Raw genomic sequence first — 72089 nt, forward strand, 5'->3', positions numbered from 1 at the left:
TTGAAACCGTACAGATCGAAGGATAATTGTTGGTAAAAAATAGCATTGGGAAACTGAAACAATAGTTTGTGAAAAATATGGTGCAGTAAAAGTTATGGAATAAGAAATATTATTAAAAACAAGAAGACTTACTGGGGCCAGCAGAGGAGCCCTCGTTGGTGTCCTCCTGGTGGTGGTGTTCTGACTGTTGTCCCGCCGACTGCCCACTCCCTGTCTGTCTGCCCCTGGGTGCTGATGAACAGGAAAGATATAAGAAAGAGACAAACATTGATGGATGGTGTCAAACAAATACAATATTTTTAAAGAACGGTCAAAAAACACTTATGCAAACAACAATTGCAATAACTAAATTGACCAATCTCATCTGGTCAACAAGTAGTATCGGGGGATTAGCGGATAGACTACTTAAATTACTATTTATCAACAGTAATCCAGTCTTCCATTCTGATTCCAGAATACTAAGTTACAACTAAGCCTAAGTACGATGTACCACCCGACCTAGCCCACCTATTCCAGGCATGCCAATTGTACATTAAGTATGCATTTCCACTTCTTTTATTCCTCAACAATGCATATGGTCAAATGGAGGACACATGACTACATTTTTTGTATACACCAAATTTTGGGTTGATTGATTGATGCTGATGTTCTGCTAGTGCTAAACCAATTACCACCACTCATTGAACAAACTAGAAAAGGTTCTAATAAAGACTGGCGTACTAGCAGCACGTCACGTAACTGAGGGGGCATCACGCATACCACTAACAAATTAGAAACTCATACAAAGTACCTAAACCTAAGTATCAATCCGCCCCTATCTCTTAGTGACAGGACAAAGTAAGGAGTGGACTAGAGTCACTGTAGCATTACGTAACTTAATTTCTCTAAAATAAACGCTTAGAGAATCACGCTAAGCAAGCGCAAACACAAAGTTGCAAACAAGTAAGATTATTAGTAGCGCAGAGGAGCACCTGTGTCATAATCAAAGAAGACTTTTAAACGTAATTAACCTGGAATGTAAGCAGCAACATTCTAGCTGGTTGGAAGAAAAAAAAAGATATTCGCAATATATAACACAGAGCAGAAGAACAGACACAAAGTAGTAATAATTAAATAGTTACTCACCAAGACCCGGGACCTCCACTCCTAGCAGGTCCAGCAGGTCCTGCTCACGGTCCAATATGTCGGACCACCGGTGCGTCAACTGCGTCTGGGTGCGCCGGACCCCAGAGCAGCGCAACACTGCCCGGCGCACCTTCCCCCACCGCTGTCGATGTTCCCGGTGACCGTACCCGGACCCAGGCCTGCCACCTGCTGCCAGGGTTGAGGGGAGGTGGCGCTGCACAAAGAAAATGAGTGCAGCCAACTCCACCTCCCCAAATAAGGCCTGTGCCTGCACCCCTTGTGGGCGCCGCTTTCTGCAAGGAAGGCAGTCGCAGCTCTGGCTGCCACGACGAGCCCTACCCTTTGACATGGTTCTGGGACGGGGCGGGAAAGAAGAGGTAATAAAATTAAAGAAGTAAAGGAAATAAATAGCAGGCAATAGAAAAAGTGAAAAAGTTGCTAAAAACCAAAAAAAAGTAGACAAAAACAAAAAATATAGAAGCAGGAAAATAGTTAGAGAAATAATAAATAAGAAAGATAAAAAAAAGTGGCTTCAAACAAAGGATTGAAAAGGTGCAGGGAGGATTCAAAATCAGGCCCCAGAACCATGCAATAGAGTGAAAAACAAGATGGCCGTGCCCATTGTGACCACGTGTGCACGTTTGCGCGATATTTTCTCCCCGAGCAAGCAAAGAGCAATGCGATCAAGTAAAAGCATTCGCAAACAGGAAATATCTACCGCGAACGGGCGCGAACATGCATTGTGCGACCAGGAACAGGAAGTAATCATCGTGAGAGGGCGGGACTAGTGAAAACAAGATGGCCGCGCCCGTGAGCAACCACATGGGTAAGTTGGAGAGCTGCGATCACGCAAAAAATACCGCAAACAGGCGGGAAAAAACGTCCGCGTTTTCGCGATATTTCCGGCGTGTTTGCGGAGATTTTCAACATTTTTGCGATAGTTTGCGAAAGCGAATTTCGCAAATTCCGCCCACCCCTAGTATGATGTTACCCGGGCCTATATTAGGGTACTTATATGAAACATAACAAGTGATTGCCACCACATTCTGGCCTTACATAATTTGGGAATGTAGGATACCCAGCGAGGGTGATATTGATCTTAAATGTGTGCTGGCAAATACTAAGTAAGTAGGGAGTCTAAGTAAGAGCGATAGTTGTGATTATAAAGAATTTTGAGGCACAGAAAGAGAGCTTTACACTGACAACTCTTAAGAACAGAGAGCCAATGAAGTTTCTCCAATTCCTTAGATATGGAACAGGCTCTTTTCAGGCCTAGCACCAATTGTGCAGCCGATTTCTGGAGCAGTTGGAGTTTGTGCAGGAGATTCTTTGGAAGGCCTATAAGGAGGGAGTTACAGTTGTCGATCCTTGACAACATTAGGGAATGCACCATATCCTTTCTTCCTAAGAACGAGATGAAAGGGAGGATGTTCCTGATAATCCCCAGGCACATAAAACTGTTTTGCATATTGTGTTAATATGCTCTTTGACGGACAAGTTATAGTCTATCGTAATCCATTTGTTTTGAACCTAAACAGATGATGTAGGTAAAGGTCCAAATGAATCGGGCCACCATTCTTGGGTCCAAGGTGAGACAGAAAAGATCACCACCTTAATTTTTTTTTTTAGGATCAAGTAGTTTTCCCTCATCCAATTAGAGACCTCTATGTGACAGTTCTGAAATTTTCTAGTGGTCTCATGCACATCTTTCTTTAATATAATCACCAGGTGAGTGTCATCAGGTTAAGAATGACAAATAATGCAGAACCATTTGATCAGTTTAACAAGTGAGGAAATGTATAGGTTAAATAGAGTTGGGCTCAATATTGAACTCTACCGTACTTCAGGTTTATTTGCTATAAAGGAATATCTGAACTTTTGCAATGCAACTGCTGTGCTGTAGCTCCATTAAACCGTTTTGGTAAATGTGTGCTTAATAAATATGTTGTAACTTAACATAACATAACCGCTTGAGTCAGATTAGATACCAAAAAGTAAACCAAGAGAGTACATAACTCCCAATCCCCACTGATTCTAGCCCCTGGAGAAGGAGAGTGAGAAATGGTGTCCAATGCTGCAGACAAATCTAATGAAATACCCTCCCTTCCTTCATCCAGGATGTTTGTAAGATCCAGTGTAGCCTTCCCCAGCACAGTTTCAGTTTAAAGACCTTTCTGAAACCCAGATTGGACTAAATGTTGTTGACTAGGTTTTCAGTGAGTTTGGCAATTGTGAAAGCAGTGAAATGAGACAGCAATTAGCCATGATCTTGGGATGAAGAGGTTTACTTTAGAATAGGAATAATCCAAAATCTCTGAAATTCTTTAGGTACCCAGCTGGCTAAGAGCGAGGAATTACGGAGTAAGCTAAGGAACAGCAGCGACACTAACTTTTTTTTAGTTGGTGCATAAAGCAGACATTCAGCAGACATTCAGCAAATCTGTCATTTGTGAGGTGTCGCAAAGTGTACAAGAAGACCATGATACCTTGCACAATGTAGATGTTGACTGATACCCATGTTTTTAAATATGGTGGAGAGAATCAACTTATTGATTATCTCTGCAAAAAAGCTAGATCAGCTTTCACAAAGAGTTTGTGGTGGTTCAATGTCATTACTCATAGCCTCGGGTCTGGCCATCTGTTTATAAAATGTGAGCATTTCTCTTGAGGGGTTTTCGATCATAGGATTTGGTCCTGGGTGAACATGGCTTTAGCTGCTATAGAATTTTGTGTTTTGTTCTTAGTAAATGTTTATACTGGGGATTATCTTCTATAGAATAGTTATTCCTCTATTTTTGTTCCAAAATTTAACAAGTCTTCTTAAGGACTGTAGTTGAGTGTTAAACCAAGGGAACAAAGGCCTTTTTCACAGAGGTACATTTTTTTAAGTATGTGTACATTTATCCAAATTAACATTCAGCCAGTTAGTAATTTGAGAAGTATTATGGGCAGGAGCGTCATTAACCAAAGTCAGGATTGTTCACCGAAGTTTCAATGTCCATGTGCCCTCATTTAGGCTTTTTCAAGGCCTGGCACATATCGTTCTTTGATCCAATTTCATAGGCATACGTACCACAAATCCAAAGTGTGCCCTGCTTGGTGTGTAGGACCCACATCCAGAATTTCAATATTAAGAGCCAAACAAAGGTGATAAAAGTGAGGGACACGGTGTCTATCTTTAAACATTTGAAAATGATGTTTGAATACTCTTGTTACCTACAAGAGTACGCTCATGACTACAAAAAGGACAGATATATAGATATGCTGTGAAAGCAGTTTATCATACTACAGGAACATTTCAGGTTTCATCAGTATGTACAACCCCACCTTGTATAATGTAGGGAAATTTTACAAGCATGGTTTATGTGCTCAGAGTGTCAGTAGGGAAATTTATTGAATTAACTAATCCAGTGCTATTGCCATATGTCCCACTTCTAGGAGCAAGCTCTAGGTGACTATGCAGAGAATTTATCAGCGGCGACTCCTCCATGGAGTGGAGGAGCGTCGCCCCACTTAAAAGCCCCCCAAGGCCCCGGAGATTAAAAAAAATGGTAATTCATTACCATTTTATTTTTCATCATCCCCTCCTGAACCGAGTGTCAGGACAGGGCAGGCCTGGTGAGTGGCAGCAGGGAGGAGTGGTGGACAAAGGGCTGTCTGTGCACTGTTTAAAGTGTGCATGTCACTTTGGTGGCCTCTGTCGTGATGGCCAGCCAGACATGGGCCCTTTAAACCTCTCAACCCTGCTGTCTTAAGACAGGTGGGTTGAGAGCAAGTGCAGGCCTCCAGGGTGCTGGGGAGCACCTAGAGAGGTTGCTACCACCAATCAGGGTGCTGCTCTCATGCTGGTCAACAGCATGCGAGAATGCCAGGAGCGGTCGAGGGAGTTTGCTTGGGGCCTGCACTACAGTCCCAGCACAACATGTTCAGAGTGGGGAGTACGTCATCTCATCAGCATCCGGTAAGTGTTTTCATTTTCATTTATTTTTATATTTTATTTGCATGTGCGTGCATCCTCCCTTTTGCTCCCCCCCCAGTATATGCCAGACGCCACTGGACTTTATTCAGAGTAACTTGATCTTCGATTTCTACAGACATTGCTGTACTGCTTGCCCCATTGCATAGTATTGATTATGGTTGTGTTTAAGGACCTGGTAGAATATGTTGGATTATGTCTCTCTCCAAATGAGCGTATGATCAATGTCATTACAGCTAAGCCAGTGGTCTTTGTGACAGAGATGGAAATCTGCTGGGGGTCACCCTCAAGCACATCGGATAATGGTGATACATACAACGTTTTTTTGTGACAATGGCCTCTGAATGCCTGAGTATCTAAACAAGCACTTCTGTGCACCACCGTACAAACCACTCAGTGCTAAAATAAATAAATGACAGTACCTTTGAATCTTACACAGTTCAAACAAAGGTACTCTGGCATCAGAATTAAGGGTGAGCGGAATTTGCGAAAGTGCCTTTCACAAAATATCGCGAAACGGCAAAAAATCTCCGCGATCACGCTAAATTTCGCGGGATCGTGGAGATTTTTGTGTGCTGATTAATGCGTTACTGAATTTGACCTTCAACTCGGGCACCTGCTTTATTTATATCTGTAAGACTTACAGATATAAATAAAGCAGGTGCCCGAGTTGAAGGTCAAATACAAGTACTTCCTGTTGGGGTTTAATTTTTGTGACAGTAACATCGTGCCAGAATGAATCCTGCCCTGCATATTTACTGAAGAAGATGCCACCGTTTTGTGCAACACCTCTACTCAACTGGAGTACTTTCTACTGGCTTATCAGTAAGTGCTACCTTGTTGGGTAAATGTATAGTGCTTTTCCTACACTACAGCTGCGTAAAGGGCCAGAAGAGTTGTCTACAGTGACCATGTGTGTCTGTAACGTTGCCACCGCGCCAACGGGCGCTGGGGTCCCTCGAGTGAGCTGTCCATCATAGTGGGGGAAAGGGTGGGAAGACGATGCACACCGCTGGTGTGTGGGGCGGGGCCAAACGGGCAGGGCTTCCATGCAGTTCACATGCCTCTTGTTTATAAAGGGCCAGAGACAGATCAGAGCAGCAGATGAGGAGACAGAACCTCCTGGTGTCAGGAACTACACGGGGATTGCGCTTGAGAAACTCATGGATGCACAGAGCTCCATCAAGGATGACAGCAAATTGTTGACGGTAGATATGGAGAGACAGCACACATGCCTAGCCTCGACCATGCTCACGAATGTTTTGTGCTTGCAGAACCAGAACCTTTTGGACCTGGTGGCGCAGGGTACGCCCTCCGTCTTCTGGGTTCACCTGCTTCGTTACACAGAGACACGGGACACTCTGTCGGCGTTAGAAGATTGGATTTATTTAGCTGCAGCTAGTACAGTTATCCTAGAAGTACACAAAGTAGGTTCTCAGGAGACTGCCCCTTCACTCTGTGGCGCATCAGATTAAATACTATACAATACAGAATTATTAACAAAACACACGCCCCAACCAAAGAAGAAAAGAGCCAATAGGGTAAGTGGGAAAACAAAGCGGAACCAGTAAGAATGGTTCGAAAACAAAAAGATCAGATGACTCGAGGAGTCCTCTCCTCCAACTGTGTTTGTCATCCCACCCCCGAACTAATTCATTAACAGAATACAACTGACTTGCAGGTGGTGAGATACGTTTGTGTGTATTGGAGGACAGGCATGACACAAGAGAATGCTTAGCAGGAGACAGTGAAGGCCAGTCGATAAGATATGATCAGGAAAGAATGGTGTGAGCCTACAGATGGATGGAACAGGGATTAGGAAAGCCAGACACGGATTAGTGTACTCGGCTAGTCCAAACACCAGCCTCGCAAACAAGGCCGAGGACGTATTTTGACACCAAGCTACGGGAAAAGCAGAATAGACTTCGTTCGCCGTGCCGCCTGAGTGATGGCAACACAAAATGGCAGTGGGTTACAAAATGGCGGATCGATTCGATCGTGATCGAAAATCGAAGTTCCTCAGACCCTCCTTTTGCCAGAACTCAGGCAAGATAGACTCAAGTTAATCTGAGTCCACATCAATAGCCATGAGATCATCAAGCTGTTGTTGTAGCATCATCCTTATGTTTTCTGTTACTTGAGGTTTGGGTTTTGGAATGCACATAGTAGCACAAGGATCACAGATAGCGGGAACACAGTGCATACAAAGGCAACAGGAAAGTACGATTGTCAAGATTACTCCAAGGAATGTCAATACTTTCCAACCCCATTTGGACAGTAGTCCCCAAAACCATTCCGTTAAGGACCAATCTCCTTCGTCTTGATGAATCGACTCGGAGATTATATGCAACTTGGAAATAGCTTGGTATACTGTCGGAGCGTCATTAGGAATGAAAATACAACAGCTTGACCCGATCAATTTACACACTCCACCACGATCGGCAAGAATAAAGTCTAAGGCAACTCGATTTTGTAAGGTCATAAGACGATCCGCCTGTAGTTCCGCCGTGATATTACTCAAGGCTCCTACAGTGATGTCTATTGTAGTCTCTAAAACACGGACCAGTTGCCTTATATTTCTGCTGTTGGCCATTGGACCCCAGAAAGGAAGAAAACCTTTAAGGAAATCTCCTCCTTCTTGTCCCGTGGTGTCTTTGGAGTCAATAATTCCTTGGCTGAGACGGGTTCGGTGATAATTGGCAGAAGCAGTGTAAGTAGGAGGAAGAAGGAAAGCTATGTAGCAGGTACCAGAGAAACCCGTTGGCAACCAGGTTTAAGCTCTATCATAACAAATGAAATAGGTGCCTTGGGACGGTACTAGAGGAGATGAGTTTTGAGAGGAATAAATGTACGTGTAGGAGCAGTTACTCTTTGGTGCAGTGTCAGAAGAGCGATCGTTTATTTTTAAACAGAAATTACCTTGATGCGGTATAGTCCAGATTGGTGAGGATTTCTCCTTTCCAATTTTATTACTAAGACTCGACATGTATTGGGTGACGTTCCAATTGGTGTAGGCTTCTCTTTCATCGATAGAAATCTTGCTATTCTCCATGATTTTAGCCATAACTACCATACCCTTAATCAAAGAACTATGACTAAAATCCGGATAATTAATTTGTGAAGCAACAGACCGTCTGAATTTACTTTGATATGCATTTGAGAAAATAACAAAAAATGCCCAAGCAGAACCCTCATAGGAGAAAGGGAGAACCAAATATGGTATTCTTTTCTCAGTAGTATGCGGCATAAGACCACATACCCAACAATCAGTTGTGTTAACCACTAATTGATGCTGGTGTAATAGCTGGACAAAGGAATTATTGTAATATTCGGTTCTTCTGACAAGTTCATGTGAAGGGAAAGTATGAAAGAGGAGTGGAGAGATAGTAGAAGAAGGCAAAGAGGAGGAAGGGGAGGTGTTCCTTGGCTGCAAAACATAAACTATCCAACCAATAATCGCCAAAGCAATACATAATGATATTAAAACACATAGAGTTATACTGTAACGACTGTACATTATTTTACAAGATGCTTTCTTTATTTCATTTCTTCTCTCTTTATTACTTGGTGTAGTTTCCATTTTCACTAGTGGATGCTCACGGTAATCTTCCTCAATCACTAAAGTCACGATGCTCAACCGTCCTATGACACTGAAAGATCCTGCAGACCTATTGTCACTACTCAGGTCGTGACCTAGACTCCTACCGTGACCCTGCAACCTAAACAGAACACTACACAAGGGAGAAGAAAGTCTCAAATGTTCTTTTGTCTGGGCCTAAGATTATAGTGATCCTTCCCAGGAACACTCTGATCTTGAAACAATGTTTTTGGTTCAGTCATATTTAAGCGACGATGCAATGGAATTGCTTCCTGTAAAATGTCATCGTCCTCTTTCTCAGACAATGTCCTATTCAGGTGTGCATCGCTAAAGGGTATAAATCGTGGAACTGTTTCGCCTTCACAGTCACCAACCCCTCTACGAACCCACTGATCAAAAGGCAAGGGCAAAGGTACTTTCTTGCAGTGCACACCGTGAATCCAATTTTTCTTTCCTTCAATTTTAACTGCTGTCCTTGTCGTTAATAGGACCATTCGGGGCTTCCGCCATCTGGGCTCCAAATTCTTCTTCTTCTGAAAATTACGGGTGCAGACCCAGTCACCTGGACGGATGGAGTGACCTGGATCTGTGGAAGCCTCCGGTAAAGCACTCTGAACCTGTCGATGAAGGACATGCAATTTAGTTGTAAGGTCATGCAAATAGTCAATCAACATTGGCTAGGGCAAATCTGAGAACTTTTTAGGACGAGGTATTCTCCATATGTTGGTCGGACGGCCAAACACCACTTCGTAAGGGCTAAGTCCCAGACGAGAGTGTACTGCAGTTCTGGTGCATAGCAAAGCTAACGGCAAAGCATCAGGCCAATTAAGTCCCGTACTTGCTTGAATCTTCGCTAACTTTAACTTCAAGGTCCCATTGTAACATTCTACTAAACCTGCTGATTGGGGATGATTTGCCGCATGGAACTTTTGCTTGATTCCAAGACCTGCACAAACTTTCTGCATGACTTGGCCAACAAATTCGCTCCCATTGTCACTCCAGACAATGCGCGGCAATCCAAACCTGGGAAAGAATTCTTTTAGAAGGATTTTGGCTGTGGATAAAGCTGTGTTGTCTTTCAAAGGGTATGCTTCTATCCATCTCGAAAAGGCACATGCTACCACCAGAACATATTTGAGGTTGTTGCATCGATCCATGAGAATGTAATCGATTTGCAACACTTCAAATGGGTATGTCGGAGGAGCAAAGTGACCTGCTGGAGTGGGGGTTCCCTTTCCTGGATTATACATCAGACAAACAATACAATGCTTTACTACGTTGTCTGCACATTTCGGGATACTTTCATTCTGCCAAACTGGAGCTAGAAGTTTAGAAATGCCTTTGCACTAAGGTGAGCTGGACCATGAGCCATAGTAACCACTGGGAGTACATAGGCATCCGGTAACAACCAACATTGATGTTCGGATAATTCTACCCAACAACCCATCTCATCTAACATTCCCGTACTTTCTCTCCACTTGCTCAACTCTCTTTCTGTAGCCTCTTTCTGAATCGTTTTCACGCTTTCCACTGTATTCTCACACATTCCTCTCTCTCTGACCCAATTCGCAGGACCTGCTTATACATTCGACTCATTGAATCTTTCGCTGTTTTCTTTGCTGTTTCATCAGCAAATGCATTTCCTCGTCCAACATCATCCGTACTCTTCTTGTGAGCACTACACTTCACTATCGCTATTTGGACAGGTAAAGTAAGTGACTCAAGGAGATCAGTCACTAACTGACCATGCTGTATCTTAGTGCCATGTGAAGTTAGTAACCCCTCTCTTTCCAGAGACGCCCAAAATTGAACGCGACACCAAAGGCATACTGACTGTCAGTGTACACGTTCACTCTTTTCTCTTTTGATAATACACAAGCTCTCGTCAGTGCTATCAACTCTGCTGCTTGCGCTGAATTGTGTCTAACACGCGCAGTTTCCACAATCGTATGTAAGGTAGTTACAGCATAGGCTGAAACCGTATCCCCGTTAGGCATCTTAAAACAAGAACCATTCACCCATAGAGTCCCATCTGGATTCTCTAACGATGTGTCTCTCAAATCAATTCTTCCTTTTGTCTCTTGTTCAGTACGGAAGAAACAGTCATGTTGATCCTCAACACTTTCCTCATTTGGAAGGGGCAACAAAGTAGCTGGATTCAGAGTGTTGCATCGTTTGATATGTACGTGACTAGCCAATAGCGTCAGCTCGTAACCAGTTAAACATGCACTCGTGAGATGTGTCGTCGTTCTATTTAGTAAGGTATCCACCGCATGTGGTACCATGACAATGAGAGTGTTATCTAACACTATCCCAGCGGACTGTCGGATAGAAATCGCTGCGGCTGCTGTGGCTTTGAGACAACTAGGCAATGCTTTAGCTACGGGATCTAACGTAGCAGAAAAATAAGCACATGGTCGCTGTCTATCTCCAAATTGCTGTGTCAGGACTGATAATGCACAACCTTCTTTCTCGTGAACATACAGCGTAAAAGGCTTAGTGTAATCTGGGGTACCTAGTACAGGCGCAGAACACAGAGCAGTGCATAAATCAGTGAAACTCTTTTGGCACTCTTCAGTCCAAGGAAGGGGCTGAGGCGTATCTTTTAAAGTGAGTGCCAACAAAGGTTTGGCGATCAAAGAGAAGTTAGGGATCCACTGTCTACAATAAGAAGTGATTCCCAGAAAAGCACGAACTTCCCTTTGTGTGGATGGCACAGACATTCGAGCAACCGCCTGAATTCGTTCTTGTGTCAATCGTCGTCCCTCCTTTGATAGGAGATGACCCAAGTAGGTAACCTCTTGACAAACATACTGTAGTTTGGAGGGTGAAGCCTTGTGATTCAGTTTAAACAAGTGATGCAACAGTGCTTCAGTGACATCCTTGCAGATATCTTCTGAATCGGCGGCGACTAACAAGTCGTCTATATATTGAATAAGGGCGGCACCAGACGGCAAATAAAAAGTATCAAGATGACATTTCAAAGCTTGGCTGTAAATGGAGGGACTTTCACAGTACCCTTGGGGTGCGCGCTTAAATCGGAAGCTTCAGCCTCTAAGAGAAAAACCCAAAATGTCCCTACACTCTTCTGCAATTGGAATACTAAAGAAGGCATTCTTTAGATCAATAACAGAAAACCAAGTCGCTGTGGAAGGTATCATAGTCAACAAGGCAGTGATATCTGGAACAACAGGAAATTGTGGAATCACAATTTTGTTTACTTCTCGCAGATCAATTACAAACCGGTACACAGGAGGTTGAGAAGGATCAGTACGTTTAAGAACAGGAAGAATAGGGCTATTGCATGTGTTGCCTCTCGTTTCTTCGACCACACCCTTCCGAATAAGATCATGAATGATTTCCAAAAGCGCTTTTTCACCCTCTGCAGAGATTCGGTATTGTGGGATGCGTGGTAATTCAACATTGGGCTTAAGAGTAACAACATAAGGCGGTATCTCAAGAAAACCCACATCATTCGGACCCGTGGCCCAAAGTGCTGTCGGAAGAGAAAGCAACTCAGGAGGGAACTGATCTTTAGACAGATACATTGGGGAGATCAAATTCTGACCCAGGGTGAGATGTACGCCTGAAGGAGAACAATATATTGTAGCATGCATCCTTTTCAATAGGTCTAGACCCAACAAATTCTCACCACAACCATTCGTTAACAAAAGTGAAGCTTCCAAGTCATAAGGACCAACTGAAATTGGCAAAGGACAAGAAATCGGATTGCGAACAGGGGCGCCAGAAAATCCTACAGAAACGTTCGTTAAGCCAGACAAAGGTGCCCCAGGGAGTTTAGAATGAATGATAGAACTTCTCATTGCTCCAGTATCTACAAGGAATGGCTCTGATACACCCATTGTAGTGACGTTGCCATAAGGGCCATTTTGATCTACTGGGATTGGCACAACTCCTCTACTTTGTCCATGGCTGTCCTAGTTGGCATGAAGACTCTCATTCTCGCCTTCAACATAATGGTCCTCATTATAATATTGAGTGGATCTCACATTCTGCTGATCAAAGTAGTTCGTGGAATTAGGAGAAGGAAGGGCACGCTGTTCTTGAGTTAACATACCTCAACCTCTACCTCTGTTTGCTGACTGGAGGCCAGCACGACCTCGTGGAGCAGATGATGCTCCATTGCGCTGCAATAAAATCGGACAACTGCTCTTAAAATGACTCTCCTCTCTACAATAAGCACATTGATTAGGACCTAACAAAGGTCGCGGAATGTATGGCTCAGGTTTCTGATACAATCTCTGAAACTGCGGTGGCTGTTGAGTATGAGGCAGAACATAACGTGGCGGATAAGCTTGCTGCAAGAGAACCTTTGTTTTTAAATCTTTCGTTTTCTTCTCTTGCTTTTCTTTTTCTTCTTTGTCTCTATTCTCGTAATATTGTGCAGTAGCCAATATCTGGGCAGAAGAAGAAACAGCCCAAGAACTTTCTGAATCCTTTAATTTGTGTGACAGCTCGGGAAGCAAATTAAATACAAATTTGTCCACGAATAATCGCTGTCCACCTTCGGTAGCCATGTCTTGACCACTATGATCAATAAATGTTTCCTCGAAGGGAGTAAAGAAATTAGAGACACTTTCATCTTTCTTTTGTTTACATGCTGCTAGCTTATCCCAATTCACTCTCAATGCAGGCATCATAGTTTTAATTAACGTAATGATTCTACCAGGAAGTTCCGAGATCAAAGCGTCAGGCTTTGCACCACCCACTTGGTCTCTATCTGTATCAGCTATGACATCCCAAGTAGCACCTAGTTCCTGTGCGTGATCCTCTCTACGAATCTTAGCCCATATTGTCTGTGGGACTACATTACCCATTAGCATATCAATATCTGCCAGATTCATAATACAAGCATCAATTGTCTGCGATAATTCTTTGTAATAACCTGCAGGGTTCTTACGAGGATCTGGTAGAGTCTGTTTAGGGGCCAAAACTTCAGATCTCTTCCATGGTACGTGTACCCATATACGCTGAAAGTGAGCTGGAATAGTTGGATTAGCACCTACTCCCGCAACCTCTTCCTTCCATACTGGAGGAACCTCTCTCATAGGGTAATTTTTCGATATCAGTTTAACCGACAGATCAGAATCAAGAAAAATCTGAGAGAACAATAAGGTTCTATAAGAGATGAGTGTCCTTACAGCTTCCTCAACTTTGGAACCTACAATAAGTCCTTTTTCAAAATCGGCTTGGACATCTAATAAATCTTGTGAGATCGGACTCGAACTCACATCTTCCCATTCTTTAATGAGAATATCGCACATTACATTAAAAACATACCTTTGTGTAGGTGCATTCCATTGCAAAAAGGTAGGCATAATATCAGACATACTATATTGTGGACCCTTCTTGATCCATCTTCGTGCAAGAGAATTTAGCTTCTCTCGTTCCTCGAAATCTGGGAACTGACTATGAGATTGTCTTCGAGCAAAAGCCGGAGACGCATTAGGAGCTCCAAAGAAAGGAGATAAAATACTAGTGACGGAATCTGTGAGGCGCTTACGCATAGACGGTGAATTAGACATCAGAACTGGAGACAGAATATTAGGAGAATTATCAAGAGAAGAACTAGAAATGACAGGAGGAGCAGAAGGCAAAGGAGAGCTAAGATCAGGAGATGAAGGTTGAGAAGTTGAGACTAATGGTGAAACCGGCAAGGGCGGTAGTACTGGAGGAGGCAAATGCTGAAGAGCCGGAACCGGCGGAGGTACTACCAGCATCTGAGCAGGCTGTAACGGCTGAGGTACATTGGCATTTTGCGCATAGGGCGGAGGCAACCTCAATAAATGAGACATTAGGGGATCTTCTTCTATATCTTTCTTATTATCAGAAGGAGAAACAGGCAACACCGGATAGCATTTATCTATCGCCATACGATGTTGTCTTTCTGAGATTTCAGTCGCATTATCAATTTCACCATTCTTGAACTGTTGGGCAGCCTGTATAATCGTCATACCCTGTGTTTTCCTAGCTCGTTTTGCTTGTTTAATTTCTTTCTGTTTGGCTTCCTTACGCCAAAGGCGGAGCGAGTCAAACATAGCCGGCCGGGCTTTTCTTTTGAACAAAACTGTTTCTAAATTATCTAGCATATCAGGATCAAAACTACCGTTTTCTGGCCATTTAAGAACACCATCCTTCTTCGTGTATCGAGTCCATGTCTCGTTAAAGGCAATAGGGCCGATACCATGTTTCGAGTAGAGCTCATTTGTGGGAGTTCTAACCGAAGGAATCGGACAAGAGTCCTCAAGTCGGGAGTCCCTATTACAACCAAGACAACAAATTCTTCCAAACTTAGTCAGACCAGGCATTTCACAATGTCTCTGGACTGTTCACAAACTTCAAGGGAGTAAAACTCAGTTTACGCAGCACAAATGCACTTACCCTCGGCTTTAGTCTTTGCAAAAACTAAATCTAAGTAACCTAAGGACATCAAACAAAGAACCAAGATTTGTGGGCGCGACCCACGAAAATACTTAACTTAACTAAGGACGTCTTCTTCCACCAACAGAGGCCCGTCTATCGTCTCGCTTTACCATACATCACCAAAGGAATGGGCCAAAGCAGGGCAGCAGTCAGGGCAGCGGTCGCCAGTAGCCGTCAGGAAGGAGTAACCGTGCTGAAAAAGACCTTCGGACCACTTTCGACATACAGGGGTCGCTTAGTGTGGCTCGCGAACCCGCCGGAATTTTCTTGCGAGGTTCCTCACGACCTTCGAGTAGAACCAGTACCACTGAAGCCGCCCCAAGTTGGGCGCCAATTGAAGAACCAGAACCTTTTGGACCTGGCGGCGCAGGGTGCGCACTCCGTCTTCTGGGTTCACCTGCTTCGTTACACAGAGACACGGGACACTCTGTCGGCGTTAGAAGACTGGATTTATTTAGCTGCAGCTAGTACATTTTTCCTAGAAGTACACAAAGTAGGTTCTCAGGAGACTGCCCCTTCACTCTGTGGCGCATCAGATTAAATACTATACAATACAGAATTATTAACAAAACACACGCCCCAAGCAAAGAAGAAAAGAGTCAATAGGGTAAGTGGGAAAACAAAGCGGAACCAGTAAGAAGGGTTCGAAAACAAAAAGATCAGATGACTCGAGGAGTCCTCTCCTCCAACTGTGTTTGTCATCCCACCCCCGAACTAATTCATTAACAGAATACAACTGACTTGCAGGGGGTGAGATACGTTTGTGTGTATTGGAGGACAGGCATGATACAAGAGAATGCTTAGCAGGAGACAGTGAAGGCCAGTCGATAAGATATGATCAGGAAAGAATGGTGTGAGCCTACAGATGGTTGGAACAGGGATTAGGAAAGCCAGACACGGATTAGTGTACTCGGCTAGTCCAAACACCAGCCTCGCAAACAAGGCCGAGGACGTATTTGGCACCAAGCTACGGGAAAAGCAGAATAGACTTCGTTCGCCGTGCCGCCTGAGTGATGGCAACACAAAATGGCGGCGGGTTACAAAATGGCGGGTCGAAAGTTCCTCATGCTGATTAGTGCGTTACTGAATTTGAGTTTCAACTCGGGCACCTGCTTTATTTATATCTGTAAGTGCTTCCTGTTGAGGTTTAATTTTTGTGACAGGAGCATCGTGCCAGAATGAATCCTGCCCTGCATATTTGCCCAAGAAGATGCCACCGTTTTGTGCAATGCCTCTACTCAGCTGGAGTACTTTCTTTTTTTTTTTTTTTTTTTTTTTGGAAAAAGTTTTTATTGAACAATAATTCGGTTACAAGTATGGGCCTACAACCACCCGGGCCGGCCGCTAGGTACATAAGGAAATATACACATATCAAGGCTGCTATCCGTTCCCAGGGCACTGCCCCGCCGTGGCTCAAGATAGTTCTCGAAGAACAGCAAGCGTCAGTCCAACAATAACAGAAACAAAAAGAAAAAACAATAAAAACAAAAGGCGAGTTACGAGGGATACCAGTGCGGTTCAGGCTCCCCCCGGGAGACTCCAGTCAGAACATTTGAGCAATCCGCTAAAAGAGAGGAGTACCGGGAGGCCGGGGACGGAGGGGGGGGGGGAAGGGGGTCAAGGGAGATGAACGTCCATATGTAGTTGTTACAAAAAGCGCCAGGAGCCGTCAAGGGTCAGGGGGACATGGCGATATCAGTGTCCACCAGGGGGGGCGTACAGATGCCTCCGCGATACGCATTCCATTGACCCCAAATTCTACCCCATGCCCCCGGCTTGCCACGGGCCACATACACTGTCTTCTCCCGAAACATACACCAGTCCATATTCTCCTTCCATACTGACACGGTGGGCGGCCGTTGAGCGCCCCAAAGTTGCGCTATATCCCTCTTGGCAATCATGTTCCCTAGGGCCGCCCACCGAGTCTGAGCCGCGTTGTAGTCATTGGGCTCCCACACATTCAGGACACAGCGACGCACCTCCGGCAGCAGCACAACCCCGGTGACCTGTCCCATGACCGTGTGGACCCGGCGCCAGTAGTCCGCCACCTCGCGACACTCCCAAAGGATATGAAGAAAGGTGGCGCTGAGCCCGCAGCCTCGTTTACAGAGCCCGTCGTCGGAGAATCCCATCGCGACCAAGCGCGGACCCGTAACATACACCCGGTGGAGAATCTTGAGCTGTACCAACCGGAGACGAGCCGGAATGGCAACCTCCTTGGGGGACGACAGTGCAGACTGCCAGTCTTCGTCGTCCAATTCAACCCCATCCCCAGTCCAAGCCTCCCGAAGGCGCACCAGGAGATCCGCCCGGTGATTAATCAATTTTTTATAAATTAAAGAAATAGTACTATCAGGGACATGTCCGTCAAGTACGCGGTCCTCGAGGGGCGAGGAAACCGGGATCTTGGTCCCCTCCCCGAAGACCGAGAGCAGGGCGTGTCGAACCTGGGCGTAGCGGAAGAACTCCCTGTCGGTCAGCTCGTATTCGGCCTGGAGCACCGCGAACGTCTTGACCGCGCCCTTGTGCCACAGGTCTCCCACTTTGCTGATACCAATCGTGTCCCACTGGTCAAACCCCTTGGTGGTCCACAAGCTGCCCAGGCGGTCGGAGGCAAACAAGGGAGTAGCACATGTCATTCGCTCACTCCAGCCCGTGGCCGCAGTGGCAGCCCTCCAGGTCCGCACAGCAATCTTAGTAGGACCCGTAAGGGTCCGGTCAGCCAGGCGGGAATAAAGTGCCCTGTTGTAGTTCCCGCCGGGAAGCAGGAACTTGTCCATCTCATACGCCGGATTCAAGCCGGGCGCATACGTGGCGTGGTTAATGGCAGATAGCTGCGAGGCCCAATAGTACCTACGAATGTCAGGAAGCGCGATGCCCCCGTCATACCAGGGGAGAGTGAGCTTGGCAAGAGCAATACGCGCCCGGCCGTTCCACACCAGTCTCCTCTGCAGGCTCTCCACCTCCCGAAAGTAGGCCACTGGGATAACGTCAAAGGAGTTCTGGAGTGCATAGAGGAACCTGGGAAGGGACATCATTTTAAACAGCGCGGCCCGACCCAGCGGGGACAGGGGCAGCCTGCACCACCGGGCCGTGTCCTCCCGCAGTCGCCGAAGTGGACGCAGAAGATTCTGCTCGTAGCGAGCCACCGGGTCCAGCGAAACGTATATCCCCAGGTACTTAAAGCCGCTCAGAGATATTTGAATCGGGAGCCGAGGCGGCAGGAGAGGAGGACCACCAGCGATGGGATAAACGCAGGATTTAGACCAATTGATCGTGAGACCCGAATTGTTCCCAAAGGAGGTCAGAACGTCAAAGAGGACGTTGAGTGACTGCCGCGGTGAGGTGAGGTACAGGAGAATGTCGTCCGCATACAGCGAGACCCGATCTTCAAAGCCCGGGCCCCACCGGATCCCTCTAAGCGAGGGCTCCCAACGGAGCCAGGCAGCGAGTGGTTCCAGGGCGAGAGCAAAAAGCAACGGGGACAACGGGCACCCCTGCCTCGTGCCCCTGCCGAGGGCAAAGGGCCGAGAGACCCGCCCATTCACCACCACTTGAGCCATGGGTCCCGTGTAAAGGAGCCTCACCCAGCCAATAAATCCCTCTCCAAAGCCGAATTTATCCAAGACGGCCCAGAGGAATGGCCACTCAATAGTGTCAAATGCCATCGTGGCATCCAAAGAAACCAACACGGCCGGTTCGGAGAGGAACTCCGCCCTGGCGAGGACCCCGTGCAGACGCCGCAAGTTAAGAGCGGTGTTGCGGTGCGGGATAAAGCCGCATTGGTCCGGATGAATAAGGTCGCACACGACACTCAACAATCGATTGGCCAGGACTTTCGCCAGGATTTTAGGCTCCGCATTGAGCAGTGAAATAGGCCGGTAAGAGGTACAGCGGTCACGAGGCTTGCCCTCCTTGGGGATAACGACTATAGTGGCCAAGCGCTGGTCGGCAGGAAGGGAACCCGCCGCAAGAGAGTCGCGGAACATGCGGCCGAGGAAGGGCGCAAGCTTATCAGGACGCAATTTGTATAGTTCAATGGGCAGACCGTTAGGACCCATAGCCTTGCCCGAGCGAAGGGAACGAATCGCGGTCGCTATTTCATCCGACGATAAGGGGGCGTCCAACCGCTCCCGGTCCTCAACGGACAGGCCGGGCAGAGCAATATCTCTCAGTAGGAGGCGAGAGTCATCCTCGTCCCTGTCAGTCACCGGGGAGTACACCGCCCGGAGGTGATCAGCGAAGCATTCCACAATCTCATCCGGCTCAGTCACACACACACCATCCGCAGCACGCAACTCGGGGACCACACGATTCACTCTCTCTTTTTTGTCCAGCCACGCAATCAACTTACCCGCCTTGTCCCCCGAGTCATACAATCGGCCCTGCTGCTCCCTATACATAGTTTTGGCCGCGTCAGTGACCAGGGACCTATATTCGAACTGTTTCAGGCTAAGGGCATGTAGTCCGTCCGGAGTAACATTCGCCTCCAGGGCCGACTCCAGCCCCGAGATGTCAGTCTCCAGCTTTACCACCGCCTCGCTCCTAACCTTCTTGGCCACCACTATCTGGGCGAGGGCGTGTCCGCGTATCACAGTTTTAAAGGCTTCCCAAAGGGACAACGCAGACGACACCGACCCCTCGTTTTCACTGAAGTATTGGTCCATGGCCTTAACCAGGCTGTCACGAGTCACAGGGTCCCGCAGGTACCAGGGGTTAATGGGAGCTATCCGCCCTGCGGACCGCGACCCGGTGTCAAAGAGAAGCCACAGCGGAGAATGGTCGGAGATACCACGCGCCAGGTGTCTGACCTCTCGAATCCGACCAGTCTGCGCCGCGGGCATAAGAAAGTAGTCTAACCTGGAGAGACTCCCATGCGCCCCCGAATGAAAGGTGAACTGACACTGGGTCGGATGCAATAGTCTCCAACTATCCACCAAGCCGAAGGTCTCCAACATCCCACCCAGCCATGACTGGGCAGCGGGGAGGGTCCTCGGTGGGTGACGATCCAGTTCACCCGAAACCACAGAATTAAAGTCCCCGCCCATGAGCAGGAGGCCGTCCGGAAGGTCAAGCAGCATTCGACCCAAGTCAGTGAAGGTGGAGTTCTGGAGGCCCGGGGGGACGTAGACTGAAACCAGGGTAAGGGGCTGCCCCTCCCACCTCCCAGTCAAACACACATAGCGCCCTCTGTCATCCGAGACTATCCTCGTGATCTCCACCGGAAGGGAGGTTCGCAGGAGAATGCCCACCCCCCTGGAGCCAGTTGTGAAACCAGAATGGGCTACGAGGCGGTATCCCCCCCTGTTCATCGCATGGCAGACATTGCCGACCAAATGCGTCTCCTGGAGAAACACCACATCAGGAGTCAAACAACGCAAATATTGCAGTACAACACCCCGCTTAATACGGTCCCCCAACCCATTGACGTTCCATGACATAAGCCTCAACCCGTCTCCCCCCATCCCATCCAATAGCTCAAGAGGCCCCCAGCCCGCAGCACCGCTCCCAAATATGGATAAGAATCAATACCTCGCCCTGTAAACAAAAAACACACAACTAAACAACCCCTCTTCCCCCCCAACCCCACCCCAAGTCCAACGCCCCCCACCCTGCACCCCTGCGGGCCAAAGACCCCCCCCAACTTGCAGTGTGCCTGTCGCCCCACTAACCCCATTCTACAAAAAGACCCCGGAGGAGGAAAGGGACCCGTACCCGCCCGCACCCCTCACGGGTCCTGGTAAAGCACAGTATGCAAAAGAAGTAAGACCCAACTGTACAGTGCAAAGCCACAAAAGTAAGGACCAAAGGTCAGTCTAAGGGGACCCGTCACCTGCGGTGCCCCCGGATGGCCCGGGCCGGCCACCCCCGTCCGGCAGCGAGTCCAGCCAGTCACTTGCGGCCACAGGAGAGTCAAAAAAGGCTGTCCGCTCTCCATGCTCCACTCGAAGTTTCGCCGGGTAGATCATCGAGTACTTCAGGCCTAGCTCGCGGAGACGGCGCTTCACCCCTTGGAATCCCATCCGCTGTTTCTGGACCAGTTGCGTGAAGTCCGGATAAAAGTTGATGGTCGAGTTCTCGTAGCGGACCGGGCCACGGGTCCGTGAAGCCTGCAGAATAGCATCGCGGTCCCTGTAGTGGAACAGTTTAGCCACGATAGGCCTCGGGGGGGCCCCCGGCCGCGGCCGGCCGCCCGGAACTCGATGGGCCCGCTCCACAGCGAAGAATTTGCTTAGGCCAACCGGGGACAGCTGTTGCAGGATAAGTTCCTCGACCACGAGGTCCACCGGGCGGCTGTCGGAGGACTCCGGTACCCCAATGATGCGGATATTGTTGCGTCGGGCCCGTCCCTCGAAGTCCTCAAGCCGCCGGGCCATATGGTCGTTGACCACTCTAATGTCCCCAAGCGCGGCCCGCAGATCCGACACCTCCGCACCCAGGGTGGAGGTCCGTGCATCAAGGGCCTGGACCTTCTCGTTGGTTTTAGAGAGGTCGGCCCGAATCAGGGTGACGTCGATCGCGACAGTGTCGATCTTACGGGCCAGGGCCTCATATTGCGTCGCGATAGTTTCCCTGATGCCCTCGATGGCGCCCATAATGTCCTGCAGGGAAGGTTCCGCAGCGACGGTCGTGCCTCCCCCTGCAGCATCCGGGGAGAGGCCAGCAGCGCCAGGGGACCCCCTGCCCTGGGTATAGCGGTCCATGTTGTTGCTCTGGACCACTCCCCCGCGCAGTGAAGCCTTGGTCTTGCGCCCCTCCGGACCCCATTTGCCCGCCATGTGAGCGCAGTCACTCAATGGGACCTCCGATCAAGGGGTGCGCGGGTGCCAGCGAAAGGACCACAAACCGTCGGTGTTGGGGTCGGAGGCGTCAGACCCGCCAGTAGCAGATGAAAGCAAACCTCGGGCAGAGGCCCAGGAGGCACCTCGCCACCTTGAGCACGCACGCCAGCTGATCTCCTGAAGGCCAAAACCGAAACCGAAAGTGCTGAATCGGTAACTGGCACCGCGCTGAGGCCGCTGTTGTTCAATTGCAGCCCGGCCCCACGGGTCACCTTCACCCCGGCCACCTCCGTCGGGTGGGTCCCAAAAGTTCCGGCGACGATAACTCAGGATTCCCAGGTCCGATTAGAGTTTTGAAAAGAGATATATGATCAGCTGGTCTTCATCTCCCAGATTCCATACACCAAATCAGGATAGTCTCAGGATTTATTCCGAGGAGCAGAAAGGGTCCGGGGAGCCCTGTGCTCACGCGACCATCTTGGATGCGCGCTAGGCTCCTCCCAGCTGGAGTACTTTCTACTGGCTAATCAGTAATCACAATTTGTAGACTTACTACTCCCGTTAGCCCCAAAACTGAAAGTAGTCCAGAATTGTGTGAGTCTCTGGCTGCTTTCTTTTTACAAAAGGTAGAAAACATCTTTTCCTCCTTTACCTTTATGCCCACAGATGCCATGGAGGCCGCTCTTACACAACCTCCTGATTACAACAAGCATACTCCAACACTAGATCATTTTACATCACTGGATTCACCTGATGTTTTTAAACTTTTACTTGACATTCCATCAGGTTCCCCTTTAGTCCCCTGTCCAGTTTTCATTCTGAAACAGGTTCCGGAAGCTATTGTGGAAGTTCTTACGCCACTGTTTGCATCCATTTTTTATAATGGTCATTTTCCGAGTTCTTGGAAAATAGCTTCCATTCTTCCCCTTCTAAAGAAGCCCACCCTAGACCCACTTGATCCTAGCAACTATAGGCCTATCTCTCATCTCCCTTTTCCTGGAAAAAGGATCGAGAAGACCATGAATGGTCAACTCAGTTCTTTCCTCCAAACCAACTCTTTGCTTGACAATACACAGTTTGTCTTTCGTGCTGAACATAGCACTGAGCTGGCATTGATTAAATCTGCCGAGGAGGTTAAAAAGGCCCTGGACCAAGGAGATGCTGCCATACTCATCTTATTGGACCTTTCGGCCGCATTTGATACGGTCCATCATGCAGTCTTGATGGACCATTTATTTGCGGCCGGGGTTAATGGCAAGGCTTGGGATCTTCTCAAGTCTTTCTTGACTAATAGAACCCAGACAGTAGATCTTGGTAGAGACCGATCCAGGCCTTTTTCTCTTCCTTGTGGTGTTCCGCAGGGGTCTTCGCTTAGCCCCACATTGTTTAATGTGTATGTGGCACCACTGGCAGTCCTGATCAGATCATTTGGATTCCAGTTAACGTCATATGCGGATGACACACAAATTGTGTTGTCTATTAAAAAGGGGTCTGAGGCTGAGACTGGTTCCAGATACCATAACTGTATGCAGTCGATTTCAGCCTGGATGGCATCTAACTGCCTTAAGCTTAATGCAGACAAAACAGAGGTGATTGTTTTTGGGAACATCGTTAACCTCTGGACACCGAATTGGTGGCCAACAGCAATGGGCTCAACCCCAGCACCTGTGGCTCGGGCTAAGAATTTGGGAGTAATTCTTGTTTTGAAGCTCTCCTTCGGTGACCAAATTAGCAGGGTTGTCTCCTCCTGCTTCTTCATTCGTAGAACCCTTAGAAAAATCAAATTCCTCCTCCCAGAAGACAGCCTGAAGACAGTGGTCACAGCACTCATTCTGTCTCGACTGGACTACTGCAACAGTCTCTATATTAACATCCAAGAGAGACATCTGGCCAGACTCCAGATCGTGCAGAATGCGGCGGCCAGGCTGATCACAGGGACACCTAGGTTTGTTTCGGTAAGGATGGGTCTCACGACACTCCATTGGTTACCTGTCAAACAACGAATTCAGTTTAAGGCACTGTGCATAGTCTTTAAGGCACTCAGTGGAGCCGGTGCTGATTTTCTGAAACATGCCCTTCAGTGGTATGTTCCCGGAAGAATTTTACGCTCGGTTCAAGCCAAATTAGTGACTCTTCCCCACCATAACAAAGCTAATTGGGGAGGCAGGAGTTTCTGCCATTGTGTTGCTAAGGCATGGAACAGTTTGCCTTTCCACCTTAGAAAAATCACTGAGCTTCTACCTTTTAGAAAATAATTAAAAACTTGGCTATTCATATAATCTCCTTTTTCAGCAATTACCACAGGTTAATTTCAGGTGGGTAGTGCACAGCGCCAGGACTCCTCTGGGTAACAGAGTGCTATAGAAATTATTTTAACATAACATAACAAGTGCTACCTCGTTGGGTAATTGTATAGTGCTTTTCCTACACTACAGCTGCGTAAAGGGCCAGAAGAGCTGTCTACAGCGACCATGTGTGTCTGTAATGTTGCCACCGTGCCGCCGGGCGCCAGGGTCCCTCGAGTGAACTGTCCATCATAGTGGGGGAAAGGGCGGGAAGACGTTGCACACCACTGGTGTTTGGGGCGGGGCCAAACGGGCAGGGCTTCCATGCAGTTCACATGCCTCTTGTTTATAAAGGGCCAGAGACGGATCAAAGCAGCAGATGAGGAGACAGAAGCTCCTGGTGTCAGGAACTACATGGGGATTGCGCTTGAGAAACTCATGGATGCACAGAGTTCCATCAAGGATGACAGCAAATTGTTCACGGTAGATATGGGGAGACAGCACACCAGTCCCTAGGCAACAATTTCCGCTCCCTCGCGGATCGCGGAAGTTTCGACATTTTCGCGTTCCGCGCGGGATGCGAAAATATAGAATTTTCGCAATTTTCGCGAACGGAAATTGTCGCCCACCCTTAATCAGAATGCTGCTACAAAGTGAACTTTACATATAAATTTATTGGAATGTGAATAACAATCTGCTTGTCTACTACAGTAAATGTTTATGTTTGGTCTGAGGGTGGCTAGATGGCTATTGTATGAAAGGAAAATACTGGCTTATTCACAAACTACACACGATTGTTAACTGTCTATGCACTTTACTGTTAGAAAGTCCAATTTAAGCAATTCCTTAGTCTCAGCAGTAGATAAGCTTGGCAGATTAATTTACTTAATTGCAGTTCTAGACAATTTGGGGTCCAGAGTCGGATCATTGTAAGCCGAGCTATGCTAATGTCAAACTTAAAGTTTTAAAGTGTTTTCAAACTAAGTGCCTGATAATGAGTTTGGTGGTCCATCGGACAGCCAAACCCATGGTTGAGGTGCAGTGGTGGTTGGAGCATTTTGGGAATGCCACAATCACCAGGAATGCACGATCCTTGGTGGTGGCGCGTCGGTCTGGGGAAGCAATATGTCTAGCAGTGCTGTTGCGTCACCGCCATGCATATTACGAGTTTCTCCACCGCCAGTTTTTTCACGGAGGTGAGCCCTTCATGAAAAGGCTGGCAGAGGGGAAACAGAGGGTGCCATACAGGGCCCCCTGTTGCCTCTGTTCATGAGGGTGCATGCGCAGGGTCACATGTGTGCCCCCTGTGTGAATGCCCCCCTTTACTGCACGGCATGGACTGCTCACTTCATGCTGTGTAGGAACATCTATCGGCAGTCCCACAGCGGTGCAGGTATAAGGCTCACTATGAGCCTTTAAACTGCACCGCAGCGGGACCGTCACACCACCTGCCTTCCTGCAAGACAACCAAATTTTATTAGTAATCAGGTGGGTGGCAGTTGAGTTTGGCAGTCTGGGTGCAGGGTGCTGGCATGGCAGCCCGCTCCAGGACCACCAAACTCGTAATCAGGCCCTAAATATTTTTCGAACTGAAGATTTCAAACTAAGAGGCAGAATTACAATAACTGGCACATCTCTGCATATTAGCAGAGATGCGGCAGTTATTTTGTATCACGGAAAAATAGCCTTGCGCCACCATGGATGCGCCGCATTTACAATGAGGCGCACTGTGATGCAAGGATGGAAAGATGCATGACGCATCTTCTGACGTAAAGGCAGCGCATTGCTGTTGTCGTGTCGCAAGCACGACACAACTCCAGCAATGGTTAGGAATGCCTATTCCTAACATGCTGTGTCACTCCTTACGCCTGCTTCAAGCAGGCGTAAGGTTTTGACAAAGTGGAGTCGTAAAAGTGACTCAGTGAAATCTTGTAGATTTCACTGCGTCACTTTCACAAGGCTTTCCTACATCGGAACGCCCACCCTGCATACATTATACCTGATACAGGTATGAAGTAGCGTGGGGCTTTACAACATGACGCATCTCACTAGATGTGTCACGTTGTAAATATGTCGCTTAGTGGCGCATTGTTTACAATGCCGCTGCGCCACAGAAGTGATGCAACGGTGTCGTAAAGATGTCGCAAATTTCACTTAGTCACTTTTACGACGCCACTGCCTCAAAACCTTACGCCCGCTTGAAGCAGGAATAAGGAGTGACGCAGCATGTTAGTAATAGGCATTCCTAACCATTGCTGTAGTTGCATCATGCTTGCGACACAACTTCAGCAATGTGCTGCCTTTTTGTCAGAAGATGTATCACGCATCTTTCCATCCTTGCGCCACGGTGCGCCGCATTGTAAATGGTGGTGCAAGGCTATTTTTCCATGACGCAAAATAACTAACGCATCTCTGCTAACATGCTGAGATGTGCCAGTTATTGTAAATCTGCCCCTACATGATTTACTATATGGTGTAATACTCAAAATGCTTCTACAGGTGATCTCGTGGTATTGTAAATCCTAAATTTTTACAGATATTTGATACTTGCTTGTAGTATTACTGATGTTGAACCCGATTAATATAATTTAGGGCCAGCTACACTATTAATCATGCCACAAGATAATACACGCTGGCATGTGTGAAGTAAATAGAACGATTTTTTAAAAAAGTATATCTGAGCTGAAGGAAGGAATCAATTACTAGGGTCCTCCATGCTGATTCTGAACATCTTTATATTTTGTAAAGCGATTTTAATATTAAATATATATCATCAAAAATCTGTGTTTTGCAGATTTTTTACTCCATTTGAAACAAAAATGGACAATTTCACAATGAAATCGTATTTGCACAGTCCTTTATTCCTTGAAACCACACAGGTTTATATTTTATTTATTCCACATTTGCCCATTGGTTGACGTTATATTTTCTAAATCGATGGAAATCCCTGTAAAGATCCTGAGCCCCAAGCATATGTAAATTTTGTTCCACAATTCCCTTTGTGCAAAACTAACTGAAAGCAGTTTGAATTATACAGCTGTGGACAATTTTACAACAGTTTTGTGCATAGCAGCATTTGAAGCTCAGAATGAATTCTTTCTCACCGGGATCAAGCTCGCATTACACCCTTGTGACACTTGCATCCACGGCTGGTATCCAAGCGCAGCATTATTAGTTTATTGAAAATGGCTTTATTTTCCTATTAATTTATCACGGAAACCGCACAGATGCTGCTATGCAGCAGTATTTCGATTGGCAATTTGTGAAAAAGACGCAGCGCTAAATTCCCGGCGGGTATTAAAACGGCAGATATATAGATTTTATTTCCTTCCAGGGAACCTTTAAATATCTCAGGAGAGCTCGTTCTATTTTTAGAGGCAAGAACGGAAAGCCAGTGTCACAACAAGTACAAAAATAGCTTAAGAAAGCGGCGTTGGGTATCTAGATTTGGTGTCTGCGCCAGTGGCGTAGCTAGAGCTTGTGGCGCCCGGGGCTATCCCTCAGATTGCCGCCCCGGTGGGGGAGGGGGGGGGGGTGGGGGGGGAGAAAGGACAGCACGCACTTGAAAGAGGTCCGAGAGACACGTAGCATCGCCGCTAATAGTTACCTCGATCATGCAAGTTACATGCACATACATGACACGGTCCAGGGCTACACAGCTGAATACACCAGTGACCGGCAGTACAAAGGAGGACACACAGACTGCATGATCTATCTGGGGACTCAGAAAAACCACATGCGACATCTATCAGAAAGCTGCGTGAACGATTACCTGGTAATCACCTCAGCACAATGTAAACATGCACATACATGACACTGTTCGGGGATCCGTCATTTACAGCTGACAATAAATGACCAAACATCATGGTCCCCCCCATTAAAGCAGTGGGGACGTGCACAAACGTGATGTGCTCTGAGGACCCAGAGCCAACTTAACAGTGTCGAAGCCTGTAATTCTTTATCTTTCAAAAACAGCAAATTAATTATTCACAGGGAATGACTCACTGTGTGCCCTTAGAACTAAACTCAGCACAAAGGGGTCAGTCAGCTCCACAACCTTGCCAACACAGACCAGATACAAAGCCCGCTCTGGTGGCCCAATGGCAACAACCAGGGATCACGCCCTGTCATTACTTCTAAGAAGCAGCAACCAACTCCCTGGGACCCAAAGCCAGCTTGTAATAGTGCATCTCTCCTTAAGAGCAACCTCAGCACACACATGGTGCACAGCCTACCCAGGGGGCCCAAAGCTAAAATATAGGGAGTGGAGACACATTGTCATCACAATCCTTAAACACAGCTGTAGGGGCCATGGGAATATGTTCAACCCTATCCAGGGACTCCGTGAATAATCAGAAGAAACAAGAAACATTACATTTTTCTGCAATTTTGTTTTCACATTACTTTCATGGTAACCAACATTGTTAAAAGTCTGCAAAAACAGTAAAATCATAATAACGTGTCTAGTATGGAACGCCAAGGCTGTGTAACACACGTCCCTGTAACACACGTCTTCAGCTGCCTCCCAGACCCGAATGTAGGCATGGCAGAACCAAGGTCTGGAGAAAAATAACCACTTAAAAGAAGTCCGGATATGAAGTAAGTTATGTGTGCTTTTACGCATGTGTGTTTCAAAATGTCCACGGCTCAATCATTGGACAGTAGTAGCTTGCTACTACTGGTATCGCTCTACTCACAGACATCCAGGAATAAAGCCCTTCATCAGATCCCTTACGCATTTCAAAAGGTTCATAACCTTAGTGGACACAGACCTGGATGCGCCTAGACAACTGCTGACTAACTGGAGCAATCACACTGGCAACCTGCGATCACAACTGGAGCTCTCGTAACCTAGGCCCTGGTGCCCTGGGATCAGAGAATACCAGGTTCTTCTCTTGTATCTCAATCTTTTGTGTTCCTTTCCTCTCACAAGCCAAAATGCTTAAGGTAAATAGCTCACACAACATTCAACTCTCTCTAGAACTCTAGGCTCTACAGATGAATGCATTATTTAGGAAGAGAGAGTAGAAAGGCTTGCCTGTGCTCGCAGGTAAATGTATCAATGAGAGAATGGAAGCAGAGAGGTCAGTTTATCCCTGCTGTTTCCTGAGGAGAATTACAAGAAGACATCAACATAAGGGCAGGGTACAGACTGACATTTACCCAGAGACAGGTGCAATAGCCCACATGTCTAACTGGCGCTAACAGCACAGCCACCACTAGCTCAGATGAAGACTTATTCCACACTCAGCGCTTATAGTACAAGTATCACTCATATGTCACAGATAGCAAAAGTACTACTTACGTGCCACAGTGACCACAGCTATCATCACATGTCAAAGGCAGCTGATTAGTACCATTCATCTGATCAATCCCTTGCTCTTCTGGTTAATTTCTTACTCAGTACAAACAGCAAATCTATCCTTTAAGTTTTTTGTCAGCAGAGCTACTCTCACCAGACAACAGAGCATTCCCAAACAAGTTACAGGGAGCAAAGCTATGCCTTAATAGCAGCTGAGCTATCCCTGAATAGGTGATTGTCCTTCTGACAATCTGTCTGCACGGTGTCTAAGCAACTAGGGAACAGAGAACCAGTGAACAAGAGGGGTTCGGGAACTAATGCTTTCAGGATGGCGTTTGGAGAAAGAGAGCCTCTCATACTTTAGTGGGACAGGTAAAACAAAGGAACCGGGAGACGCAATAGATAGGCCTTGGAGACAGAGAGACCTTAATATTGAGCAGCTTTAGGCTGGGAAACATCAGGCAGAGTAGAAATGGAAGGCTAGAACAAGACAACAGAGACATTGAAAGCAAGAGACAGGCCAGTTCCAACTACAAGGATGCAGGCAAATAAGAACCTAGGGTGGAATGTTTGAATTTGAACCTAGATGAGGAACAATGCATACCAAAGGAGAAACATAAAATCCTCAAATATTGCACTAGAATGACTCTTTCATCAACCACCTGTGTCATGTAGAAGGGCACATGGCATTACTTTCAAACAACACTACCATAGCTGACACTAATTAGGGGGAAGGATTCAAGGCCCTAACCTCCACTGTGAACCACCATGCAGAACCCCCAAACACACTCAACATTAACACAGGTTAGGCTGGAAAGTGTCAAGAGTCTCTCCTCCCCCCCCCAACTCCCTTTATAGAACAGCTCTATGAGGATAACCAATGTCTTCCAAGCCAGCCACCCACATTAATGTGATTCAGTTCCTCTACTGGAAAACCTCTGATGGATGAATCACAATGTCTGCATAAAGTGCCGAGGCCAAGTAATTGGCTATCTCTGAACCATATCTGGCAGGTCAACATAACAGAACTGCTGCTACACATGCTAAACAATGCTCTGTGTGTTTGGAAACGTTGCATACCAGCTGTCCATACTGTCCCTATGCTGTGTGTGAATTAGCGAAGCTTTAAGAGACCGTTCCACTTAAAAAAACAAAAGAAATCAAAATGACTGTCCTTGTCAATTTTTTTTATATTTAGCTGCTTACAATTGTGTTTCCATTATTTTTTTATAAAATTTCCCAAATTAAGCTTGAATATTGACGTTCAAACAGTTTGAATCAAACTTCTATGTAGGTACACCAGGAATACACTGTTGTATGTATCAAGTCTGCATCATCTAGGGCTGTAAGGGCACAGCCTGTCACCATTTCACATAATTATATTAAAAAGTAACGAAGTGTGCAAGGATAAACGTTTCCTGTCTCTGTCCCCAGTTCTCTCACAAGAGGAACCTAATAGACAAGAACTGCGCCGGGGCTTACCTGTTTGAATGAAGCTCCCCTCACGCTACATTCCACAAACAGTGCTCCAGGTTTAAATGTCTCGTCCTCGCAAGCACCAGGAGACCCCAAGCCTAGGCACCCCAAGCTCCGCTGCACAGCGCCGTCCACAGGAAGCGAAAGCACTATTTTGTGTCCCGACCCGGACCAGACCCCAGGCGGCGCGCACAATGAACCCGGACGCCTCCGCCCAGCGTGCAGTCAACCTCGCAGAAGCTCGTACGACGTCACGGGCCTATGCTAGGTGGTGGCGGCGGCGTGCGTACGCTGCAGGCAGCAGTTGCAAGCAGCAGGTGGCGGTGCGCACGCGCTCGTACTTCAAACAGGACCGCGCGCGTGGCACTGGTGGCCCATTGCAGTGGCCTTTATAATTTATTTGGGGACACTGACACTACTGTAACAGTAGTGTCAGATTCCCCAAATAAATTATAAAGGCCGCCGCAACGGGCCACCAGTGCTGCGCGACCGCCACCCCAAAAATAGTGCCGCCTGGGGCAGACCGCCCCCATCTTAGCTACGCCCCTGGAATCAGGTGAGTGAGATGGGGCGTGAGAAGATGGGATGAAATGGGAAAAGGGAGGGTGGGGAAGGGAGATGCAATGGTGACTGAAGTGTAATGGATGGAATGTAAGTGGATGGAAAGAGATGGGAGAATGGTGGGATGGAATGCAATGGGAAAGGGGATGGGAAAGTAAAAGGGATGGGGTGGTCTTTGGGATGGGCTATGATGCGAGGTGATGTGATGAGATGAGGAGAGGGTAGGTGGCGTTGGGGTTTGATCTTGTAGCGTTCAGATGGGATGGATTGAGAAGATGGTGAGGTAGGATTTGATGCAAATGGGATGGGGTGGGGTGAGATGTGAGGGAAGAAATGAGATGTGAAGGAAAGGGGTGAGATGGGCATGGTGGGGGTTTGGTTTGATGGGACAGGGTAGAGTTGTGGTATAGGGTGGGACAGGAAGGAGTGGGCCAGGGTGGAATGAGGTGTGATGAGAAGGCAGGGTACAGTGCTGCATGGTAATTGTTACTTCAATGCTGCACACTGGAGAACTGAATGTCAGCCTTGGATACATGGAGAATGTGAGAAAGGACAATTGTAAGAGCACTTTTCAAAAACTTCAAATAAATAAGAGTTATTGGTACCTGAAGCATTACTACAATAAAAGTAAATTGGATTTTTTTTCCAAATTAAATAACATATTCTATAATTACTCACAGAGTGCTCTGGTTATCAACCTTGAAAGGATGAAAGGCTAAGATCCACTTTACTGCGATTCAAACTTCTGACCTGCAGGTAAAACTAGAGGTCTTAACTTGCTGGGCCTTCTTGCTGGCTGCTGACGTATTACCACTCCTCCACCCACTCCTTCGGCATCGTAGTGCAGTGTGTGCACATTTTGAAACATAACTAATCAGTCCAGAAAGAAGTGCGGAGGAGCTATTCAGTTTCACAGTCCCGCAGGTTTTATATTACTAAAGAGAGAGAACGCACATATTAGCCCCACCTTCAGGGGCTGGAGCCTACTTCTGCTGCTAAATTAGCTGGGGCAAGGCTGATTTTGGATATTCGCGCTGAAGAGGAGAGAAAGAGTTGCTTTGCTGCAGAAGACGCAGGGCCTGCGCCACTAAAACATTTTACAAATGCAGTGATCCAACCTCACGAGCGGGCGGTGGGGAGGGCAAAAGTTTAAGCATTATCAAAATTTCACAGGCACTTTTGTAAAATGCGAGGCATTTTTACAAAAGTGTTGATATTGTGATTTTTTTTGCAATCATGAATCCTGAAGGGTTTGATTTACACCTTAAACAATAAGCATGCTAAATCTATTCATCGGTTTCTATGAAATGGTAAATGCAGTTCATCCCGAAAGTTTCCAACAGTCAGTTTATGTGGCATTTAACCGTTTTTCTATGAAATCACGTACAACCCTGTGGAGCAGGTAGGCACAGACTATGGCTAGTGCTTTGAAGAGACAGCCATTGTCACTTGGTGCTGTGTATCTGTGAAAGCATGCAGAACTTCCACAGATCAGACCCAGTGATGGCTCTCTGTGATCTCACTTCCAAGCAATCACCTGCTCGCACACAATCACCTGCTCACTCGCACGCAATCACCAGGCCTCGGGTCATCTACTGCATGCATTAGCTAGGCTGTGAAACAGTGGCGGTCTGTAGCCAATCAGTTCATGGACTGTCCAGTGCATCACACGTGAAAAACTATTTCAAGATGTTATGCACCTACCACATGTTTACTGCAGAATGTGTAACGTCATGCATATGTTTGCTAGATATCACAGCTGAACACTGACACACAGGCTCACCATAAACCCATGGCAAGTTTAATTCAAGAAACTAAAGAAGCTATAAACATATCACAAACACACCCTCCTTCACCCCCACTCAGTGGAGTGTGAACACGGAAGCACATTGGAGCAACTGTGCTTATAGCAGAACTCACAAAACTTGTGTACTTTGACATTTTTTTTTTTTTGCATATTTATATAGCGCAAACTCGACCCGAAGGTATTAGAGCCAGGGCCGGCTTAAGTGCTGGTGGCGCCCTGTGCGACGTTTGTTGGCGCCCCCCAATGACCACCTCCACCACCACAGGTATCTCTCGCTAGCACCCTTTAACAGTGACCAAGTCTCCATAACCACACTCTCTCAGATGCACTGAATTAGTTATAGCGCCACTCATACCAGTGTAGGGTGTCCGAGCACTTTGCATCACACACACATTACACAGAGACATAGGAAATGTTACATAAGCCAAAGGACTAAAAGTGTAGGAGTCACATGTCATCCATACTGATAGGCAGTATAGTTTAAGAGTGCTTGGTGTGGAAAAGCACAAACTCCGAGGCGAAAATGAAACCGCGTAGTTGGGAGTTTTCTTTAATAATAAGAATCGATTTCAAGCCAAATTAACCCTTTTTGCAACATTAATTAATGTTCTAATAATGTATACTCTGCAGTCTGTATGCAGTTCCAGGATGAAAGTTAATAGCTCACTATACTATATTAGGACTTTAAGTTATAAATTGCAAGTAACAAAAGGATGTCTCTTTTGATAGCAGTAACCTGCTGATCTGTTTGCATCATACGCACTCTGTAATCTACTTGGTACACGTTCTTTGCAGCAGGAATATTAACCCTCTGCACTAACTTCACATAAGTCAAAACCTTAACTTCACAAAACGCTGATCTCTCTCCAGGAAGGTAATTAATCACACGAGTTATCTTGACATTTATGTAAGGCCTGGTAATTGGGGGGAATGGGGAGGGGGGGGAGGGGAGAAACGCTGCAGCAGGTGCTTCAAAAGCATAATAAAACTTTAAAACACGGCGCTGCCAGGAAGCCAGCACCTGGTGTGGTGACCTCGAGGCTCGAACTCTGGTTTCCAGCACCAAAGGCGATAGTTTAGGCCGGCCGAGGGACCACATCCTCTCCCCTTCATCTAAAATCACTTACTTGCGCCCGGCGTTCTCAGAAAGTGCCGTGGATGGTCCTCTGGTCTCTGCCCTGCCTGTAGTCCACTTCCCCGAACAATTAACTGCTTCGAGCCTAGGGCGGTACATCGCTTCTTGACTCGCAGATTTGTTTTGTATCTATCTTCTCTCTGCCTGCAGCTCCGTCGGCCTGCCACCACCTCCGCCCGGATCGCTGTCAACCTTGCAGAAGCTCGTGTTCTGCGACGTCACGGGCCTATGCTAGGTGGTGGTGGGCGGTGCGCATGCGCTTACATTTTAAACAGGGCCGCGCGCGCGGCACTGGTGGCCCGTTGCGGCGGCCTTTATAATTTATTTGGGGACACTGACTGACACTACTGTAACAGTAGTGTCAGTGTCCCCAAATAAATTATAAAGGCCGCCGCAACGGGCCACCAGTGCCGTGCGGCTGCCGCCCTAAAAATAGTGCCGCCTGGGGCGGACCGCCCCCACCGCCCCCCCCTAGCTACGCGCCTGGTCTGCGCCCTGCGTGCTCAAGCATTAAAGCATTTGTCTAAAGCTGACAGCCTGTGGGTGTTGCTTAACGCACACTTCCATTGCATCCTGGTGAAAGACACTTCGAGTTAAATGTAAGAGAATATTAGCAGATATAAAATAAGGTATAGGAAGAAGCAAGCGATTGAAACTTTTTCAAGAACACTCCACATACTAAAAATATATTTCCTAACATGGTCAAGAACATGAAGTCATAACTTGGGGATTACATCTATTATTTAAATACATTACCCCTTTTCGATCTTAGACTATATTGTGATGGGGACAGTATGTTTTAATGGCAGACTGGCTAGAGCGCTACGCAGCGTGAGGACACAATACACCACCCAGTTCGTGATAGCTCGGGAGATGAACCATGTGCGGTTCCTTCCCATTTATTAACCCCCGTGAGCCACGCCTGGCCCACGGATGAGGTGCTGCACCAGTATCCGGTCACGTCACTGGACAGCAGGACCGCTGACCTGTTACTTACCTTCCCAAGTTAGTCCTTGAGGATAGTCTTAATCATTTAGCACACAAGGGGCCAGAGGTAAGACCATTTTATTTTGCGCTTTGCAATTTGCGACTAATTGCGGTCGCAAATTGCGAGGCACAAACTAAAATGTACAATAGTGTGTTTAACACTGTTTGCGATACTCAATGGAGTTGCAAATTGTGAGGCTCATTAATATTAATGAGCCTCTCGCAATTTGCGAGCCCACTGGGAATGCCAGTCCTTCCCAGGGATTGTGGCCTGCTAGGCTCAGCAGACCACCATGTCTGGGACTGCTTTTAAATAAAGCAGTTTCTATTTTCCAAATGCAGCCCGTTTTCCTTAAATGGTGACTCGCTAAATAGGCTTTGTACATGGCCCATGATGTTTTTGCAAGCGGAAACGGGTTCACAAACCTGTTTGCGCATGCAAAAATGGTTCGTGCATCTGGCCCAAAGTCCTGAAGCCAGGAGATTGGCTTAGGTTTCAATATGAGACTGTAGCGATGCGGGCGATTACGGATAGGTGGGTCACACCGTGAAGTCATGACCGGTGGTGGGGCTGATGCAGGTTCACCAGATTCCTCGGGACATGTGTCCTCCTCCTGTTCTCTGGCTGGATGGTGTTCAAAGTTCTGTGCCGACTCTGGAGGGGACTCCGAGACGGGTCCAGAGGTGGTTAACGGAATGCCCTTGAACCAGGAGATGTTACTGGAGACTTCTTCCGTCCCTCGTTGGGCCGTTACCATGGTGCCTCTCTTGGCCACGACCATCCAGGTCCCTGGTTCATGGGTGGTTTTGAACTTGCCTCCTGGGCGTCGATTTCTGAGAAGCACCCTTGCACCAGGTTGGAGCGATCGTTGCACGGCCTGGCGGAAACTGCTGGCTCGGTCATTCCTACGCTTCCTCCTTTCTTGTGTGCTTCGGGCTTTATGAGGCGGAGGTTATCAACCCGGACAAGTGGGCAGTAGGTCTCTCCAGGCTCTATTGAACATCATTGCCCAGGGTGACTGTAACGTTGTGTAGTGAGGAGTGCTCCTGTACTCAAGGAGCAACAGGTTTAGGCGTTGTTACCGATCGGCCTGTTCGACAAGGTCGATGCGCAGTGTTTTGTTCAGCATGCACATGAACCATTGTATGTCACTGTTTGCCTGGGGCTATTGCTGGGTAATCCGGTGGTGGTGGATTCCTCACTGAGTAAGGAACTCCACGAACTCCTCTCCATGAAATGGGGGCCCATTGTAACTCCTGATCTCGTCTGGGAGGTCGAACATTGTGAATACTTTCTCTAGGATAGGCGCCACATGTATGAACAATGTCGAAGGAATACCCTCCACAATCGGGTACTTGAAGTAAGCATCTACCAGGACGAGTGTGGTTTTTCCCCTAGGGAAGCTCCAAAAGTCTATACTCAGCTTTGACTACGAGCCGGGTGCTCCAGCAGGCTGGTTAGCTGAGAGGCCTGGCACTTGCGCACCAGCTCTTCTTCCATTGTCTCCTTTTCCCAGAACCACACCTTCTTCCACATCTGGGACTTCATCTTGGTGATGCCTTGATGTCCACCATGTGCGAGCTGAGTGGCCTGTTGCCGAAGTGTCTGGGGTATCACCAGGCGGGAACCCCGCAGGAAGATACCTTCTTCCAAGGCATTGAGTTTGTTCCTTACTCTCCACTTCTTGGTTAGCTCGTCTCTGTTCTCCAAGGACCTGTCTCTCAAAGACCCACTTTGTACGGCTTGGAGGGTCCTGGTAAACACGGGGTCAAGTTCAGCCACTTTCTGGATGTCATTTAGGGTCATGGCTTGAGGGCACGCCACTCTTGAGATCATTCTGATGTGGTGCTCCGATTCGTCCAGAGGTCCATTTGCCTTCCCCTGTGTGGGGTGGTGAGATAGAAAGTCTAGGGTTTTTGGTTCCTGGGTGGTACACTGCTTCCATGTGGTAGTGTTGCAGCTGGACAGCCCACCTCTCCGCGGCAGTGGGTGCGGAGCCAATCCTTTAAACAGCGGGACTAGTGGCTGGTGGTCGGTCATCACTGTGACGGGTTGGCCGCTCAGATACAGGTAGAAATTATTGCATGCCCACTTTATGGCGAGCGATTTGTGCTCAATTTGCATGTACCTGGATTCAGCGACTTACTGGCGAACGCTAGCGTGACCCATAATCCCGTCTCCTGTTCCTGGGTCAGCACCACACCAAGGCCTACCAGATTTGCATCTACTGGCAGCTCTGTTCTATGGGCTTGATTGAAGTACGCCGGGGTGGCCTCACTGGGATGCCTTGTCTTCCTGAGTACCCCAGGTCCATTTGGCTTCTGTTTTGGTGAGGGTTCGCAGTGATTCGGCAAGGGTAGCGAGGGTCAGGATGAACCGCCTGCAGTATGTGGCCATGCCAAGGAAGCTCCTCACTTCTGATGGGGTGCTGAGGGTCGGCGCATCCCAGAAGTCTTGTGATTTGCTGGGGTCCACCTGAATACCCTCTTGGTTGAACACATCGCCAGAGACCTCCAGGGAAGGCTGGAAGAATGAACACTTTTCCTGGTGTATTGTCATACCATGCTCACTGAGGCACTGTAGGTTGTCTTTCAGGTGTCTGTGGTGCTCTGTAGCTGTCGGTGAGTGGATCAGAATATCGTCACTGATGTTTAGCACACAGAGTAGCCCTGACAGCATCTCTCGGATGGTTCTCTGAAAAACTTCATCCGCCGAATATATTCAGAAATTCAATCGTTTGTAGTGCCGCAGCCTGAGGTGAGTGCTAAATGTCGTTATATACCTGCTCTCTTCTGGTAAGGGTTACTGGTGATACCCATTGTTGAGGTCCAACTTGAAGAACCATGGGAATCTGTTCACATCCGGGATTATATCATCCATCATTAGGGTGATGTGCCGTTTTTTTTGATGGCCTGATTGGGGAGTCTCATGTCGATGCACAACTGTATTGTGCCCAGCTGCTTGGGCTTTTCAGCGATCAATAATCGGCGACACACACTGCATTGGGCCTGACACTCTCTCGATCACGCCCTGCCTCTCAAGCTTTTGCAGCTCCTCCACCACCAACCGCCGTAGGTGGAAGGGGACCCTTCGGTGTCTTAGTGCCACTGGCATTACGGTCTTGTGGTGGGCGGGGACTTGAGGAGACCTAGCACTTGAAATAGTTCCGGGAACTGGTTTAGGATGTCTTCGACCTGGTGTGTTCGAACACTCCTTGCAAATGACACCAGCCCCAGATCCTCAGCAGTGTGGCTGCCAATCAGGGTGTCAAAGTGTGCATTTGCCTGGGCTCGATTCAGTGGCTGCCTTTGCCAGCTGTTCATGTCCCTCACTGCTGCCTATGGGGCTTTCTGGTGGTTTGCTCCGGCAGTGAGGCAGTGCTGCTAAGTGATTCAGCACTCGAGATGGATCACGCACCCTTCACTCTTATTCGCAGGTGGGGCTGACCTCGGAGCACATGGGACGCTCCCTTGCGACTCAGCGTGCTCGCGCAGCCTTTTCAAACGGCACAGCAGCCGGTACTCACTGCGCTGCTGCCGCCGCTGCTTCTTCTTCCTCAGTACCAGGTGGACACCGGATGCCTCCTCCTGCTGTGCCAGCGATGTGAACACCGCATCGTCCTTGGACCCGTCACCGCGCCAGGGCACTGTAGGACGCTGTTGGGCAGCAGGCGGGCAGGTTCGTGGGGCTCAGGTTGGGATCCCACCCTCATCCCCAGTGTGATGGGAGCAGTATATTTTTAATGACAGACTGGCTAGAGTGCTACACAGTGTGGGGATACAATACACCACACAGTTCTTGATAGCTCGGAGATGAATCACATGTGGTTCCTCCATTTTTATTAACCACCGTGAGCCATGCCTGGCCCATGGTTGAGGTACTACACCAGTATCCAGTAACGTCACCTGACAGCAGGACCACTGACCTGTTACACATATCGCAATAATCTCAATGATGGTTCAGATTGAGAAATGCAGTCCACAATCACGATATGCATTCTATTCACTCAGGGCTGTATCGGACTGTCCACAATCCCTGTCTGTACCTGTGTGTAGGTGATCATAATGCAAAAGTGCTAACTCGTGGCATAAATATACTAAGGCTGTGCAGGCGCTCCTGTGGTGCTGCACACTTTTTCCCTGCACCTGCTGGCCTTTTTAAATGTAAATGCATCTAATACTTTGCAATGCTTTACGCAGCTCTGCGCCTTCCAACTTCCTGCGCAAATCTATCTCAATGAGTTAGCACAGGAGCTAAAGACAGCAAAATTTTGGCGAATATCTGCTGCAGCAAGGGCCGATTGACACGAGCACAGAGCTGAGCTGTGCATCTGTTTTTGCAGCCTAGATTTACTAAGGGTTGCTATGATGCTTGCACTGCACCCAGAGGCTTTATTAAAGGTAAGTAAATCACTGCTATGCTTGGTGTCATTCTGCGCAACATAAATGCATACGCGAAACTTACTAAAGAGCCCTTTGCATTTCTAAAGCACACACACTTCACTCCAAATTCTCCAAGTTACTGCATGAGCAGACTCGCCTCGAGACGTGATGTGAATCCGTTTTGCTATCGTGAAATTCATCTTCGCAAAATCACATATATAAATCAAAACCAGACCCTGATGCTATCGGAACATCAGAAAGTAAATCTATGCTTTATCTAGTGGATATCACTTTAACAGATTATCACGCTATCGAAAAGTACGACTGACACATACAACATATTACGTTCCATCTGTTTTCACCAGCACGACTCCTTGAATCTATTATTTGGTGGATTTTGTTGTAATTGCGAATCTTTATCGCACAACGGTTGCTCTTGACAATAGATCATTGGCTCTCAAAAATAGCTTGAGACACGCAGCAAAACGTGTTCACATCTGAACATTTGGATCTTTAGAGGTTGTTACCTTATTGCAGTCTTTATTCAATTGTGGCTCTTCCTGAAGAAGGCGTTCTTTGTCGCAAAAACGCCCGTAGAAGACTTCACTCTAGAAGTTACAAAATGTTAATATACTTTTGCCACTGTGGTCATTGGTTTCAATGACCTGTCCGTGTTTTGTGAAATATTACTGTTAAATGTATTTGTTGGTCAAGTAACATTATTCATGTATGTTTTTTCCTGTTTTTCTTATTATGAGTAAATATGCTACATTTTTAACTTTTTCAAAAATAAAATGAAAATATATTCTCATTGATTCATGTGGTACACTGATCTTTTGTGATTATCAGTTTGGTATGTATCAGACTTAACCTTCAGTAAGTCTTGAGTTGCCTAGGAAAGTTATTTATTATTCATGAGCTGCAGAGATGCCACCTCTGAAAAAGGGAGAAGCAATAACTAGTCCCTGTTTCTAGCTTGAGAATGTTGCATGTCAATGCACACGCATATGATATGGCCTATTTACCTGCCTGGCCACTGGAGGCAGAACATTTTAATTGCTGAATGGTTCACAGCCCTAGTGAATGGCATAGAGATGAGGAAAGAAGTTCATCATCTGATGTGGTATTGGAGGGGAGCGTTTGTGCACAGTTGTCTTGAACAATGGAATGGAGGTGATTAATTGCAGGTCATCTGAATTTTTGGAAGTCTGGAGTATCATGGAAGGAATATTGTGCCACAATGTGGTGACCAAAAAATTGAAAACCAAAATATTTTTGGGGAGGTAAGCACACAGAGGGAGGCATAGATTTACTATTCGTAACTCTGCATCTATATGGGCCAGATGTACGACTATTGGCAATTGCCAAAGTACAACAGTGTCTGAGACACTGTTTGCGATTCCCAGCGGGGTCGCAAATTGCATGTCTCATGCATATGAATGAGGCTGTCGCATTTTGCGACCCCATTGGGAATGGCTGGCACTCCCACGGATGGTGGCTGCTGGGGTAAGCAGGCCTCCATGTCTGGTACTGTTTTTAAATATAGCAGTTTTTTTAATGCAGCCCGTTACCCATAAAGGAAAAATGGGATGCATTTGAAAAAAAAAAAAAAAAAAGACGTTTTCGTTTCATTTTTTAAGGGCAGGTAGTGGTCCCTAAGACCACTGCCTGCTCTGAAAAAAAATATGCGCACCCATTCACAAAGGGCGAGGGGTCCCCTGGGGACCCCTTCCCTGATTGCAAATGGTTTACCACCCTGTTGAAGAGGGTGGTAAACTGCGAGTGTTTTGCGGTTGCAATTGCGGTCGCAAAACATTTTTACATAGTGTTCAGACTCGCTATTAGGAAGGGACGCCCTCAGAATGCCCCTTACTAATAGCAAATTGCTAACCCTATTTTGCGAGTCGCTATTTATTTAGCGACTCGCAAAATAGGGTTAGTACATGGCCCACAGATGTTTTGCATGTGCAAACAGGTCTAAAACCCGTTTTCGCTTGCAAAAATCAGTTGTATATCTGGCCCTATATCCTCGGTGAAAAGGACAAGTGTGGACCACGATTATGTGCATAAGTATTTTGTTTTTATTGAATTATGTCCGCGTAACGCGTTTCAGCCATTACCGGCCTTGATCACATGACAACGTTGGAACTCATGACCCGCTCTTTTAAAGTGACAAGTGCTCAACAAATGATTCATGGATGTGGACAACAGACTATCCAAATGTACAAGTAGATCATTATAGCTGCATTAATATTCATTTAACTACACCACTGAAGTGGCTCTGCGCATTTATACGACATTTATACTGTATAAATACATAGTTTTACCTGACAGTTATTACATAGCCCAATGCAATTTCATTGCTATCAATTTTGTTCACAATCCCATATCATTTTGTACAAATTGTGCTCAGTGAATAGAAATGCTGAGAATTACCAAACCCTACCCGGCTATGATTTTGTTCAGCTCCTTTAAAGTGACGAATGCTTGTTATCTAATGGATATGCAAAACAAATTAAAAATACTTACAAATTTTCGTTTGACAGGTTAATGTGCTTGTATAAATACTGTTTTTATATACGTATATATATATATATACACACCCTCTCTCATGTGCATACATATATGTATATATTTATATATATTTATGTATGACTTAAAATCCCAACAAATTATCCAACATTCCTAAAATATATAAAATATATATGATGAGACTTGGCTAAGATTATACTACTTACAGTACAATACCATTCCTGTCATATTTCTTGCATATCCTGTTCAATCTTATGTGCAAATGACAACGGATAAATAAAGTGACTACGTGCTTGCAAATCCTTCCCAGACAGGATTTGTTCATAGAGTACCTAGTTATCCAATTTCTATTACTAAATATGGCTCCAGATTATACAGCAATATCACATTCACAGGACCCCTATATAAACATAATGTATTGTTAGTTCATCTGTGAATATCCATAAAGTGCATGGAGAAAATTCATATACAGGTTTCTTTTTCAATAAAGTGTATTATTATTGATAAGATCAGTTAATCTAAAAGTTGTATGAAATGCAATAATAAAACCCTGAAACCTAAAAAATCTTAATGTGCATATGTAGGGTCAAAATCATAAAAGCCCACATTCTCATATTGTCGTTGGGGCCTGTTACAATATAATTATATTTGATCACAGAAATCTGTGCACTTGTATTCAAACCTCCTGGATCCTTTGTGGCCAGTTCTAGGATATACCTTGTTTCCAAACTTCTAAGCCTTTCCACCCAGTTTCCCCCACTTTTTTTGTGCAGGGACAGCATCAGTTATAAAATATTTAAAATATTTTAGATCACTATTATGGATTTGACTGAAGTGTCTCACCACTGTGTAACTGGGATCTTTGTTAACTATGGCCCTGGTGTGCTGCATGATTCTCTTATGTGCTTGCAGTGTGATGCTGCCTACATACTGTAAGCCACAACTGCATTCCAGTATGTAGACAACATGATCTGTTTTACATGTTAGATGTTAGATGTTAGATGTTTATCGATCACCTGCAATTTTTCGCTAAATGCTGTCTGGTAATATGTTTTATTAATACCGTATTTGCAGGCTCTACAAGCCGTACACTTAAAGAAACCTTTCCTTGCCATCAGCCAAGTCCCTGTTTGTGTATCCTCTGAGCTACTCTTCACTAGAGCATTACCCATAGATCCTGTCTTCCTGTAGGAGATGAAAGGTGTTTTAGGTAAAAGGTGGCCTATTACTGGGTCATCTAAAACAATCGGCCAATTCCATTATAAATGCCTCTAAGCTGTTTTTCCTGCTTAGTATATGTTAAAATCAATCTTGTTGGTTCACTCGTTTGATCACACTGTGTTTTCTCCACTGTGCCCTTTTCCTTCATATTGCATTTTAATAGGTCATATCTGCTCCGTTGTCTGCATTTTACTATGGAGGCATCTATAATTCCAGTTTGATAGCCTCTTGCCAGAAATCGCTTTTACTTTCCTGTTGTTTAATGGCTAGGTCAGCCACATCACTGCATATCCTCCTTATTCTTAACATTACTCCATAAGGGAGACTCTGTATGAGATCTCTGTATGAGATGTGTAGGATGTGAGCTCCTGGCATGCAGTACTGTGTTACCTGCTGTTTGCATGCATATATAATATATATATATATATATATATATATATATATATATATATATATATATATATATATTTTCACAGAAAAAAACATAGGTTTCAGGGGTGTTATAGTTAGCTGGACATTTCACTCGTACAAAACCATAGAAATTCCTCCGTTATAGTTAGTTCTGCTAACTATAACTCGCGCGCCCACAATGCACTGCTGATGTCGTCACATATTACATAAGTCATGACATGGTAAGTGACATCACTGATGACATCACTGATGACATCACTGATGACATCTCAAATGACATCACTGATGACATCACTGATGACATCATCCAGTGAATGTGGTTTAGTTTGAAATTTAAATATGTATTATATATATATACCAATCTGTATTGAAGATTGAGTGGATATATAATTGTCTGGATGGAGGATTTAGTAGCTGTCTGACTGTCTGTTTAAGTGAGTAATTAATAGTGTCTCACTTAATACATGGATTAGTAACTAAACTATGTGAATGTGTGCATCACTGGTTCTGTTGTTGTATAACATGCTGCATCAGTTGGTCACTAACTACATGAGTGTGGATATTAGTTATTGATTAGTTGGGTGAGTATTTGTATGGGACACTGAGTTTGTGTGTGGTTGGATGGGGTTGTGTAACTCTATGCATAGATGTGTGAATGGTTGATTGACTAGGTGTATAGGTATAAGAGTGCATGTGGAAACACTTTTTTGGGTGACTGAGTGTATTTATTTGTGTGTTGGTGAGCGAATATATGTTTTAGTTGTACATCTTCAACAAATTAAAAAAATAAAAGGCATTGTATGTGAGAGTTGGTGTATATAAATAAGTATATATAAGAGTCAGTGATTGTGAGAGTAACTATATGAATGAGTGTATAATTGTAATGGTGATTTTTTAACATATTAACTATGAGTTACCATGGGGCCGATTCCGATCCGGGTCGGAAAGCACTCCGACCGAGCCGGATCCGGAGTGTTTTCTGACCGAGCCGGAGTCCTGCAGTCCGACCGAGCGAGTGCGATGCGGCCGTATGCTGCCGGACTCGGTTTGGTCGGACTCCCATAGAAGTCAATGGGAGCCGGTCGTACGACGCGTACATGGGCTCCCATTGACTGAATGGGTATGTCGCAGACAAGTGCGCCCCATACAGTGGGCACGTGTCGGTGCCATCTGCACCATACATGCCTGTGTTGGGGAGACCCATGGGTCTCCCACTGTGTATGAGTCGTAGGGCTGCGGGTGACAGGGGGTCCGACGCGAACCCCCAAAGGCAACCACCCAGACAATTTGCGAGCAGGACACTCCGGCTTGCACAGGCTGTCCGACGCGTGCATCGTACTGGCTCGGTCGTGAATCGCATCCATTGCACGCCACGGTTAGCTTAAGACCTAGACATACAGAGTGGTTCGGACTAGGGGTGGGCGGAATTTGAGAAAGCGACTTTCGCAAATTATCGCGAAAATGTAAAAAATCTCCGCAAACACGCGTAAATATCGCGAAGATGTGGATGTTTTTTTCCCACACGTTCGCGGTATTTTCTGCATGGTCGCGGCTCGCCAACTTACCCATGCGGTTGCTCGCGGGTGCGGCCATCTTGTTTTCACTCTTCTCGCGGTGCATGATCGCGAGAAGAAAGACGTGATCGTGCGACGCATGACGTTACTGCGGGCGCGAACTGTCGCGAGACAGCGCAAATGTCTACCAACAATCCAACATCTCGTGGAGCACGCGACCAGATCAGGAAAACTTGCCGGCGAACGCGGGGATTCAGGTAAGGCGATCGCGCGCGTGCGAGAATGTATTTTTTTACAGCGCGAGCAAGAAACAAATTATCGCTAAGCTGCGGAATGCGGAAATTTTGATATTTTCGTGCTCTCCGCGGAACGCGAAAATGTCAAATTATCGCAATTTCCACGAGCGGAACGGAAATTTAGCCCAGGCCTAGTTCGGACCCGGAAAGCACTCGGTCAGTGAATTTCATGTTGCGCGCATCGTACTTGCTCGCTCGTACAGCTGCATGAGTCGGCCGGAAAACACGCGTACGGCTCGTAGTTTTTCCAGCCGGATTGCGTTCGGTGCCCTTCCGACCCGGATCGGAATCGGCCCCTATGTGTTTGAATAAATGAGGTGTTGTGTGTATAATTGTGTAAGTGAGTAAATGTAAGCGTGATAAATTTTTTCCATGAGTGAGTAGGATGACTACATAATCGACAAAGTTGTCTATATATGTGTATAAGTGCATTTGATAGTGTTCTATTAATTAGTGACTGCATGTAAAAGTGTTGTTGAATAGGTAGTTGTGTGTGTAGACTTAGGAATCAGTGAGTGGGTATGTAGTAACTGGTATTGGTGTGTCAATGGTTTCAAATATGGTACTCTGTATTTTACAGTAAGTGATGAAAGGTTATACTAGTGTATGATGAGGTGTATCAGATTGTCATGTGGATAATGTCATCAGTGATGTCATTTGAGATGTCATCAGTGATGTCACTGACCATGTCATGAATGATGTAATATGTGACATCATCAGCAGTACATTGCGGGTGCGCAATTTATAGTTAGCAAAACTAACTATAACAGAGGAATTTCTATGGTTTTGTAAGAGTGAAATGTCCAGCTAACTAAAATACCCATGAAACCTATGTTTTTTTCTGTGAATTTCTAAGGTTTCTTAAATGCTAATTTCTAACTATAACGTCTCTGAAACCTATGGTTTTTTCAGTGAATTTCAAAGCTTTTTTAAATGCTAATTTCTAAATATAACGTCTCTGAAACCTATGGTTTTTTCAGTGAATTTCAAAGGCTTTTTAAATTGCTAATTTTTAAGTGCAATAGTGTAATAGTAGTTATACCTATTTTTTTGTACTGATTTTCTACAGTTTTTTAACTGCTTATTTATAAATATTTTATTAATTAAATAACATTATATATTTTTCAGAAAATTGCAACAAAAAATGAAAACTGAAATATTGTTTAATTTTTTTGTTTTTTTATTTTAATATATTTATATTATTTTCTTTTTTAATTTTTTTTTCTCCAAAAGTCATGAACCCAAACCGTACACATCACGGTGGGTGCGCGGATTCTAGCCGCCATTTTAGAAATGTCGTGATGGATCCACGTACGGTGTACGACGGCTGCATGTTTTTCAGTTACACCATATGCATTTAATATTACGTAATGTGCGCGATTGGTATGCGACCAGTCTGCGACTCCTGCTCCAGCGCATTTGCAACACATGCGCATTACGGTACGTGACACTTGCGTGGTGGCGGGTCCTGCGTGACGTCATATACGTGCTAGGGCGCGGTGGGTGCGCGACTCCCGTAAAAAAGTTTTATGTTCTAAAATGATATGTATGTGTGTTTAATATACATATCAGGACAAGAGACTATCTAAGATATTCATAAAAATAATATATTTGTACTTATAATAAACTTATATTATTTTAAATATATTTTCGCAAAGTCGCGTCGGGTGCGTTCTTCGTGAGCGCAGAGTGCGCGGATCCCATGTGACCTAAAAAAAAAAGATTTCATTGGGTCATAACATTTTCCACTGTAACTATTGAAGGACCCCACCCATTTTAATCATTCTTGTTGGAGCATCTTTATTTTTTGGTGTTTTTCAAAAAATATCAAACAAAATGGCATCTGGACAGCAGCAGCAGCAGGAGGAAGTAACTTTTGAAGAAGAATTCTTGCAGGATGCACCACATCCACAGAGGCCGGAATCTGTCGTGTGGAAATTCTTCACTTTTCCACCTGGAGAGAAGAAAGTAAATGCGAGAAAGGTGACGTGCAAAATGTGTGACCGAGTCCTGTCAAGAAGCAGTGAAAAAAATACTCTTGTGGCACTGCTTCTATGTACAAGCATCTCCGGACCACACATCCTCTCAGTCTTGCTCGGGAGGAAATGAGGCGAGCTGCTTTGAACCCTTCACCTGCTGTGGCAAGTACATCTGGAGAGTCCTCAGGAACACCTGCAATGGACATTAGGCCAGAATTCGCCTTTCTCGAGCAACACTGCGTGAAGTGTAAGAAACTTATATAGTTTTTTTGTTTTTGGAATGATAAGTAATTCCAAATGTTTCCTGTTTTATTCATTCTTTTTTTGTTCATTTTGTTCATTTTTTGAAAAAATACAAAATGGTTCAAAAAAATAAAATAAATACATAATGAAAAAGAAGAAAAAAATGTTCTTATCAGAACTACCTTATCTGGTTAAAGAAAGAACTATAATTGCAAGGTAATGTGTGAAAGTTTGGTTGAATATATGTATACAGCATGATTGACTGAAAGAATGCATTAGTAGTGTATGGTGAATTTATAGATAAAAGTTTATGAGGAAGTACTGCAGCGTGACACTGCAAGCTCTTTAGCTGCACTGCACTGTGGCACTTCCGAAGCACAGGGATGTGACATATGTACATGAATATATTGCAACTCTGTGCTTCCCTCTGCACTGCTGCACAAACTGCAGCCATGCGGTGACACAGGCACCCTTGCACCATGGTGCAAGATGTCTGTGTCGTGTGGAGAATACAGCATGCATTGCAAGAGGAAAAAATGAGGAGAAATTAAATCAATTCTCCTCGTTGCGCCTTGCTACACCAACTCTAGGATGGCGCAGCATTCCTACACATCTCCAGATTTACGATTTCTCATGAATCTGGAGATGTGTCTTGTTCTATGGGTGTTGCGTGGGAAGACCCACAGCAACACCTATGGGACGCCCCTTCAATGCAAAGTTCTGTGTATGAAGGGGTCGTATTTACAAGGAGAGGAAAAACCACGCAGGGTGGCTTTTCCTCTCCCTGTAAATATGAAGGAGTGCCTGGCACCATCACTACGTTACAAAAAGTGACTTAATGGTGGCGCAGGGTGCTTGTAAATCTGCCCCATAATAAGTGCTTAGGTACTAACTGAGTATTTAAAAGACTGTATCAATGCTATATAGCTGATTAGAGGTCTGCATGCATAGTGCACCAAATATTGTAGCTGTACTAGTATTGGTGTGTCTATGGTTTCGAGAATGGTAGTCTGTATTTTAGGGTGTGAGGAGGTGCATCAGATCATCACGTAGATGATGTCATCAGTGATGTCATTTGAGATGTCATCAGTGATCTAATCAATGATGTCACTGACCATGTCATGAGTGATGTAATATGCGACGTCATCAGCAGTGCATTGCGGGGGTGCGAGTTATAGTTAGCACAACTAACTATGGGGCATATTATCAAGACAGGCGATAAAATTATTGCCGATTTAGTGGCAGTAAACTGCCGCTAAAACGGCGATAATGGGCTTGATAATATGCTCTATGGAATTCCAACTTAAGCCCATGTTAGATGTGAAGGACATCTAACCTGAGCTTCAATTGGAATTCCATAGCGCATATTATCTAGCCCATTATCGCTGTTTTAGCGGTAGTTTTCTTCCGCTAAAGCAGCGATAATTTTATCGCCTGTCTTGATAATATGCCCCTATAACGGCCAAATTTCTCTTGTTTTGTACGAGTGAAATGTCCAACTAACTATGACGTCCATGAAACCTGTGTTTTTTTCAGTGAATTTCTGAGATTTTTTAAATGCTAATTTCTAACTATAATGTCGCTGAAACTTGTGTTTTTTTCAGTGAATTGTATATATATGTATTTAATCTACTCTCACTCTTACAAGGAAGGAATCAGCACTCAGGTTGTAGTTTGGAAGTATTTAATCTGCAAAGGACGTGATCCACGTGTTTCGGCTCATCCGAACCTTGATAACGATACAAGACGACATTGTAGCATCCTTATTTAAATGTACAAATGCCTCCAGTTGCCAACATTAACAGAGGACTACATATTACTTTAATCCAAAAAGCAGGCGGCCATATTGGCCTGGTCACGATGAGAAAATTCAAGAATTGATACAATAAAGAAAAGAAAACAAGTGTTAATATGCACACAATTTCATTTCAGCATATCTTGCCCCCTGACCGCCATACCTGTATGATCGTCAACGTGACTTATTTATAATAAACATCCTTAGAATTGCAAACATCAACATAAACAATGGACTACACATTACTTTAAAGTGAAAGGCTATCGGCCATATTAATCTGGGCACGTTACGTATTATAATGGTTCTTACATGAAAGAAAAGGGGTGTTAATATACACACACTATCCCTAAACAAAGATCAAGCGATTATAGTTCCATTCCATTCACAGCTCATTTGAGATGTCATGAGTGATGTCATGAGTGATATAACTGACCATGTCATGAATGATGTAATGTCTGAGGTCATTAGCAGTACATTGTGGGGGTGTAAGTTATAGTTAGCTCAGGTAACTATAACTGCTGAATTTCACTGGTTGTGTATGAGTGAAATCTTAGTCTAACTACACCGGCCCTGTAATCTTTGTTTTTTCCAGAAAATGTATAGGTTTTTTTTAAACGTTAAGTAAGATGCATATCACAATGAATGGTGGGGGGGTTGGAAGCAGGGCCTGGCATTGTGCTGTCCCCACCCAAGCTTGCTGCTCCTGCCTTCCCTCCTCCTAGCCATCAATAGTCCAAGTCCATGTCTCTGCTCCCTTATTACAGCCCCGTTGTTCTGCCACTGGCGTTCCCACCTTCTCTGAACAGTTAGCTTGCTGCCCCATGCACCTCCTCCCTATCCTCTGTTGTCTGATTCCAATGGACTAGCCTCCTCCCTCCCGCCATGCATAGTCTGATGTGCTGCCACTGCCCTCCATTTAGCATGATGTACCAGTCCAGTTCCCCTGCCCTCCATTGCCCAATTCTATGCCCCATGATTGACCTCCTGCTTCGCCTCTGTGCTTAGCTTGCTGCCCCTATTCTCCTTTCCCCTGCCCTCCGATGTCTTTGTGCATGCCCCTGCTCCATCCTTTTTTCCCACCATGTTCCATGGACCTGCCACTCTTATCTACTCTGAGTGCTCTGTTGAGCTGCCACTCCCCTCCCACCTGCCTAGCATTGTCATGACTGTAACCTGTCCCTGCCATCTCCACCCTGCCTGTCCATATTCCATGCACCTATCCCCTTCCTCCTGTCCTCCATGGTCCATTTTACTGCCACACCCTTCTGCCCTCCCTGGTCTGCTGTGCTGCAACTGCTCCTCCTGCCTGCCCCACGTGGTCTGTTGTGAGGCCCCTTCCCCTGGACTCTATTGTCTGTGCCCAGGTCCTGACCCTCCCTTCTATCCTCCATGGTTCTTTGTGCATGACCCTGCACCCTCCTTCTTGACCATCATAGCCATTGTGCTGCCAATAACCCTCCTGCTTGCCATGCATGGTCTTCTGTGCTGCCAAAGCTCCTCACAGCTTCCATGTGTGGTCAGCTAGCTGCTCCTGACCCCCTCCCACCTTCCCTCCATTGTCTGTGTGTATGCCATCATAGTCTCACTGTTGCTCTCCAGGGTGTGTCTTGCTTCTAGTGCCCATCCTGCCTGACCTCCATGGTCATCTTGCTGTTCCTGCCCTGCCCCCTTGCCTCCAGCCCTCTGTTTCCATGTGCAGACCCCTATTCCCTCCCACCTGGCTTGTCCGTTCCATTGTAATGCCCCTGATCCATCCCCCTGCCCTTTATGGTCTGTTATGCAGCAGCTGTCTTATGGTCAGCTAGCTACCATTGCCTCTTTCCCCTCTGTTCTCTGTTGTCCATGTGCATGATCCTGTCTCCTCCCTATTGCTTTCTATGGATTGCTGTGCTGCACTCCCATCCCGCATGCCCTGTGTGGTGTATTGTATGTCCCTCCTGTCCTCTGTTATCCGAGTCCATGTCCCTACCCCAATTCCTCCTGCCTTCCATGATCCAATGTACCATACTTGCTAACATTTTGAACTTGGTAAGAGGGAGATTTTGAAAAAAAACTGGGGTATTTATTTTCCCCTTTGACTTACATTGAAAAAGAGGAGATTGTAGACAGGAGACAGATCAAATAAAGCCCATTTGGGCTTCAAAACATTGGACGTTTCCTGGCTGAATCGGGTCTGTTGACATGTATGGTTGTACTACAACTGCCTCTTCCTTCTGCCCACAATGGTCTATTATATTGCCACAGCCTCTCTTGCCAGTCCTGTATTGTTGGTTTGTTGCCCCTGCCCCCCTTTCCACTGCCCTCCATAGTCTGTTGTGCTGCCACTGTCCTTCCTGCCTGCCCAGTGTGGTAAACAGTTGCCTCTGCACCCTCCTACCTGCCTTAAATTTTTCAGAGTCTGTGCCCCTGGCCTCTGCCTCTCAACAGTATCCTAATGAACAACTAGATTGCTAACATTCTATATTTATTACAAAAGTGTGGAACGCCTGACGTCATCTTGATGTAATCAAAACTGTAATACCTAGAGCATTTCCTTTAGAAATTACATATATGAGAGGGTCTTATTTGCATCAAAATTATGGTTAGTGCTCTAAAAAACGAAAATGAGGACATATTGTCTGAGTTTTCAAGTAGCGACAAAGCACTTTTAAAATATTTGTTATCTTTATTTTTTTTACCCAGTTGACCACTTGATTAAATGTTGCACTTAGGGGAGAGGCTGTGGTGTTACTTCCAGAGCTGCAGACTTTGCAACTGGGGAACCAGGTTGGAGTTTCTGCTTCAGCTCGACATTCTGTGATTCTGGTCAAATCACTTAATCTCCCCATGTCTACAACCAAAATGAATTTGTTCTTGTGTGATGTAACCAATGCTCATGTAAAGCACTCCAATACCTGGGAAGTCTGCACTATATAAAACTGCAAAAACACAAAAAATAAAAAGTGTTTTGCACACTTCTGTCATTGGGCTACATGTGGGCTACATCTGGGTGATATTTGTGCTACATTTGGGCACTTTTGTCTCTGGTGGCCATCTTGGGAGACTTATTTGTTATGAAGTTTCCTAATTTCGTCATTTACTGCAGTCTCCTCAGTAGGAAATACTTTCAGTGTTTTACTTTGGTTCCATCAAGAAAGCATTCAAATGTGTCACACATTTGCCATAAATTCTGAATTTTAGCACTCTAGTTGCTCATTAGATCACTGTAGTAAAGCTACTGCTCACCAGGGAAGTCTGCTGCTGGTATTCAAAGTGCATGTTTCAGTCTGCATGTCAGAATTTTTTTATGAAAAAGAAGAGGATTTGAGAAGTCACTCAAAATGTGCCCTAATTTTTCTTTCTGCAGTACTAATCATAATTTCTATGGCAAAATGAATCCCCTCATTTTGTTCCTTTGCAAATGATATGTTTTAAGTGTTACCACTTTATTCCAATCAAGATGGCTTCAGGTGTGCAGTAAGTTTGTCATAAGTAGGACTGTTAGCGCTCTAGTTGTTCTTTAGAACACTCTGGGAAGCTGCAGTAGAACACAAAGGAATCAACTGACAGTCTCTGCTCTTGTTGGATGTACATGTTTTACTGAGAATGTCAGGCTTCATTTTCACATGACTGAGAAAGATAATGTGAATTTACAGAAAATATACTCTCATTTTAGCTTATAGATCACCTTCCAAACCTCTGTGGGAAATGCATGAGAAAATAGTTTTCTCTCAAACATGATTCATGACATCCCAGCAGAAGGCTTTTTCACTTGTTAAATCACCTTAGAACACACCACAATTCCTAAAATGAGTATGGTACCATCAACACATGATTTATAATGTAACTAAAGTCTTAAAACCTTCTATTAACTGTAATGCTTTTTAATGAGGTGCTATCTTGTATAATTGGCCCCCAGATGGCTGCCAACACTTCTTGGATGAAGTGCTGACAGCCAATCAGATCTCACGATGAAATGTGTGGTTAGGCTCCGCCCAGATATATATATTTATTTTTCCATTAATATTTTAAAAACTACTGAACGAATTTACACCATTTAACTAAAAGGCACGGCTCTGAACCAAGGGCTACCTTTTTGCCAAATTTGGTGTAATTTCGTTCAGCAGTTCAGGCTGTAGCTGCGACTAAAGGTTCCTATGGAAAATTGCATGGGGAAAACACTTTTTGGGACCCCCCTTTTTTCTCAGCCCCCGCTTTCTGAATCACCCCGAAACTTTTAAGATAGGAGCAGACCGGAGTGCCCCACGAGTTTTAAAAATTTCGCGAAGATTCATCAATTGGCGCCAAAGTTATTGGGAATAGAATGTTGCGATTTTCCTATGGTAACTAGGTCCTAACTATAACTACCTACTGGCAACCCCCAGTAGGTAATATATATATATATATATATATATATATATATATATATATATATATATATATATATATATATTCACTGAAAAAACCATAGGTTTCACACACGTTATAGTTAGGAATTAGCATTTAAAAAACCTTAGAAATTCAGTGAAAAAACCATAGGTTTCACACATGTTATAGTTAGCTGGACATTTTACTCGTAAAAAACCAATGAAATTGCCCCGTTATAGTTAGTTCAGCTAACTATAACTCACGCGCCCGCAATGCACTGCTGATGACGTCACATATTACATCACTCATGACATGGTCAGTGACATCACTCATGACATCACTGATGACATCTCAAATGACATCACTGATGACATCACTGATGACATCATCCTTGTGATAGAGTGGCAGACCTCCTCTCACCTTAATATAAGCTTTGATACACACATTCAAAAATAGAGACTAAAATTTTCAAAACAATGGACATACCAATACCAGTTACAACAACCTCTTCAGTAATTCTAAGATCCACATACACATCCACTCATTCACCAACAGTCCTATACAGTCACTCATACATGTACTCACTCATCATATGTACTCATACACCTATACATCCTGTTACATAATGCCACTCATCCATAGAGTTACTCACACACATAGTCACTCATGCTAATAAAGAATCAAACATACATTCACCTGCATATACAGTTATACACACACCACCACACTTACTTCTACGGAAACTTACACATACTTAGTCTTTTAAACAATCACTTATAGAAACACATACTTATTCATACAGGAACTCTTTCAATCTCTCCCTCTCACATATACTCACATATATACACCAATAGTCACATATACTAGTTTAAAACATATGTAGTTACTCCTGAAGACACTATTGGGACAGTCATTCACTCACTAACACACCCATACACACACTCATCCACCCATACAGTCCTGCACACATGCTGTCTTCAACACATACAAACAGTGAGTCACTCATTCATGCACCTATGCACTACGTAATACCCCCCACCGAACCATACAGACACTCAGACTGATACTCAAAAAAACAACTACTAACCTATATAGACACCCATGTAGCTACTCACCAACCCATGCAGCCACTTATACACAAAGTGAGAGATACACTTAATCAGTCAGTTACACAATCAATTTTTAAAAAACAAATCATCCATTTAGACACTTATATACCCATTTATTCTTCCATCGACCTTGAGATATACATATATAAAACATATTTAATTTTCAGAAAAACACACATTCACTGGATGATGTCATCAGTGATGTCATCAGTGATGTCATTTGAGATGTCATCAGTGATGTCATGAGTGATGTCACTGACCATGTCATGAGTGATGTAATATGTGACGTCATCAGCAGTGCATTGCGGGCGCGTGAGTTATAGTTAGCTGAACTAATTATAACGGGGCAATTTCATTGGTTTTTTACGAGTAAAATGTCCAGCTAACTATAACATGTGTGAAACCTATGGTTTTTTCACTGAATTTCTAAGGTTTTTTAAATGCTAATTCCTAACTATAACGTGTGTGAAACCTATGGTTTTTTCAGTGAATTTCTAAGGTTTTTTAAATGCTAATTCCTAACTATAACGTGTGTGAAACCCATGGTTTTTTCAGTGAATTTGCAAGGTTTTTTAAATGCTAATTCCTAACTATAACGTGTGTGTAACCCATGGTTTTTTCAGTGAATTTGCAAGGTTTTTTAAATGCTAATTTTGTTTTTTATTCTTCATTTTTTTCAAACATATTTTTAATTTAATTTTCTTTCATTTTATAAAGACTATGCTTAAATTTTTAAAATCCTTAAATATTTTTTTTAATATATTTTTTAAAATAAACATGTAAAATTTATTACCAGATTTTTTTTTTTTTTTTTTTTTTAGTACGCGTACCGTAAGCTCACGGTAAGCGTACGGTTTACGCAACGTCCGTAATCTATCTACGCTGCTTGCGTATAGTTACGCACTTTGCGTAGCCGCGCGTACTGCGCGTGGGACGCGTGCGCGCTTACGCCACACGCGCACGTTACGCGGAAGTGCCGGGGAGTGACTGTTATGCGCATGCGCGCAAGCGCGTGTCTTTTTTACGCGCACGCGTACTTTTTGCCGTAAGCGTACCGTAAGCGTACCGTAAGCGTACGGTAGGTCATGTGATCTTGAAACACAACTTTTGATTGGTTGAAACTACTTTCAGTTCTAGAACTCTCCTACACCACACCCATTCCCCTCATTTCTGCTTGTGTTCCCTTGGGAGAAGGAGCTGGTTTGTCTTTGGGATACGATGGCAGAACAGCAGAGCTCTTCTGAGAGTGAGGCTAGCACCAGCAGCACTGTCTTGAGGCAGAGATCGAGGAAACAAAAGCCTTCTTATGTTTGGGATTATTTTACTTTTCCAGAAGGCCAGCAAAAGGTGAATGCACCCTTAGTTACTTGCAAGCTGTGTAAGCGTGTACTTTCTAGAGGTAATCCTAACAGGAAGTATTCCTTTGGGAATCACACCATGAAGAGACACCTCCAGGATGTACACAGAAGGACACATGGTCATCTTTTTGGAGGTAACTCTTCAGAAAGACGAGCCAGTACATCCACAGCAGCTCAGCCTGGACCATCATCTGCAGGGCTGACTCCTTCTTCTGCAGGTCAGGTGAGCCCTTCATCTGTGGGGGGAGAATCTCCTTTTGCTGGCCCTCTGGAAATGAACCTTCGATTTCGGAAGGTTGATATTCATTGCACATTTTGTAAAGGTCTAATTTGTCATAGGGAGACCAGTGTTTCCCTAGTGAACAACAAAATAGATCAGCACATTTGTAGCTTTGAATGATTTTCCCATGCTTCCTTTCCTCTGTCCCTGCATGAACACAACGGTTCTTTTAAGAGCCAACCTTATCTTTCATCTTTTTTTTACATATGTTTTTTAAAACTCTTTTTTTTTTTTTTTTACCGTACGCGTACGGTGCGCGTACCTTTTTTTTATTTTTTTAAAAAAACACTAAAAATCAATTATCACATTACAAGGTCCTTGAGAGACTACAATTATTATTATTGACTTACCATACTCACTCAAAAAAATATTTATTCATTTGTTTTTTTAAAAAATAGTTTTAAAAATGGTTGTAGTTTTCGAAAATTTTCTATATCGATCTGAAAAAAAAGAAAAAAGTATTAATATTTTTTTAACAATTTATAATACAGTATACATATTTACATTTTTTTCAAAAAAATATTTTTGCCTTATTTTTGCTGTTTTCAGAATATATTGCATTTCACTATAAATTGTGAAAGCAATTGTATTCATCATTTTACAGCGGGCAAAAAAAAATAACAATCTCAAAGATTGTATTAAAAAAGCCCAGAATCTCTTCTCACTTAAACTTATCATTACAGAAATGCATATTATTCTAAAAAAATATCATCTAAAAACAATACTTATTTCTTTAAAATACCGTCTGATATGTTTGTTTCAGAAGTATAATCACAATATTATATCTCAAATAACTCCAAAATACATCTGATTTCATTTCCTTTAGGCCAAATAGTATTTTTTTTTTTTTTTTTGGAATAAATTTCCAAGGGAAATCCATTAAAATTCTAAAGTTTAATCTGTCCAGATCTCACCGATTCTCTGTAACATTTTGGTTCACGAAAATTTTTTGAATAATTTATTTAGTCCACAATAGAATTGCTTACTTTTCCACATGGCCAAATAGTAATTTTTTAAATCATTTTTGAAAAAATTTCCAATGGCAGTCCAATAGCATTCCAAAATTTAAAATGTGCAGAAGTTACCGATTATCTATAAATTATTGGTTTTTCAAAATTGCATTAAAAATTAAAAAAGTCCACATTACAATTGGTTATCTTTCCTTTAGGCCAAATGATAATTTTAAAAAAAAAATTTCTACAAAATTGCAATGGTAATCCAGTAAAATGGTAAAATTATTTTGTCCAGATCTTGCCAAGTCTCTCTAAAATTTAGGTTTCAGGAAGATTAGATAGGAATTTGCTAAATCAAAAGGCAAACGTTGTTTGAAAATCAATTGGGAATCATTACACAGTGTCCAGCCTTTTTCACATTTTAGATAAACTGTGTAATGTCCAGAAGTAACAGTAGGTCCATCATGGAAAATTATTGCAACAGTTACAAAAGTTTTTCCTGAAATTGATAATTGCTGTCCTGTAAACTTCTTTATTAAAGTATCCAATTTTGAACCATCAGCTCTACATCGTTGCATCATTAAAATTACATACTGTCCGTATTCCCTTAAAATTAATGTTGAAAACATGTCAGAATTACACTCACCACATTTCATGCTATGATTAGCATCTTTAACTAATTTTGCAAAAGTGACTGTTTTACTCTCTGGCAATGTCAAATAAATAAACCTTTCATTATCAACAATAGAGCCACATATATTATAACAATTATCACAACTATGTTCCCATTTATAAGAGAGACCAAAAAAAATGTCAATGGGAACTCCTTCTTCTTCCACTACCTGAAGAAAATACATCAAAAATTTGTGTGCATCTTGCTGTTCATTTTGAGAAAACTGTGTTCGTCCTGAACATACATCTAAAAGTTTTCTAATATCAGTAGCACTTTCTATTTGAGTTTTATCTTTACTCAGCTTTTGAAAAAGGAGACTCAGCTCTGAACAGAATCTTTTTCCCTGATTTACTATTATCTGCTCTTGCAAACTTTCCAGATAAAATGCAACATTCAGCACTACATTAGCGTAGCAGTTGACACCAGAGCTATTTTCAAAATGACATCCTACAACCTGTTCTTCATTGTCCTTTTTCTTTTTGCTTGCAATTACATCACTCCTCTTTTTTTTCCTCTTCTCTATATCTTCATTACAGATATTCTCATTTCTCCTTTTACGAGAAACTACACGTTTCTCCAACACAGGATACTGACCTAAATGAGGAGCATAGCTTCTTCTTAATCTATTATACTCCTTTACACAGTTTGTATCAGCACTAACTTTTGAGTCATCAAAGTCTATCATGAATAAACCTGATAATGTTTTGACTCGTGACAAAGCTACATATGCCATACCTTCTTTGAACACAGTTGAACCAATGTTCACAAATGCACAATCTACAGTCAATCCTTGAGACTTGTGGATAGTTACAGCATATGCTAGAGAAAACGGAAACTGCTTCCTACGTACATATAAGTCTTTCACAAGCATAAAACGAACTGTACAACGACAAATATCTTTAACTTCATCTATCTGATCAAATTTTATCTGTAAACATTCAATTCCTTCTTTTTTCTGATAATTAATAAAACCCACAACTCTTCCCATCGCTCCATTCACTAAGCCTTTCTCAACATCCAAATTTCTCCTTAAAAATACTCTACAGTTCATGCAAACATATAGATTTTTTTCTAATCCTGCTGTTTTGGAGATGTTCTTCTCTAGTGAGTCCAATTTATTTTTCAGTTTGCCTGTTACTGTGACAGTAATTCTTCCATCCTCAATTTTGTCCACTGCTTCCAATTTCCTGATCTCTTCCTTTTCCAATTTCAAAAGCTCCTCATTAAATATTGAGCATTCACGTAGAGTTGGCATTAAGCAGATGACACTTTTGTTTTCTGCAATATTCTTGTATATTTTCTCTGCAACTATTTCTTCCTTTGGAAATAAATTATGTAGCAGCCGACTCTGTAATGCTTTTTTCCCAACTTCTGTGAGTAGTCCAATTCTGATATCTTTCAGAATACTTCCATATTCTTCATCGTTTGCTTGCCTCATATTAGTTGTAAGTTCCTTGTACTCAAAGAAGGACCAAATATTTGTATTTCCAATGCTTCCCAATGACTTCTTCGTGTCTTCATGTGTCACAGTATTAAACACTGGTTGTCCTTTAACTGGAGTAAGTTGCAAAAGATCCCCAAAAACTATGACGTGTTTTCCACCAAATAACACGTCATAGTCTGTCTTCAAAATTTGCTGCATTCTTAAATGCACAAAGGCAAGCATTAAGTTTGATACCATGCTCACCTCATCAATAATGAGAACTTGCATCTTCTTCAATACTCTTGAAACTTCCAAGGATGCTTCTCCAGTTAGCTTGTTGAATTGTATTTTGTTCTCATGCTCCACTGGTAACATTAGCAAACGATGTAAAGTGATTCCTTTTATGTTATATGCTGCTAACCCAGTTGGAGCAGTAACCACACAAGACAAAGTAGAATCCGTTTTTTGCTTTAGGTAGCTTCTGATGACTTTAATTAGGAAACTTTTTCCAGTTCCAGCTTGTCCACTTACATACATCCTGATTGGATGAAATGATGTGCATGAGCACTCTTTTTTTATATGTAGAAATCCGTGATCAATTTTGTTTTTGATCTCTTCATAAATGTGTTGCTGCTCTTGATTCAGTTGTCTTTCCAAATTTTGTAAGTCTATAAATTCTTCTTGAGCTTGATTCATAGCCGTTTCCACTTCATTCATGGCTATTGATGCTTCATTTTCAACGATTGGTTGTCCTAGGGGATCTTGACTGTATGTTCCTGAACTTTGGCTGTCCTGAGAACTGTCTCTAGCTATTTCTGCTGCAATTGTAGTTTCCTGTTCAATTTCTTCATTTAACATTTGCAGATAAGTTGAGAATGTACTGCATTGTATGCTGTCTTTGCAAGCATTAAAAGAATCTTCATAGCTCTGGAATTCTCCCAGTAGTTCATCCTCTGTACGCCATGGTTTAAACAACTGTAAAAGAGCCAAGTAGTAAAATTCTTTCTTGTCGGTTGTGTCGCAACTCAGCTTCCGGTGATTTATCAAACTTCCTTTGGTTTGCTTCACCAAACATCCTTCTTCACCAACAACTTTATATTTTCCACTGTTGATGTCTTCTGCAGCTTTCCGTGAATAAATGTAGTTCTGCAGCACTTCATAGAGACACATGTTCTCCAGATGATGACTTCTCTTGGGATAATATGTGTCCAACATGTTTGTTTTCAATATATCTGTACTTTCTGGGTCATTCTCGGCCAAATATTCAATTTCTCCAACAGATTTCAGTACCCGATTTCTCATTGCTGCAAGGCCTAAACTTGCCCAAATTATTCTTCTTGACTTCGAGTAGAGACTTGCAGAAGATAACCTATCTGAACATTCGTAGGATCCAATTTCTCGATGCGATAACATCTTCAAACTGAAACTGTACAGCTTCTTACTGACAGTCTTCTCGTGAGAAATCTCTTCCCACATTTCCTTCAATTCTGTTTTTTCTGATTTCGTAATGTAAGACGTTACATATCGTGCAACAGCAATGGAATTGTCAGCTACATACTGTATATCCATGTTAGCGTTCCACATGGATAAAATGACTGGGTTGTAGTCATTTATATTTTTGGATTCTTCTTTTCTTTTAAGGTTGTAGGTATTCTTAGGTGATTTTCTTGTGATAGTATGTCTCACAGCTGACATAAAACTGTTGACTCTTCCATTTGAAAGAACAGGTCTAGGAAATCCAAATCGACATTTAGTGTAGTATTTTTCTTTGCTCTTGTATTTCCGTCGACAGTATTTTCCACACCGATGACTTTGGAAACGTAGAACTTGCTCCTTTAACTTGTTCTCTTCTTTGCTTTTTGGTATACCACATGTTGCATATTCTTCAATGTAAGATAACACTGCTTCATCAGTATCTGTTCCAAACTTTGGGGCATCCTTGATCCACAGCAGCATATGAATATGAGGAGCACCTCTTGCCTGGTACTCTTTTCTCCAAAAGAAATCCACTACTTCTCCAAGGGGTGGATTTTTTTTATTGCAGATGAAGGACATCATAGCCTCAAATCTATGATTGAAATATCTGCAAACATTAACCGGATCCAATGAGCACAGTTCTCCTGCTGTCTTGTATTCGATGTTTTTAATGTTTGAATTGGCCTCTCGTAGAAAATCCAGTAAATCATCCCAAGCGTACTCGGCACAGCTTAGGGTAAGGAACCATGTTGGTGTTCCTAAATTGCGTAACATGCATTTTAGTTCACCATGGCGTCGGTACCAATATTCATTTGTCCCACGCTGACAAGCCATCAGATTGATCAGTTGTGTTTCCAAATGATCATCTCGGTGCTGCACTTTCTCCATAAAATCCTTAGCAGACACATTTTGTAAATGTACTCCACTTTTTAAAATGTGATTTACTGCATAAGACAGTGCAGACAAGTCGCTTTCAAATAAAAGATGGAACAAATAAGGAATACTTTGTCGAAATCTGGGATCTTCAGCATATAGTCTTGTAGTCCGATACTCTGAAGCTGGAATCTGTTCTGGACGTTCATCGTATCGTCCTCCTTTTCCTTTAGGAAACAGCTGGGGAAAACATCGAGCTTCCAAGCTCTCCTCCCATACACTCACGGGATTTCCTTTTGCTTTCTTCATCTGAAAGAGATCAATATTGTCTCCCATAACTTCTTTCGAATGGAGAGGATGTATGCTAAAATGTTCATAAATTTCTTCTTCCTTTGACTTGTCCACTTTTTCAATTTGTCCAGTTGGTGTTTCTGTGTGTTCTTGAAAATCTTCTTCTTCTTCTTCTTCTTCTATATAAATTGATTCATACCATTTGTTATTTTTTTTCAAATACAAATTTGCTCTTTGTACTTTCCGCACATCTACCAGCTCCTGCCAAATCTTCTTATTCTTTGTAGGTACACCATTAACCAGAATAATTAATGGTTCAGTTTCCAAAGTATCCGCATCAATAGTTTCCATATTTTTTTTCAAATCCAAGGGCAAATACACCACTCTACCTTTTAAACCTCTCAGTAAATCTGAAGGAGGTAATTTACCAGTTTTGGGCTCCATACGTACTATGGTCTGGAACGGATGAACACATTGAATGAGTATAGACTCATATGTATTTAATTCAGAAAGTTCAGCAGGAATAGCATCCAATTCTAAATTATTATGTACAGCTCTGGTCGGCATTCTATTTTCCTCTAACTTGTTGTAACAGTATTTACAAATACGCTGATCTTCACCCAATTCAAAACAATTTTCAAGAAATATATATGTGGCAAAATCCATCCACTTATAATTATCTTCATTTTCACTCTTTCTGTAGAGATCAACATTCCTAGTTTGTTTTCTATAATGAGTTCTGCGGCAACAAATACAAGTAACATTTGGTCTTTCATTAGAGACTATTGCAAATTTTGTTATGTGATCATTAAATGTGTTACTTACAGAGGGTTCTACATTCTCTTCCACTTCTGCCTCATTTACTGTGTCCTTCTCTGCACTGTTTTGTTCAGGACCAAAGTAACAAAACTGAATTTCATCAACAACCTTCTCTACATCTGATACCGTTCCTCGGAACAGAGCCCTATTCAATTCATTTAACTTTATTGCTGGACTTTTGGCAAAATACAACCGTCTCACAAACTTTCTCATTTCAGTATGATGAACAGCCAGCATCCTAAAATGATGGAAAACACTATTGCACACTTTTCTAGATAGACAAGCAAGAGAATGACCCTGCAAACCAGTATTCTCTCTCACTCTGCATGGATCCAGACTTTGAAGCACCTTAATCTTTTGTTTTACACTTTTTTTACTATATTCTCTTAGAAACTCTCGAAATCTGTCAATAGATTCCTGACGCACAGTGCAAATACTACTACAATTCCAAGTGTACACTGGGGCTTTAGGACGTCTCCCCATTGCCTCATCTGCCATCACTTGTACCTCATCTCTTGGAACCATTATCTCCTTCTCCATTATGCAACCATTTTTTACTTCGTATGAACGACCTCTGGTGTCAACTGCATGCAGCAAACTATTACTTTGAAAATAGCTCTCTTCATTAAAAAAAGGTTCACTACTTGAACTATGCATCCACTTTCCTAAAAACACTTTACAAAAGTTTGTTCTGTTCACTACTCTTTTGCTTTTGCTTTGTGATTTCAGTACATTAACCATTTTATCTAATGTACGCATCCTATTCAAAATTAATATGAATAGTTTCCTTTTTAATTCTAATGCTTTTGCTGCAATGGCTTCAATTTCTTTTTTTCTCTTGTAATATTTTGCCTTTTGCTTATATTTCTTTACATCCTTTATCAAATTGGACATAACTCTTCTCTGAAACATTTTTCTACGTATCTCTTTAAACGCTGTTTTTCTGTTTATGTTAAACTTTTCAATTGCAGAAGGTATATTTGCATTAACTAAATTCTCAATTTTTTGCTGTTCTCTATGTTTTGTTACATTTTTCCGAGGACAGACATTTTGTACATTTTTCTTTGTTTTGAATATTTTGTTAAGAAATTGTTTTTTCTGCTTACCAGAAGATCTTTTCTTTTTCCCAACATGAGCATCTTCTACTAACTTTGGTCCTCCAGTTGTCTTCAAATATAGGTTTTTTTTTAGCGTTTTTTGAGCTCGAGATTTTGTAGGCATCTTAAATTTTGTTCACTGTTCTTCAGCAATACCTGAAAAAAACTAAAAAAAAAATCCTTTATTGTATTTAAATATATTACTACATTTGTTTTCACAATAGTCATAAAACAAAATTTCTTTGCCAATTTGAATGCACACAAACTGCTCTTTTTTTTGGGCAAGTGAAAATCTCTTTTACAAACTGTCACATTATGAAACCACTTTTCAGATTTTTTAAAAAGCCCATGTCCACAGTGCTACACTCCAGCAAGGGCAACCAGCCTTAGTGAAGCTCAATGTATTTGCATTACAGACTGAAACCTGAAAACCCCACTCGCTTGTAAATACTTTGCATGACTATACACGGCAAGCACATGGGTGTGTGCTAAGACTCTGCTTCTTCCCCCAAAAATTCGCTCCCCCTTTCCATCTAATGCAACTGTGAAATCACCAGAGCAAGACGCAATAAATCTCTGCCTATAATTCCTCTATGCACACAGAGTCATGTTTTCACATTAGTCCCAAAACGAAATTTCTTTGCCATTTTGAAAGCACACTTACTGCTCTTTTTTTTTCGGGCCGAGTGAAAATCACTTTTACAGACTGACACATTATGAAACCTTTTTTAAAAATTTATTTAATTGCACATGTCCAAGCTGTTTTTTTTTCAGACCACCACCATGTGTATTCTCTGTGTCTGCCTACACTCCAGCAAGGGCAACCAGTGTTAGTGATGCTGAATGTATTTGCATTACAGACTTAAACCTGAAAACCTCACTGGCTTCTAAATACTGTGCATGACTATACATGGCAAGCACATGGGTGTGTGCTAAGCCTCTGCTTCTTCCCCAAAAAATTCGCTCCCCCTTTCCATCTAATGCAACTGTGAAATCACCAGAGCAAGACGCAATAAATCTCTGCCTATAATTCCTCTATGCACACAGAGTCATGTTTTCACATTAGTCCCAAAACGAAATTTCTTTGCCATTTTGAAAGCACACTTACTGCTCTTTTTTTTTCGGGCCGAGTGAAAATCACTTTTACAGACTGACACATTATGAAACCTTTTTTAAAAATGTATTTAATTGCACATGTCCAAGCTGTTTTTTTTTCAGACCACCACCATGTGTATTCTCTGTGTCTGCCTACACTCCAGCAAGGGCAACCAGCCTTAGTGATGCTGAATGTATTTGCATTACAGACTTAAACCTGAAAACCCCACTGGCTTCTAAATACTGTGCATGACTATACACGGCAAGCACATGGGTGTGTGCTAAGCCTCTGCTTCTTCCCCCAAAAATTCGCTCCCCCTTTCCATCTAATGCAACTGTGAAATCACCAGAGCAAGACGCAATAAATCTCTGCCTATAATTCCTCTATGCACACAGAGTCATGTTTTCACATTAGTCCCAAAACGAAATTTCTTTGCCAATTTGAAAGCACACTTACTGCTCTTTTTTTTTCGGGCCAAGTGAAAATCTCTTTTTACAATTTGAAATCACTTTTACAGACTGACACATTATGAAACCACTTTTTTTTCTTTTATTTAAATGCACATGTCCAAGCTGTTTTTTCAGACCACCACCATGTGCATTCTCTGTGACTGCCTACACTCCACCAAGGGCAACCAGCCTTAGTGATGCTGAATGTATTTGCATTACAGACTTAAACCTGAAAACCCCACTGGCTTCTAAATACTGTGCATGACTATACATGGCAAGCACATGGGTGTGTGCTAAGCCTCTGCTTCTTCCCCCCAAAATTCGCTCCCCCTTTCCATCTAATGCAACTGTGAAATCACCAGAGCAAGACGCAATAAATCTCTGCCTATAATTCCTCTATGCACACAGAGTCATGTTTTCACATTAGTCCTAAAACGAAATTTCTTTGCCAATTTGAAAGCACACTTACTGCTCTTTTTTTTTAGGGCCAAGTGAAAATCTCTTTTTACAATTTGAAATCACTTTTACAGACTGACACATTATGAAACCACTATTTTTGATTTATTTAATTGCACGTGTACAAACTGTTTTTTTTTCAGACCACCACCATGTGCATTCTCTGTGACTGCCTACACTCCACCAAGGGCAACCAGCCTTAGTGATGCTGAATGTATTTGCATTACAGACTTAAACCTGAAAACCCCACTGGCTTCTAAATACTGTGCATGACTATACATGGCAAGCACATGGGTGTGTGCTAAGCCTCTGCTTCTTCCCCAAAAAATTCGCTCCCCCTTTCCATCTAATGCAACTGTGAAATCACCAGAGCAAGACGCAATAAATCTCTGCCTATAATTCCTCTATGCACACAGAGTCATGTTTTCACATTAGTCCTAAAACGAAATTTCTTTGCCAATTTGAAAGCACACTTACTGCTCTTTTTTTTTAGGGCCAAGTGAAAATCTCTTTTTACAATTTGAAATCACTTTTACAGACTGACACATTATGAAACCACTATTTTTGATTTATTTAATTGCACGTGTCCAAGCTGTTTTTTTTTCAGACCAACACCATGTGTATTCTCTGTGTCTGCCTACACTCCAGCAAGGGCAACCAGTCTTAGTGATGCTGAATGTATTTGCATTACAGACTTAAACCTGAAAACCCCAGTGGCTTCTAAATACTGTGCATGACTATACATGGCAAGCACATGGGTGTGTGCTAAGCCTCTGCTTCTTCCCCAAAAAATTCGCTCCCCCTTTCCATCTAATGCAACTGTGAAATCACCAGAGCAAGACGCAATAAATCTCTGCCTATAATTCCTCTATGCACACAGAGTCATGTTTTCACATTAGTCCCAAAACGAAATTTCTTTGCCATTTTGAAAGCACACTTACTGCTCTTTTTTTTTCGGGCCGAGTGAAAATCACTTTTACAGACTGACACATTATGAAACCTTTTTTAAAAATTTATTTAATTGCACATGTCCAAGCTGTTTTTTTTTCAGACCACCACCATGTGTATTCTCTGTGTCTGCCTACACTCCAGCAAGGGCAACCAGCCTTAGTCATGCTGAATGTATTTGCATTACAGACTTAAACCTGAAAACCTCACTGGCTTCTAAATACTGTGCATGACTATACATGGCAAGCACATGGGTGTGTGCTAAGCCTCTGCTTCTTCCCCAAAAAATTTGCTCCCCCTTTCCATCTAATGCAACTGTGAAATCACCAGAGCAAGACGCAATAAATCTCTGCCTATAATTCCTCTATGCACACAGAGTCATGTTTTCACATTAGTCCCAAAACGAAATTTCTTTGCCATTTTGAAAGCACACTTACTGCTCTTTTTTTTTCGGGCCGAGTGAAAATCACTTTTACAGACTGACACATTATGAAACCTTTTTTAAAAATTTATTTAATTGCACATGTCCAAGCTGGTTTTTTTTCAGACCACCACCATGTGTATTCTCTGTGTCTGCCTACACTCCAGCAAGGGCAACCAGCCTTAGTGATGCTGAATGTATTTGCATTACAGACTTAAACCTGAAAACCCCACTGGCTTCTAAATACTGTGCATGACTATACACGGCAAGCACATGGGTGTGTGCTAAGCCTCTGCTTCTTCCCCCAAAAATTCGCTCCCCCTTTCCATCTAATGCAACTGTGAAATCACCAGAGCAAGACGCAATAAATCTCTGCCTATAATTCCTCTATGCACACAGAGTCATGTTTTCACATTAGTCCTAAAACGAAATTTCTTTGCCAATTTGAAAGCACACTTACTGCTCTTTTTTTTTCGGGCCAAGTGAAAATCTCTTTTTACAATTTGAAATCACTTTTACAGACTGACACATTATGAAACCACTTTTTTTTCTTTTATTTAAATGCACATGTCCAAGCTGTTTTTTCAGACCACCACCATGTGCATTCTCTGTGACTGCCTACACTCCACCAAGGGCAACCAGCCTTAGTGATGCTGAATGTATTTGCATTACAGACTTAAACCTGAAAACCCCACTGGCTTCTAAATACTGTGCATGACTATACACGGCAAGCACATGGGTGTGTGCTAAGCCTCTGCTTCTTCCCCCAAAAATTCGCTCCCCCTTTCCATCTAATGCAACTGTGAAATCACCAGAGCAAGACGCAATAAATCTCTGCCTATAATTCCTCTATGCACACAGACTCATGTTTTCACATTAGTCCTAAAACGAAATTTCTTTGCCAATTTGAAAGCACACTTACAGCTCTTTTTTTCTAGGGCCAAGTGAAAATCTCTTTTTACAATTTGAAATCACTTTTACAGACTGACACATTATGAAACCACTATTTTTGATTTATTTAATTGCACGTGTACAAACTGTTTTTTTTTCAGACCACCACCATGTGCATTCTCTGTGACTGCCTGCACTCCACCAAGGGCAACCAGCCTTAGTGATGCTGAATGTATTTGCATTACAGACTTAAACCTGAAAACCCCACTGGCTTCTAAATACTGTGCATGACTATACATGGCAAGCACATGGGTGTGTGCTAAGCCTCTGCTTCTTCCCCCAAAAATTCGCTCCCCCTTTCCATCTAATGCAACTGTGAAATCACCAGAGCAAGACGCAATAAATCTCTGCCTATAATTCCTCTATGCACACAGAGTCATGTTTTCACATTAGTCCTAAAACGAAATTTCTTTGCCAATTTGAAAGCACACTTACTGCTCTTTTTTTTTAGGGCCAAGTGAAAATCTCTTTTTACAATTTGAAATCACTTTTACAGACTGACACATTATGAAACCACTATTTTTGATTTATTTAATTGCACGTGTACAAACTGTTTTTTTTTCAGACCACCACCATGTGCATTCTCTGTGACTGCCTACACTCCACCAAGGGCAACCAGCCTTAGTGATGCTGAATGTATTTGCATTACAGACTTAAACCTGAAAACCCCACTGGCTTCTAAATACTGTGCATGACTATACATGGCAAGCACATGGGTGTGTGCTAAGCCTCTGCTTCTTCCCCAAAAAATTCGCTCCCCCTTTCCATCTAATGCAACTGTGAAATCACCAGAGCAAGACGCATTAAATCTCTGCCTATAATTCCTCTATGCACACAGAGTCATGTTTTCACATTAGTCCTAAAACGAAATTTCTTTGCCAATTTGAAAGCACACTTACTGCTCTTTTTTTTTAGGGCCAAGTGAAAATCTCTTTTTACAATTTGAAATCACTTTTACAGACTGACACATTATGAAACCACTATTTTTGATTTATTTAATTGCACGTGTCCAAGCTGTTTTTTTTTCAGACCAACACCATGTGTATTCTCTGTGTCTGCCTACACTCCAGCAAGGGCAACCAGCCTTAGTGATGCTGAATGTATTTGCATTACAGACTTAAACCTGAAAACCCCAGTGGCTTCTAAATACTGTGCATGACTATACATGGCAAGCACATGGGTGTGTGCTAAGCCTCTGCTTCTTCCCCAAAAAATTCGCTCCCCCTTTCCATCTAATGCAACTGTGAAATCACCAGAGCAAGACGCAATAAATCTCTGCCTATAATTCTTCTATGCACACAGAGTCATGTTTTCACATTAGTCCCAAAACGAAATTTCTTTGCCAATTTGAAAGCACACTTACTGCTCTTTTTTTTTTCGGGGCAAGTGTAAATCACTTTTACACACTGTCACATTATGAAACCACCATGTGTAACTACAACAAAAACAATTCCCATTTCTATTATTCATTTCTTAAGTTACCACATACATCCCCTCTCAAACTCTAAACTCACCTTTAAAATTAGTTAGTTGTGAAAGAAATGTGACACTCAAACAGCAGATTATCAGAGCCAGGATCTCTGTTGTGTTCACCTCTCTCCTCTCAGCAGAACCAGATAATGGCAAACTTTCCCTCTATTTTTCCACACATATACATGTAAGTTTCAAATCTCAGTGCTTCCCCCTTTTTTTCAAATGTAATCACACATTTCTATTGGTTGAAAACCAACCCTTTTCCAAAAGTACCCTGCCCCCAACTTGACTTCTGCCTAGTACCCTTCCCCCAACTTGACTTCTGCCTGCTACCATAGCAACAGCTCATGGAACACTGCTGTGTGCAGTTAGGTCAGAAGTTCGACACACAATGTTTCAATTCCACAGAGCAAGAGTGCTTGACTTTTCAAACCTTACAGCAAATCCATAGTACTGTTCTTTGGTTACACATTTTTTTGTACCAATACAAAACATGCTTCTATTAATTTTCACATACAGCCTAGTTTTTATTCTAGAATGGTATGAAACAGCCAATCAGTTCTTTTTGTTTTAAAAAAATATGTATGCCTCCATTTCCAAACTGTCTTTCTTTTCATATTGCCATTCTACTGAAAGACACCTCCTGAGTGCATCCAGTTCTCCTTTAAAGATGTTCACAGTGTGGATTGTAGGGCACAGCTATGTCTTCTGGAGTGAAAAGTTTGCAGAGAAAACAGATATGGTGAGAGACCTTGCTTTGCCAAATGTAGACATTAAATGGATTGGTCAGAGAGGGTTAAAGTGGCACCAATTGATGCCATTGGTGAAATCCTTCATTCAAATCCAACACCCTGACCTCATAATAGTGCACTGTGGTGGCAATGACCTAGGCACTTTGACTGGGGTAGGTCTGGAAATGCTTATGAAGGACACCTTTGCACAACTGTTTACACTTTTCCCTAAAACTGCCTTTGTGTTTTCCAACATATGCCAAAGGCAAAAATGGAACTGGTCCAATCATTTCTGTCCACAGATTGACAAAGCAAGAAAGCACGTCAACAAATCTGTTTCTGCTTTCCTCCGTGACTATGGTATGGGTGCCATTTACCACAACAACTTGCGTTATGACATGCAAGACATTTATAGAGGAGATGGTGTGCACTTCAATGATGAAGGGAACAGAGTCTTCCTCTTGAACCTTAGACTCTGCATCGGTACTTACTTGTAGGTACCACTAAAAAAATGACTTCATAAACACAACAGCTCTTTTTAGAGCTCCCTAATTTCTAAACTCTTAAATCTGCTTTTCATTTATCTATTTTTATTTTTTTACCGTACGCTTACCGTAAGCTTACCGTACGCGTACCCCGTGATTTTTTTTAAAATCAATAAATGTTTTTTTTGTACTTTTCTGTCCTTCTTTGACCCCCTTACAAATGTTAGGGGGTCTGTAACTCTCCTCATTGCCCCCTTTCCTTGTTTTCACTCTTTTTTTTCAGAGTGAAATACACAAAATGGCGGCCGCCGCTTCCTGGTTTCGGCCGATTCGAATGTTTACTAAGATCTAACAGCCAATCAGAATCGCGCTCGCGCACGCCGCCGTACGCTTACCGTAAGCGTACGGTAAGCGTACCGTAAGCGGGCTCAGATATATATATTGATTTAAAGGCTATTTTCTCAGAATCTACTGAACAGATTTACACCAAACCTACAAAAGGCACTTCCTTGACCTAGGGACTACCTC

The sequence above is a fragment of the Triturus cristatus genome, chromosome 4_2, assembly GCF_964204655.1.
Source record: "Triturus cristatus chromosome 4_2, aTriCri1.1, whole genome shotgun sequence".
NCBI classification, from domain to species: Eukaryota; Metazoa; Chordata; class Amphibia; order Caudata; family Salamandridae; genus Triturus; species Triturus cristatus.